The 72089-nt window shown below is 41.7% G+C and overlaps 6 protein-coding genes across 6 annotated transcripts in view; 1 reads left to right on the forward strand and 5 right to left on the reverse strand.

Moving 5' to 3' along the window:
* Positions 1-18874: 18874 nt before the first annotated feature.
* Positions 18875-20248, reverse strand: LOC145444562 (uncharacterized). Its single transcript, XM_080322559.1, has 3 exons — positions 20042-20248; positions 19697-19898; positions 18875-19056 (listed from the first exon to the last, which is right to left on the reverse strand). Exons 1-3 carry the CDS (start codon positions 20188-20190, stop codon positions 18970-18972), a joined length of 438 nt encoding a protein of 145 aa, XP_080178685.1. The 5' UTR covers positions 20191-20248; the 3' UTR covers positions 18875-18969.
* A 4566-nt stretch (positions 20249-24814) lies between these two features.
* LOC145444597 (venom protein 302-like) lies at positions 24815-29793 on the reverse strand. The gene is made up of 3 exons (XM_080322612.1): positions 29580-29793; positions 27505-27673; positions 24815-24979 (listed from the first exon to the last, which is right to left on the reverse strand). Exons 1-3 carry the CDS (start codon positions 29714-29716, stop codon positions 24896-24898), a joined length of 390 nt encoding a protein of 129 aa, XP_080178738.1. The 5' UTR covers positions 29717-29793; the 3' UTR covers positions 24815-24895.
* A 4351-nt stretch (positions 29794-34144) lies between these two features.
* On the reverse strand, positions 34145-37681 carry LOC145444395 (cysteine-rich motor neuron 1 protein-like). The gene is made up of 3 exons (XM_080322378.1): positions 37436-37681; positions 36449-36629; positions 34145-34349 (listed from the first exon to the last, which is right to left on the reverse strand). Exons 1-3 carry the CDS (start codon positions 37576-37578, stop codon positions 34275-34277), a joined length of 399 nt encoding a protein of 132 aa, XP_080178504.1. The 5' UTR covers positions 37579-37681; the 3' UTR covers positions 34145-34274.
* A 7941-nt stretch (positions 37682-45622) lies between these two features.
* Positions 45623-51842, forward strand: LOC145437881 (uncharacterized). Its single transcript, XM_080315236.1, has 4 exons — positions 45623-46239; positions 48300-48436; positions 49151-49377; positions 50383-51842. Exons 1-4 carry the CDS (start codon positions 45812-45814, stop codon positions 50629-50631), a joined length of 1041 nt encoding a protein of 346 aa, XP_080171362.1. The 5' UTR covers positions 45623-45811; the 3' UTR covers positions 50632-51842.
* On the reverse strand, positions 46232-49779 carry LOC145444527 (uncharacterized). The gene is made up of 2 exons (XM_080322515.1): positions 49435-49779; positions 46232-47610 (listed from the first exon to the last, which is right to left on the reverse strand). Exons 1-2 carry the CDS (start codon positions 49680-49682, stop codon positions 46491-46493), a joined length of 1368 nt encoding a protein of 455 aa, XP_080178641.1. The 5' UTR covers positions 49683-49779; the 3' UTR covers positions 46232-46490.
* A 20125-nt stretch (positions 51843-71967) lies between the features above and the next one.
* LOC145444401 (single insulin-like growth factor-binding domain protein-2) overlaps positions 71968-72089 on the reverse strand; it is a 6925-nt gene continuing 6803 nt past the window's right edge. The window contains exon 3 of the mRNA XM_080322391.1: positions 71968-72089. This exon is cut by the window's right edge and continues 58 nt beyond it. Within this exon, the coding sequence (XP_080178517.1) occupies positions 72076-72089 (14 nt within the window). The 3' untranslated portion in view covers positions 71968-72075.

Consider the following 72089-nt stretch of genomic DNA (forward strand, 5'->3'; position numbering starts at 1 on the left):
ACATTGAATTCATGCGGCCCTCGGCCTTAACGAAATTTGAAAATTGGCCCGCGACCCGTTACGAGATGGTGACTCGTGGTCTAGATAAATAAAATTCTCACGTGTAGGAATGAATTCTGAAGTGAACCTCGGTAAAACTCAAACCCGATTTGCTATCGTTTCACGAAGAAAACTCCCAGCCTTCATCACATTGCAAAGGACTCCAAAATAAAATCCGCGCTTGATGGTGAATTGGCGATCCATCTGTTTCTTTTTCACGGATCTTATTGCAATTATAAATAACCTAAATTGGGTGCGTATTGAATGTTTCTATACTTTAGGGATATATCAACCATTGGACAGTTTAAGCGCTCTTCTCGTTCTCCAGTCTTAACGACGTGATAAATAAATTGCATCTGACATAATTCACGACGAAGAAGCAGACCAACTCGCAAGATCGGCAACGACATGCGAATTTTTAGATATTTCACAAACGCGAAGTCTATCTCCCGAAAATGCAGATCAGTCGTAATGAGCAATAAGTAAAGAGTGGAAGTAAGAACTGCCCGAAGTTAGCAGAGACAATACCAGGGCTTCAATCATGGATAAGACTCGTCCATTCTAACCCGAAATTAAACCGGATATTGCGAGCTAAATCTGTAATGCTGAATCTGTACATTATTGGGTGTAATGGTGACGGATTGCTGACATTTGGTTCGACTATGGAGAATTTCCTGCAAGCATACCTGATATTCTCCAAATATAGACTATCTGTCATTGAAGCTGCCAGGAATCCTGTCGTTAATATTGCGCTATCAGACGTAGCCTACAAACTAACTAGTTCACTATCCTGTTGAAGAATTTGCTATTTCGTCAAATACAATACAAGAGGACTTATTACAATCAAACCGTCTGGTGCACAAGATCGTAGAAGTCGAGCACCAAAACTAGACATCAACTGCTTTTCTCAGACTCATACAATGATCTCTTCATGCAATGTTTTTATTCGCACAAATTTCTTCATTACATCACCATTTACAAATGGTCATGTATCCGTTATGACGAGCGGAACGATTAGGTCAGCCTTCGATGAGAATCGGTTTCACCGGGGAAGGAGTCCGTGGGCAAACTAATCCTGGGAGTTTGCAAAGCTTGCGAACCATTTCCTGAAAAGTTAATTACACTGGTCAACAAAATGAAAAAATTTTAAGCAGAACATCTGAGAGTCGTTTCTGGGGTTTTTAAGGTTGCTGGTTACGAATATGACATTAGTTTTGTGAGATTGGCTCTTTGTCAGAAGATATTCACACCCCTAAAAAAGCCCAAAATTACTGAATTTACCCTTAAATATTTCACTTGGTAGGAAGAAAATCATGTTTTTTTCTAATTTTATACTGCGCGTAAATAACTATTCGACTATGAAGAACCCTCATGTCATTCTCAGTCATCCCATCAATATTAACATGACATGATGCGAAATATTTGTTTGTCAAAAAAGCAGTTTGTCAAGCCTAAAAATAGTACTTTTGCACAACGGAAATACATATTCTCCTGTATCAATTGTTCATTCCACCAAGATTAAAGAGGAGAACAAAACTATAAAATTTGTCCTTGAAAGGCTACCTAAACAGTCATATGAGTTTCATTTCTTTTGACTGTTAAATGGATAATTTTCCGTTGAGTCAACAAAGTGGGTATACCTAGTAACCTTATCAAACGAGAAGCTCAAATCTGGTATCTGTTATATGCGAATGCCGATGAAAGATTCAAATTTCACATGAGAAAGAGTTCACTGCATGTAATTTCTCCTAAGATGTAGTAAATAAAACTTTTTAGATGATCATAAAGCACCCAACCACAAACAGTTGGTCCGAAAATTCGTATCTGCATAACGAGGATTTGAGCACAAACATGAGCATAAAAGTTCACTTTCTGCTCAGAAATCTTGATATGTTTCCTGGTCATCTTGTTGATTAGCAAGGGGAGAGGCTCTACCAAGACATCAGAACAACAAAAGAAAGATATCAGGGCAGATGAGATGAAAAACTGAACATATCATGTCAGACTATTGCCGGAACCTTTCAAGAAACTGCACTAAATAGCTTACAGGCGAAAATCTTATAAAAATACAATTTCGATTTGAAATATATCAATAATATTATATTCCAACTGATTATTTCAAATTTAGAATAGGTGGTTGACGTAAAAATGATTGAATTAATGCCACGTTATTTGAATATCCTGGTAAATACTTAGAGACGGACTTTCAGCATTCCCGTGGCCACTTACTGGCCACGGATAATTTCGTGGCCGGTCACAGATATTCCGTGGCCGGCCATGAAAAGTGCTATTCTGTGGCCGGCCATGGTGATTTTCATGGCCGGCCATGAAATTTCAATATGGCCGGCCATGTCAAACTCATTTTCATGGCCAGCCATGACTAAATTTCATGGCCGGCCATAGCCAAATTTCATGGCCGGCTGCAATATATCAAGTTAGTATTAGTGATAAGTACTCTACGTGGCCCAATCGTGGTCAAATGCATGATCAATTATGTTCTATTATGGGCGTACAGTAAATAGAACTAGGTGAGAGCGAAAGTTTAGCTCAGTTTATATGCATTTTCACCCGAAATACCGGACGAATAGCCATACAATGAAACGATAGGAAGAAGATGAAACGATCTGGAATAGTCTCTATATATCAATTAAAAACACACAAAATGATGTAAAGAATGCATTTAAAAGGGGGATATCCGCTAAATGAAACAGGAAATAATGGTATAGAAAGCTAGAAGCGATGAAGACATCATCAAAACTGGTACCTGGGAAGTGTTGATTTGTATCTTTTTTTTATAGAAATAGACCTAAATATTCGGCTGACACTCGTCACAGCTAATCGTATGCAACTGCATAGACTTGAAAAAAACAATGTATACCAGATATCTGTCACAAATCCCTATAAGTTCCCCAAAAGCTGTGAATTTCACATGTCATTCTGTGGCCGGCCACAGAACAGCTCGGAGCTCGCTGTGGCCGGTGCTTCCCCCATTCTGATATTGATTTTCAACCGTAAGATGTGCAATGTGCATTGTGCAGTTGCAATCGATTGTAGAGTTAGTTTTATTTTGTAAATATGCAAACCTACGATTAAACAATGTGATGATCATAATGTCCTTAATTTTTCAACTATGTTTATCGTTTATGATGAGTCTGCGATGCGAATAAGTGATACAGATATATCTGATCATGTAGTTTAAGGATGTAGGGCAGGGGCAGTTTAAAATCTTTCGTGGATTGCCCCGATGAGTTTATGAATAATACAATACTGTACTGGGAATTTGTCTTAATTCACTGCAGATTTTTTCGATTTACGCTTAAGTAGACTCGACTATATACCTCCTTGAATATAATCTATGTTTCATCGAGATGCTGGATCGGTCAATATGCGGTCATTTAACCTGTTTTCTTGTTTTAAATACTAAATACCGTAATCAAAGTACCCGAAAGAAACAATTAGGGAATCAAAGAACCAAGAATATGTGGAAAATACTCTTTCAAGTTCCAGAAAAGCTGTGAAATCCACATAACATTCTGTGGCCGGCCACAGAGCAGCTCGCAGCTCGCTGTGGCCGGTGCTTCCCCCGATCTGATATGTCTTTCCAACGGTATAGAGGACATGTAGTTGCAAACAATTCCATAGTTTGTTATTCTTCGTATGGCAGAATAGCTGTGAATTGGATAATGCCAGGCTGATACAATCCTTCCTTTCTGTATCAGGTATATGATGAGTCCGCGATATACGGTTCTATACATACTTGATTATCCTACTGCTATACAATACATACGACGTTCAAGATACTCAACATCAATGGAGCTTGCACTCATTCGCACGATGAGAATTGTGTCGATGAATCTATGAATATTTCTATGGTGTAGCAGCACTTGAACTTGACACACTGCAGATATGTGCTGTAGATGTAGAATAAAGGCAACGATGTAACCTAACCTAACTGTAATATTGGTAATATGTGGGGCTTTGTTCCCACAAATTTGATTTTGGTCACGTTTCCGATCCCATATAATTTGTGTATATATATGCATCTAGTAGCCGTTCTTCCAGGTTGAAACAAATCATGTACAAATAAAATGGATGTCGCAGTCACTATCGATGGCGTGCATGCCAGAGGATATATGATTACTTGGGTGCAAGGATCGTTTTGTATCGCATGTCGTTGTAAAATCAAGCTGCTAACCGATGTGGTGGGCATAGGACGTAAATGCGTCTGCTTTATAATCAAATTACTGTTATAATAGGCTTTATAGATCACTCCAGATACTTTGCGTCATCAAATGCAGTGGGCTACCATCGTCCGACGAAAAAATGCCTATGCCTATGCCTGCGTATTGACCAATAGGCTACTCATGATATATTTGTGGTTAATTCAAGGAACAATGGAATGTTTCCCCAAACAACGTACAGGGAACAATTTTGATGACACAGACAAGTTCGAATCGTTCATTATGGTTTAGCATCTGAAGGCAGTGCAAATACTTATCGCTATACCGTTGTAAAGTGCATCTGATCTCTCGTGCCCCTGGATGTCTTCTATGAAAAGCATGCATTCGACACATTGTATTGAACTACTTGTATGTGAATGATTGTAATAATATCTTCAATTGCTTGCGATTTTGTGAAATTGGTAATAACGGAATAAACTTTTTGAAGAGAAATATTTGATGTTTTTTTTACGTAGAAAAGGAAGGACGGGCAGGGAGTCGGATTATCTACGTTTGCATCACTAATGGGATTGGGCGATGGAGAAGCGAAGAGACTGCAAGGCTATCGAGTCTGCACCACGCTTTCATCTCTCCACATAATCCCAGTGCGTTGAGCGCCTGGCGTGGAAGCTGTGGACAACAGTTTTATTGTAAAGTCGTTTGTCTGACCGACCAATAAGTCTCTAACATTACTCTATCAACTATCTAGGAAATTCAAGAAACACATGTTTCGGTGTTATAGTTTACAACGCACCGCCTCAGAGTAATTTTTCATAGTCAGAGGGAATTAGATTCATTTCTACAGCGAACACAGAAGATAAACATGTGTAAAACCATGGTAATTTCGAACCAATTCCTGAACTGCTCAATAAAGTGGTAATCTAACTTGAGTACATGCGATATTAGTGGAAGCCGTATAGAAACCTAGACGCCAGCAAATTCGTAGAGCAAATGAGGAAGATCTACGCGAGTATAGTAAAAGTAGAGGCAAAGGGCGGATTTTCATCCAACTATATGTGCCAAAATCACGAACTGGCCATGGACTCGTGGCCGGCCACGATGATTTTGTATGGCCGGCCATGAAATTCCCTGTGGCCGGCCACGAGAAAACGCTTTTTCATGGCCGGCCACGAGATATTCGTGGCCGGCCACGGAAAAATCTGTGGCCAGTAAGTGGCCACGGGAAAGCTGAGACCCCTACTGAATACTTATGTACATGACTGGAGTTTATTTATGTACATGATATCCGTGAAAATCTGTAACTATGATAAATCTATTACCCCTAAATATAGTGCTGTTGCTGTATTTTGATTTAAAAGAGTCTTCTGCATTAAAAATAACAAGTAGATTGATTTTCTGAACTTTATAGTACGACTGAACCGATTTCATATCTAGTCATTACCACGAAAATGGGAGATTTTGGTCAAAATAGCCCCATGGGTTATCTCCACAACAAGAGCCAATTTGAAAAAACCAAGGTCATATTCGGAATCAGTGCCCTTCAGAACCCCCAAAACCACTCTTACTTTGTCTGCCTAAAAATATGTGTTGACCAGTGTTATCCATAGCATAATTGACTGGGTTCTTCTCTGATGGTTGCATAAGCCAATGCGTAATGGATTCATAAGCGGAGGTGTTCAAAGTAGGTACCGGGGTAGAAGTACAATTAAAACCACGAATTACTACTGAATTACAAGCAGAAGTAGCAATTTTCAGGTTTTAAAAATAGATTTGGTCCTTGCGTCATACATTTTTAGCTTTTAATCGAAAGTAGCTACATTCATGATTTGTGTATCATATTGACCAATAACACTAGCAATAGGTATACGATTCTTTAAAATATATTCAGCTACCGTGCCAGAAGGGCTATATTTCGCACAGCCGTCATATGAATTTCAAGCATATCGTGGATGAAAGCATATCATGTAAATACTTTCTGTCCGAAGTGAGTAGTTTTGCCGAAACAAACTGTGTAGAAGTGGAAGTATTCCACACACATTATCACTAGACTTAGTAGTTTTAATAAGCAAATATATTCTTAGACGTATAAGTACTTCGTTACTAATTTCCTCTGGGTATAAACATAAGTAATACCTTAACGTGGTACTTGATTATATCCAGGTATAGAAGTGGTGATTCAAGTTGTGACGTGACTATTTAGTGTGGCAGTACAAAAAAAAAAGTATGGAAAGTACTGAAGTATGTTGTTTGATGATGTAGTTTGGGAAGAGGGAAGGAAGTAGTAGAAAAAATTAAATCCACTTGAGTACTTTGAACAATATCGGCCGCCTCAGGTCTGGACATACGCAATATGCAATATGCATAGGCTATTTCGGGAGAGTATCAAACGGTACGTTTGTATCTTGCACTATACTGACACGAGTCCTATAGTTTTGACTTACCACTTGCTTCTTTGTCAAGCAGTATCCAGATCTACTGATGATTGGGATAACTATATTCTTTGATGGATAAGATGCACTGCCGTGGCAGAGAGGACCCACTTGGCAGACCAATCCTTTTCTGCGGTCGCATCGGCCGTATCGGTTGAATAAACCACCACAGCGTTCGTATTGTTTCTTAGGTATGACGCACACGTAGCAGCAACTGAAAAAAAAACAAAGATATTGTTGTATCAGGAATCAAAAGATATAGTTGTTTGTTGGTGACAAGAAGGCAGATCTAATACGCCGATCTAATCAAAATAATGTTTGCCAACCTGTGAAAGATGGTCAGGAAACTACTTCTTCTGTTTAGGTCTACATACATTTGCGTGCAAACATTTTCGACCACGAACACTGACCAGACAAGACTGCGATCCAATGTAACTGATGTACGCGTGCAGTCTTTACTAAAGGTTCTATATACGACATGCAGTCAGAGTTCAGAGAACTCATTGAAAACTTTGATCGACCATAGATAGCTGATTGACTTCAATAGCTTTTGCAGTACATTACGTTAAATACCGTTTTATTCTTTGTATAGGTGGATAAGAACGCGATTAATGTATCGATTCCGGTATCCAGCCCGTCAAATAGGCCTACCCTACGTCATCTCCCCACATCAGTCCCTCCGACCGGAGAAGTTTCAGGCCCTTATGGTACATGCCAACAATACCTACCCGCATCTGTCCTTTTCGGGAATCTTTCCTTGTGGACAGTTGGGTCTTGGACAAGGCCTGGTACATGGCGCGCAACTCAGTGATTTCGTTGATGATGCTTCATGCACTGTACCGACGTAAAACAATACGACAAGACACAAAGTCTTCATAATCTTAGCTCAATATTATATAAATATTCTACAAATAGCGATATATTTCAGATTTATTTCGACCTCGCATGTTAACAAGTTGCCCTCAGCGACTAATAGCGTAGTGTTAGATGCATATTGGATTGACATCACAACACAACTGGCCTATATGGAGAATAGGTAAGATATAGTGCTTGGCTGGTGCAAGGGCCTTGGCAAGCAGAAATATATCTAGACGCAAATTGTTCGTTTATATTGTCCTGGAACCAGATGGTCTCCGTGACAAAGTGCTACTTTTTTGGACTTCGGTCTTTGTGGGAATCAACGAAATAGGCGATTTTCGTCTACAATATGGATGACATTTCGTTCTACTATCGTAACATGCGAGTATATCGTTACCACTTGGATAGAGAGCTGAATATTAAGGTCGTAGTTTATTCGATTAAGACAGGTTCGGACCGGGCCAGTATTTAGTTCCACCTATGCTTCAAAAACCCGTTATACAGCTGATAGAAGTCGAATTGACTATGAAACATTATAAAACCCTTAAACAAAATATTTTGAGCTAACATCTGACAACATGTTCAATCGTCGAATGCCGACCAGATTAAGACTCTTATTTGTAGGCTCAGGCTTGGCTCGTAACCTACCGAGTCCATATTTCTAACGTTTGTGGCAACCAGGTCTTCGCTATACAGACTTTGCCCACGCTTAGACCGCTGTGGACATTGTCAACTGGGATGCTTTTCCCGATCTCAAAGGCGAATGTGATCTCTGTTTCATTGCGTGGCGATATTTATGCTTTAGAGTCACGGGATTAAGCAATTAATCCTCGATAGTAACAAATTACCTCACTCGTTTAATGATCGAAAATGCTTCTCTTTAATCGCCATATGGCAAGGTCAAGAGATAATTGTATCGGATTGATGGACATCTTTATTTGCATAATCACAGGGTCGAACCAGTGACACACACAACTATGACAAAGTCTGCGTTTTTGCGAAAAAAATAATTTATACATTAAGCAGCATCCATTCCTACAGTGGAAAAAGTAGCGAATATTGATATTCAAATACAAATAGAAACACTATTCCAGTTTTCTACCAAGTTGTGAGTAGCTCCTTTGAAGGCATGTTGCAGCATAGTTTAGGAAAAGTGTGAATCGGGAGGTCAAGGTCCACAATTGAATAAATTAGAAGTAAGTTCTCAATTGAGTGGTTGGTAAAAGTAGATATAGGTAAATCCAGATTGCCCTACAATTCGATCATGATTCCTCCGCGGCGTTACTATGTATAGATGTTGCCGGCGTTCGCCCAGTTGTTGTATATACAGACTGTTTTAATTGAATTGATAGTCAATCTTTATATTCAAATTCTGTAATTGCGTGGGATGTCAACGCAGAGAGTAGATATTTGAATATTGCGTAGGCGCCTGAGGGATTTTAAAACATATTTAATATCTTTTGAGAAACACCTCCAATTAGCTACGGTCGAGATTCATGCGTCGTGACGTGACATGTAGGGCTACCGTATTTTGTAATTCGGAAAGGAGGGCACATTTTAAAAATCATTAAAGTTAGTTCACCGAAATTGAAAACAGCTGATTTTGAAATATTTACTGGAAATTTTGTTGTATTGACTGAAAAATAAAGAAAAGGCCATCACTTCGACTTCCGAATCCCGCGTTATTTACGTCACTTTTGTGGTGTTGATTAAAAAAAAGGTCATCCTTCTGAGTCGACTCCAGAACGACGCGTTCGAACGTCCGAATTACTTATTTCACGTCCTTAAGGTCGATTTCCAGTTGACCATGTACATTAACCTAGCTGCAAAAGCTGTAAAGGAGGACGGATTGCTTAAGTTACACCACAGGTCTTTGCAAACGTTGATCGTGAAATGCAGCAACTGTGCAGTGTAGGGCGCTGAATTACATCAGCTTCTAAGCAGCAGCAAAAGCGGGAATCTTCTATATCATGGTTCTCAACCAAGTTGCCAGCCCCCCCTGGAAGCGATTTGGATTTTGGAGGGGGCGGAAACACTCAGGGGCGGTGTGGGGGCGCAGGGTAAGTATGGAGGCGCCGCAAAAAAACGACGTATAGCAGTATACATGGCGTAGTAATATAGTTCTCACAGGAATACAGAGTTCTATAGTAGAACTATAGCTCTATAAAATATCCTAAAATATCGTTGAAAAATCGAAATACTTTTGACAAAATAATCAAAAATCCTGATTTTTCGTCGTGCATATAGCGCGAGATATTCCGACGATGTATACGATTTTCACAAATGCACTGGTTACTAGAATTCATGTAAAATGTATAGGTTTTATGCTCCATGCGCGTACTTCCAGATTGGAAAGTCTCCCTGAACACAGTTCCATCAAGACAAAATATTTTTGCAGCGCACTGCTCATCAAAATCCCGAAACCTGGCTCTGTACCAGTTGTGGGAGTGAGAGCCATTTGTACAGTAGACATGTTCTGCAACTTTCTGACCAAAATGATTGATTTGTTTTCCGGCGCGAATTAATCCCAATCGTCAAGTCCAAACCCGGCAAGACCGACCAGACTTGGACCTCTAATGTATCGCCTACTACTATTGGTAAAATACAGGGGGCGCCAGGCCACGACAAGATTTGAAAGGGGGTTCTGGGAAAAAAGGTTTAGAACCACTGCTCTATATTCTAATTAGCTTGGTCACTGCTGGGCAGACTGGTAACATATGCACCAATATCAAGTTTAAACTATAATTGCGCATTTGGCATACATCGGATTTCAATTTATAAGGTCATACGCTCATATAGTTGTTGTTTCAGTCAAACTTGAATAATCGTATTTTAAACTTGGCTGCATGTCTTGATAGTAATCAGTGTATTCCCGATATTGGGACGTAACATCAATGTGTTAACACAGTAGGCCTACCTCAAGGGTGGCCAACCTGCGGCGATAGAAGGAAATTTGTGCGGCCGTCGACACGTAGTTCATGTAGTATGTTTTGGCGGCCGCCGACATGCAAATGAAATTTACGAATTGACTCGCGATTTCATTCAATCTTGAAATTTTCGAGATGGCTAGATAGCTAAGTGGTACGTTTCACAGCTGCAACACGAGTGGATTGCGGGTTCGAGTCCGACCGAGGTCGACTTCAGAATTCCTACCTTAGTGTTGGAGGTCTATCTCGCTTCCTCCTCGCCATCTGATCCGCGTAAGCGGTGTCTTAAAAAGCCTAGAAGTGGGCCGTGCTACAAGTCGTTAAATGCGGAAAGAGAAAGAAGAATGTCAGCCTGGTGTAAAATGGACACCATAAATATGAAACATAACCACAGCAAAAATAACTACAACGGATGATAACAACAGAAAGAAATATTGCGCCCTGTGTAGAAATACCAACTTGCAATCGTTTGCTCCATCGCGAAAGAATTTTGTTTCTGCTATACGTTTGGGAGATTCCAATATCTTTTCACTATACCGACAATCCTGGTGGGAGGTAAAGATGTAACAGCATGCCGCAAAGTGACACATTTTTTGGCAGCAGTCAGTTTCTTCAGAATGCCACCGTATTCGAACTGCACCTGAAAGGATTTTCAAAATACTCACCATAGTACACGTGTAATATCCGGGTTGTCGAGGATTATGATCATCGCGCGCCACTGCTTCTTAACCTTTTGCGACACCCCAGGGACGGACGTGAGTTGTGGTGCATATTTTGAAAATCTTTGCAGCAGTTCAAATACGAAGGCGTTCTGAAGAAAATGGTTTGAATGGATTAACTCCAAGTTGAGTCCACATCATATTTTGAGCGCAGTTATCCTTCTTCACTCGCAATGTGATTATCTAGTAAACGCACGCGTGGTGTCACGCACTGTTGTCCAAGGGAGCGCACAGCGAGTTGAAGTTATTGCGCAGACTCGTGAAAGATTAGAGGGAACATAGATTGTGACCTGTGTGAATGCCGGTAAAATTACAAGCGTAGTGAATCGACTATGGAGAATAGATAGCGCAGAAGCACTAGGTTTTGTATCGGGTATGTTTTGTCTCCAAAATAGTTTTCTATTAGGATTTAATTTTTGCTGTTTGCTTGCACAGTGTGGATGGAGACCTCATGTTTTGTGACTTCTGTTTCATAAGAAAGACCAACTGAAGCGTTTAACATGGTTGATTCGAGTCTATAAATATGAATTCATGGCGATGCCTAAATTGCCAAAAATAAAATCTGACAGATGCCAAAGTAAGCTATGTCTTGGCATATGCGAAAAATAAGACGGCCTGGCCAATCGGTATGCCATCGCTGTGATACCTGCTTGAAAAAATTACTTCTAATTATATGCTCGAGTAGCAACACTGACTACTTTGACCACTGATGACCACTGACAACTGACTTCTTATGGTAGGCCTACTATGACGTCCATAAACATACCCCGGAGCCACAATTTGGGGCGCAAAAGCGAAGGGTTTCGATGGGAAAACCTGGCATGAATAGGCAACAACAGCATGAATAGCCTAGGGCATTCTTGTTGATTGAGTTCTTTATTAATCCACAATTCATGTACTCGATGTATGGATTGTAGCTAGTATACAAGATAAAGTAAGGGGTAATCACGATTTTTTGTTAATTCAATCGTGATTCCTTCCCAGTGTTACTATATATAGGTGTAGGCGATATTGGCCCGGAGATCTAGCTGTTGGTATAAAATGTAGCTAAATCTAGATTGCCCGACAATTCGATCATGATTCCTCCATGGCGTTACTATGCATAAATGTATATGCAGACAGTTTTAATTGAATTGATTGCCAATCTTGATATTCAAATTCTGTAATTGCGCGGGATGTCAACGCATTAATCACTCCCCAGTCGCCATCAATTGAATATCGCGAAGAGAACATATTTGAATAATGCGAAGACCCCTGAGCGATTTTAAAACATATTAAATGTATTTTGAGTAATATCTTCCAATTAGCTACAGCCAAGATTCATGCGTTGTGACGTGTCATGTTGGGCTACCGTATTTTGGGATTCAGAATGGATTACACTTTTCAAAAATAGCAAATGTTAGTTTATGTTACTTTTATGGCGTTGACTAAGAAAAGTCCATCACCCTGTTTCGACTTCCTAATGACCCTCGCTATCTATTTCTCATCATTTATGACGATTTCCAGTTGACCATGTCGATTAGCTTAGCTGTAAAAGCTGTTAAGTAGAGCAAATTGCCAAATGTAATGACATTTAGGCGTTCTGGGAGGACATTTTCAATTTCTTGAAAAATTAGGACAAATCCCTCTAACTGAGGACGTATAGTAACCCTTTGTGTCATTTTGTAAATGCGATACTGAAAACATGGTAAGTGTTTGCACCTATAAAGGAGGTCAAATAACTTGGGGTTTCATATAAAGTAGAAGAAGTTTAATTCTCAGCTCATCGCAGCTTCTTTTACGAGGTTTGGATTGTTTTCCTGAATTGAAAGAAGTTCTCTGCGATGAGGTAGTAACCTATTATTAAACTAAAACTTGTATTAGCAAGCCAATCGCAAAGAAATCATTTGAAAATCCTCCTTGCCTTTGTTGGCTGATATTTTTTTCTTCTAATGACTGATATCAATATCTGTTTCCAAGTGCGATATCCATTTGATATGAGCGGTGAACCAATATAATCGGTCAGTCTCTAATCACCAAGTGCAGAATTGGTAGTGTTCATTGTATTGTATACTAGAGCCCGATTGATATTGTAGTTTTGGGCCGGTACCGATAAAACCAATATCTTACTCCTTCACCGACAACCACTATAGCATATATTCAAGATGTGTGGAGTACCTTGAAGTGCGCATTTAAATAACTTCAGAGCATCTATTTGAACAGCTTTACAGCCAATGCTATACTTGGTGATATCTGTTTTTCCATGGATCCCGTTACCATTGTAAATAACCTAAATTGGGTGCGAAATGAATGTCGTCACTATCAGTTAAGGATAGTTATACCATCGGACAGTTTAAGCGCCATTCTTGTTCTGTGAGTTTTAACGAAATGATAAATTAATTGCATCTGATATAATTCTATTTTGCAGTAGTATCGCGCGGCCTTCAATAAACGTGAACTTTATTTGGATTTCAGGATTCAGAAGTGTCTGTCGTAACGAAAAAGAAGACCGACTCGCAAGATGTGCACCATCAGGTACAATTTCAGATATATCACAAACGCAAAGTCTACCTCTCAAAATGTAGATCAATCGTAATGAGCATTGCTATGGATAGAGTGGAAGTCAGAACTCACAATACCAAGGCCTCAATCCGAGATTTGTTTGTTTTATTAACACAATTGGCGCTTACCAACACTTAGGCGATTTGCGACTGTACACTAATTTCATGAGGTCGTGTCTTTTGCGGTCTTTCCGATTTCTTGCTAACTTTTTCTGGTCTCTGCTGCCGAATTTTTTCAGTTAGGCTCTCTCTTCTTCTGGGCATTTGAAGAAACATGGCAGAGCCGAGACTCGAACCAGCAACCATCTGTGTTGTGACTGTGTGTGTCGCTAGCACAGTGGTTCTCAACCGCCGGTCCACGGAGCGGTGCCGGTCCGCTCCGACTTTTCTGCCGGTCCGCAAGGTATATTGAGATTTTACACCTAAATTTCAAGATGCAAGATGTTGACGGCTTGTCCATTGGTAAAATAAATAAAACTTCAAATTTTAAACTGATGAAGAACTTCGTGACGTAAGATTAGGCCCGGAAACATGTTCGATTTGACTTAAAGTTCAAGCTGTCTCCGGTGACGACAATCACGACATGTGAGCGACTCGCTAAGTACGAGCTGACTCTCTAAACCTCGTAATCCGTACGATCATTCGTTCTCGATTCATTAATTTTGTGGATGGCTAGGTATCGCTGTAATCAGTTGTCTTCCTGCGGAGGATTGTACCCGTAGTAGGCTACATCTGGAAGTAGTGGGAAATGAGCAAGGTAGCTCGACAAGGTGCTTGGTCCTACTCCGAAACGCTTTATCTCTGGATATTGTCGAAGAGAAGAATATTATTCCCGTTTGCGCGGTTGGTTAATCCACAGCTTTCGGCGCAAAATTAGTCTATGTTTATCTGGGCAAGTCCATTTACCCCGACTCAGCACTCAGCAGACTTTACCGCGAAATCAAATGAATACCATCATAAACATATTTAATTACGAACAAAACCCTCGAAATTTCACTCTCTAGTACATGGGGTGGCCAACCTGCGGCCATATAGAAGGAAGTTTGCGCGGCAGTCGACACGTAATTCATTGAGTATGTGTTGGCGGCCGTCGACATGAAAATTGAATTTACGAATTGACTTCCGAATTTTTGAGATATTTTATTTGATCTCGAAATTTTTTTCACGCTTGGCGCGATTCAATGCGACTTCATTTTCGATTTTAATATAGTCGTAGCACCCTTTGCAATCTGAGCCCCACAGTACAGATGGGAACGGGGAGGAAAATGATGCACCCCATATTGAAATACCAATTTGGAATCGTGCGCTCCTCACGAAAGCAATTAATTTCTGGTATGTTTGGAGATTCCAATATCTTTCCACTATACCGACAATCCTGGTGGGAGGTCACGAAATAACAACACGCCCCAAAGTGACTATACTAACAATTAGCCCGCGCGGAGATGTATCATCTGCTCTAAATTTTCGAAAACACTCCCTCCATCAACTCTACTGATGAATTTGATCTCTTTGGTTGAGAAAGAATAAACATTTGACAGTAATATGTGAAACTACGAATATTATTGACAAAATTCATGACAAAAATTGTCGCGCTTCGCGCGATCATAACCGGCCCTAGTCAATATTCGTAACATGACCACTATGTAGCAGTGTTGGGATCAAGTCACTACCTTCGAGTCACGAGTCATCTCGAGTCATTGCACATTTTGACTCGAGTCAAGTCAAGTCAATCGATTTTCGAAGGTGACTCGAGTCAAGTCAAGTCACTCGTTTTTTGGAGGTGACTCGAGTCAAGTCAAGTCAAGTCACGAGTCAAGTCACAATTCAAGTCAAATTGAATTTTCGCAGTATCAGTGATGATTGAAACTCATTACATTTTGCTAGCTGTGTGATAAACAGAATAATTGGCCATTTATCTTGAATAAAATAACGAATATAAAGGTAAATATGCATGCAAGAAGGCGTTTTATCGCTCTCGCACACGTAGAACTGCCAATAAAATGTGTGAGTAACTGTATAGTAGGCCTATAGCTACTGCTACTTGCTACAGTCTGTTATTATCAACCAAGAGGGTTGAATACGAAGCCACGAGAAGTTGAAAAAAATTGATATGATACAATACACTTCCCATCTACACATCCGTGAGACTATAGACGCATAAATGGTATTCGCTCGATTTTTAAATCATACGAGAGGGTTGGTTAAGGTGATCACTGTAATCAATGTAAGAACTGGGCCGCCTAAAGAAACACCTGCGATATTTGCTATTGGATTAATCTACTGCTACTACGACAACGTAAGCTGTGATCATTTCGGTTGTGGTCAATCTATCTGTGATGTAACAATAGAGGATCAGGGAACGTACAATCAGTGAATGTATGGTTACTCTCAGAAATGACACAGGCGTATCGCGAACGATACGAACAAACACTAAATACAGTGATTTAATCGACATCGTTTACTTGATGACTTGAAATTGACTCGTAAATTTTTCTCCGAGTCACGAGTCAATGCACATTTTTGAAGCGCCGAGTCAAGTCAAGTCAAGTCATTTTTTCAAAGTGACTCGAGTCAAGTCAAGTCATATGAAAAAGTGACTCAAGTCTGACTCGAGTCAAGTCATGACTCGAGTCATCCCAACACTGCTATGTAGCGATTTTGACGCGTATAGTAAGAAGATATGAAATAGATTAGTCCGGCGTTCACCAGAAATGGACATGGAGAGTCAGCATGGGTATTGGATGTCCAGTTAGTTCAGTGCGTCTATGTCCTGGAATGCGGCCGTAGGCCGTATAAGTTATCGAAATGCGGTCGTGAATAGCAAAAAGGTTGGTCACCCTTGCTCTAGTACCATACTTGCAAAAAAACGGCTGCATACATTGCATTCACGGTTGATTTCAATTTTTAAGGTCCACTGGTCCGCTAAATATCTTTTGAAATTTTACCGGTCCGCGAGGTGAAAAAGGTTGAGAACCACTGTTAGCACGCTGTGCCACTCGCTTCCCCCTCATTCCGAGATAAGATTCGTCTATCTTATCCCAACATTAAACCAGATATTGCGGGTCAATCTGTAATGCTGAATCTGTACAGGATTGGGTGTCATGGCGAGAGAGAGAGAGTCTTTATTTTTTCATCCAACCAAAATACATATCAAACGGCAGTGATGATGGTACAGAAAATATGCATGCAGAGTATTCGGTATTAGATAGGAATGATCGATAAGACCGTGAAGGTCATCTAGTCTGATTACACCAGCATCAAACAGGTACACTTGACTCTGAACAGTCTGGCTGTAAAAATGCTTAGTTAAAAAAGGAAAATAGAAGAAAAATTAAACGGTGGTAGCAAATGATCAATGAAGCAATGTCTGGGCGAGGTAGGGCAACAGTGATAGTATAACGAAAGGAGGTGATCAAGTAGGTATTTTTTGAATCTAATATAAGGCAATTCACGGATATGTGGTAGTAATGCACTCCAGATGATAGGTCCCGAGCAGTCGATAGATCTCTTAGTTAGGTTGCTATTGGGTAGGGGGAAAGTAGATATTTATCTTTGACGAGGATCTCGTGTAATGGGAATGGACATTTTTAACAGGTATGAAAAAGTCATCAAACACAGGAGGCAGATTAGTGGGAAAATATTTGTGAATAACTTTTGATACTTCGAAGCGATATAGTTCGTCAACTCGCAAAATTCAATGCTTACGGTAGTAAGGCGAGAAATTGGTACGTGAAGGTACAGATGAGTTCAGCCGTATCGCACGGTTTTGCAGGGTTCGAATTCTGCACAAAAATGTTGTGCATGCTGCATTTCCCCATAGTACGATTCCATATTGCAGGTGAGAGTGGAAAAGAGAAAAGTAGATGGTTCGTAGTACTGATCTGGAAACCAAAGATTGCAGACGGGTCATTATTCCCACACACCGAGCTAATTTTGATATTGTGCATTCAATATGCTGATTCCAAGACATTTTGGTATCAATGGTGACGCCGAGATATTTTGCTCAGTCACATATCGAGATTTTTATGATCGATATTCACAGTGAAATTATGATTGACATTATTTAAAACGAGCATCTCGGTCTTATCTGCATTCAAACTTAGTTTGTTTGCTTGCAGCCATCTCGACACTTTCGGAGTTCCCTATTTACAGATGCATGCAAATCATCGACAGTGCTGGAGGTTATAAAGAGGTGAGTATCATCAGCAAATAGGGTTATGCGGAATAAAGATGCATTAACAATGTCGTTAATATAAATGAGGAAAAAAGTCGGTCCAAGGACTGAGCCTTGTGGCACGCCACAAGTTATATCTCTGGTAGTCGTTCTTAATGTCCCCAGTTTAACAAATTGTTTGCGGTTTGCCAGGTAGCTTTCAAGTAGAGTTGCTGCAATAACCCTTATTCCATAGTGTTCTAGCTTGTATTTTAAGATTCACTTTTTTTGCTTGATGGTTTTGTAATAGTCCGTTACAATTGATAGTATTGCATGGTTGGTGTTGGGGTTTGATCTGAATCCATGCTGAGTCGGAGACAGTACTGCATTCAATTCAAAAAATTTCTTGAGTCGGCAGTCAATCCATGAAGGATTATGCCGACTGTGCCCACAGCCCATGGGGCATTTCCTGCAAGAATACCTGAGTGAGACAGTCCACATAGACAATATATCATTGCAGCTGCCAGGAATCATAACGTTAACATTGCGCTATCAGGCGTACTTACAAACTAGTTCATTACACTATTGTCGAAAAGAGTGCGTATTTCCACCCACGTATACCACTCCTGATATACGGGTGTGAATGTACACCTCATGACACACGAAACTCTAACCTACGTCAGACTCACACCGCGTTATAAATCGCGTACAACATTTTAATCCAAAATATGCGTGCACGTAGGAACAGGAAGGTATGCACGTAGGCACGTGGGATTTATGACCGCGATATAATTTTGAGTTAGATTCTGTTTTCGAGAACCATTCTTTTCGGGCCTTCGGGTGTGATTACACGCTTTTTGCGCAAAGAGTGTTTAAGTCTGTCAGGGAATTTGATATTTCATCATATCCAGTATTGTAAGTAGACTTATCACAATCAAAACCTCTGGTGCACAAAATCATGGCAGCCGGACACCAAAACCCTACGCTACACAAATCTATCCACTGCTTTCCTCAGATTCACGCAATGATCTCTTGATGGAATGTTTTTATTCGCGCACATTTTTTCAATACATCGCCATGTAAAAAAGGTCATGTTTTCGTTACGACGACCGTAGCACTTCCATCAGCCTTTGGTGAGAATCGGTTTGATGGGGTAAGGAGTCTGTGGGCAAACTAATCCTGGGAATTTGCAAAGCTTGCGAACGACTTCCTGAAAAGTACATTGTACATTACATAATTGACTGGATCGTTCCGGGATGGCTGCATAACCCAATGAGTATTCGCAATGGATTCATAAGCGGAATTGGACAATGTAGATTTCTACTCAATTAAAAGTAGAAATAGTGGTTTCCAAGACGGGCCAAAACTACTTCTAGCTGAAGTATAAAAAGTACTCAAGTAAGTAGTTTAAAAAATAGATCTGGTCTACGCTACTTTCAAAACTTCGTGACTGACACTCAATGACTAGTGACAATACAAAATGGAACGATTCTTCAAAATATATTCAGCCACCAGGATACAGACGCATTATCGCTGTGCTAACAATTTCACTCATAAAATTGATGCAGTCATATCATAAAACTATTTTATATTTTGTTACATTCAAAAGGTAAAATGTGAGTCATTTTAGTAGAAGTAGAAGTAGGAGTATTCTAAACACATTTCCACAAGTAATGTTGTAACCTGGTACTCCATAAAATCCAGGTACAAATGGTAATTTACGTTGTGACATTACTGACCACCTCAGGATTGGACAGTGGACATACACAATATGCATACATCGGAAGGCTATCAAGCGGTATGCTCGTCTCTTGCACTATACTGACACGAGTCTTATAGTATTGACTCACCACTTCCTTCTTTGTCAGACAGTATCCAGATCTTCTGACGAACGGAAGGGCTGCAGTGTTTGATAGATAAGATGGACTGCCACGGCAGAGAGGACCCACTTGGCAGACCAATTGTTTTCTGCTGTCGCAGTGTCCGTAATAGTTGTATAAACCACCACAGCGTTCGTATTGTTGCTTAGGTTTGACACACACGTAGCAGCAACTGAAAGAACACAGATATCGTTGATTATTTATATATCATGATAAAGTCTTTTGATGACAAGAAAGTAGCAATGCGCATATATCATCAAAATATTCATTGGCGATACCTATGCACCACACATGGTACATCCTGGCAATACCTACCCGCATCTGTCCTTTACAGTAATCTGTCCATATGGACAGTAGGGTCTTGGACAAGGTCTGGTACATGGTGCGCAACGAAGTGATGTCGTAGATGATGTTCCATACACTGCACCGACGTAACACAAAACGACAAGACACAAAGTCTTCATGATCTCTGCTCGATATTATATAGATATTCTACAAATATAGATATAGTTCACATTTATTTCGACCCCACATGGTAATGAGTTGCCCTTACATCGGCTGCTGAACAAGTGGAGAACAAGCAGGCTATAAGGGCGTTATAGGTGCTTGACTTGTACCAGGACCTTCACACACATTCCTAGATGTAAATTTGTTTATATCGTCCTGGATCCATATCGTCTCCGTGACGAAGTACTTCTACTTTTCTGTAATACTCAAGTAGGTTCGGCCTATTGGACCAGTTGCTCAAGTGGTTATGCTTTTAGACTAGTTTTACTACTACGTCACAGTTTCGAATTTAGTCCTAGGATACATACTTTTATACTTTCGCGGAAAATTGCTTGTACTAACTTATAAATTGACGACTCTACTATTACTTACTATATCTGACTAGTAACGCCGACTGCTTCGGCCACCCCTGCCTAACGCTTGACAGACAGTAGTGTAACTTTAATAATAGCGTGGACTCCTGTAAGTAGCGATTTTAGTGTCATGTTGGTTTGTTCGTTTGGGTATTTCATATCGTCTCGTATCTGCAAACAAATGGCATTGTAGTAAGCTAGGCTAGAATGCGTATTAGTCTCCCTAACTGGGCCCAATTATATCACCTGACATCGACAAACTGTGTAGGTATTTGGCTGGAAACCCAATGGACACGTTACCTTCGATGCTAAAAATCAAATCATTGCATTTAATGACACCAGGTTAACTTCAGATCTCGTATTATGTAAATACATAATTGAAAAATAGCGGTGTTTACCAGATTTATACCATAAGCAAGGTGTCAATTAGGCCATCACTACTTTCTCGTACCTGAGTCAAAACAGGTCATATACACCAATCATTATGAGGGCATATACCATGGTGTAGTGGTTCTGTTCACGTGTACGCTAACCAGATTGTTTGCCTTCCTGCCGTGGTACACGAAATCATAATACACTGTAGGCCTACCCCTCGGATACATATCTCCATATGGATTGGTGGTTTCCACGATTTCAATAGGCACACTATAGGGTGCAGATCGGTAAAATAGGCGATTGTGCGTATACAGCGTACATCGCATTCCACTATAACATCGTGGTATACTAAAAATTGTTCCAATTTCGAGAAACAGCTAAACATGATTATCGTATATTTTATTAGATTAGGCCAGGTTCATCCCCGGCAGCCAATGAACTCAAAGTATACTCCCAAACCCCGTTTAATAGCTCATAAAAGTCAAATTGCGTATGAGTCATTGAATAACCTTCACAAAAAGTCAGTATCGGACAAATGGTTCAATAATCAGACTCCAGCAAGGTTAAGGCTCTCATTGCTCAATGCTCAGGCCTGGTTCACAGGCTTCTGGATTGGGCTTAGGATTAGGAACTGAAATTTCGGATTTGGATTGGATTAAGACATAGAAATTTCAAATCCGGTCATCTATTCTAGACACCTACCGCGTCCATCTTTGTAACGCGTCTCACCATCAAACTTAGGCTATATGTGGTCCCCGATCTCAAAGGCGAATCTGATCTCTGTCTCATCGAGTGGGCGGTATTTATTCTACGGAGTCACGGGATGAAGCAATTATTCCTTGATAGTCACTTTATACGTCACTCGTTTAATGATCGCAAATTCCTTTCTCTAATCGCCCTGCGGCAAGGTCGACAAATAATTGTAAAGGATTGAAGGACATGTTTATCCCAATCACAGGGTTGAACCAGCGCTGTAAGCACACACTGCTATCGCAAGGTTTGTGTTTCTGCGAAAATAAATTTATGCTTTATGCATCCATTCCAGCAGGTGGCCAAAGTAGCCATTGTTGGTAATCAAGTAGAAGGAGACGTCATGTCCTAGTTTTCTACAGCGTTTTTGAAGACATACTAAAGCATATTGAAGTAGTAGAGTCAGCTGAGTGCCGTTTTCATGAATCTTCCTTAATTTGTTTGCGTCCGTGACACACAAGACCTTAACAGTTGATAAGTGCCACCGAAAACTTTTAATAATATTAATAATAAAGCAGATTGAAGTCAAAGCGGAAATAGGGAGGTCAGGATGTGCCACAGTTGACTAAATTGGAAGTAAGTACACAATTAAGTCGTTGAAAAGTGGATTGAGACGGGGCTTTGTTTAATTTTGTCAGTCAATTGCCGGAGATAACTTTCAATATTGCAGGATACATATTCTCACGACTAACGCAGAATGACCAATCGCCTGGACAAATGTAGGAATAATTTTCCCAAATGATATCATGTTACCGTCATACGAACACCAAGTCGTTTGGTGTTTTCGACAATTAGTTGCTGAATTGGACCCAAACCACTTTACAAAAGCCATAAATTCCAACCGAAACGGGCTTGGATTCATATGAAACTGTCAACAGCATAAGTGCAAGTAGTATAACAATAAGTAGTCAAAGTTAACGAAGCCAGTTTGATTAACCTGAAAAATTTGAATTTGTGCCTTACTGACCACATTTATACTGTGCATTCTGCAATTCGTTTTAATCTGTTTATATGACTTTCAAAGACTGGAAACATAGTGCAAGAGAAACTACGTGCGAGTTACTAAAGTGTCGGGCCTGGTACGATGTTGAACGATGAACAACTTAAGATAGCAACAACAACATAGAAGCATCTAACTTCTGTAATATCTGTTTGTACAGTTCTCGTTGTGACTTTCTTCTGCAGTTTCATCTCCTCTCAGATAATCCGACACAGGACGGTCACATCGTGCCATGGTACCTTTGTCGGGGTGTCCTCCGTTTTACAAAGGAACCGATCACAGGAAATTAAACGGTTGCGATTAATTGAAATTGCTACAATAACCATAATTCATCACGATTAAGGATACTGCGGTCCGATTTGGAATTATCATTTTCGTCGAAAAGAAAGAAAAAAAGATATATTCACGCTTTTCACAGTAAAGTCGTTGCGTCAGTACGACGTAAACATGTTGTAAACCACACAGATATTGCAGTGCCGGGCAGAACCATAGATGCAACGACAGAAAGATAAAAAAGAAGGCTATCATGATCTTGGGTTCCGCTACAGTTTCATGGGTTTCCTCACTGCACACGGTCAAGGGAGTCACAGTCGATGATCAAGTAGAAGTAGAAGTAGCGATATAGAAGTCAATAAAAGGTAAGTATCCTAATATTGCGTAAAGACCGGAAACTGTTAAGTAGAAGTAGCATAATATCATATTTACCTCGGGAAGTATAGTGTGAGTAGGCAAAATCTACTTGAAGTACTTCGAAAAGTGGAAGAAATTCGTTACTGACCACCTCTGGTATTCATATTCATGAAATATTGCATCTCGATTCCTTTGGTATCGAATCCGGCTCTGGAATGTGGATATTTGTTATTAGCTCCGCATTGATTGAAATCACCACCACTATAATTCTGGAATATCACGCTTACCATACTATGACGGCACAGGAGGGACCCCGGAAGATCATACATCACGCACTCAACGCCACAAGGTCTATCCTAAGTCGGGCCAATTAACCTCCTTGCCTTCTATTGCTCAATGAAGCACCGAAATCAGAGGTATAAAACAAATTGGATTGGCCTCTACTCTGACAATATTGCTTTAAGTCTACAAGGCGACGCGAATAATGAACCCCTCTTCTAACCGTGATAACACGTTCACGCTTTGAAATTCAACTCAAACTTGAGCATCAACTTTGCTTTGGACAACAGCAACAACAGCAGCAGCTGCTTTCTCCTACTTTGTATATGCGCGTGTCAGAATTGATGATTTTCAATCATCATTTTTTCACGACTCACTGAGTGCACTCAGAGGTGGTCGGCAACGAAGTACTGGTACTTTTTCGGAGTACTCATGTATGATTTGACTATACTTGCACTACTTTCTCCACTGCTCACGCCACTGTTTTTAAACTATTTCCACTGCTACTTGCATGATTTGGTTGGGAAAAACAACGTACTTTTTGTACCTTGGACTTTAAACAGTAAAAGGTAGTTTGGGATTATAATTAGTAGTATTTTGAAATGTACTAGAGATGCTTATCCTCCACAAGGGACTGGTGCGCCATGATGTGTAATTACCTTCTGGTATAAGTTACTTTGCAACATAATTTAGCTTTTAATATGAATGTCAAAATTAAAGGAATCTATCACACGATATCACAAACTAGGCAACAAGGGTTAATAGCTCAGGCAGGACTAAGAGGTTATAAGTTGTGAATGAAATGTAACGGTTGTGACTTGTGACAGGATTCGTTGGAAAAGGATTTGAGATTCGGGTTTCCTGATACGGTCGCTTCACTTGTACATTAGTGAAACAGTCATTAGAACCGTGTGAAATTTCTTCCTTAGCACGGCAAACTAAATTCACGTTCGATAACTCTGCCCATTGCGGTGCATTTTTTTCATTAATCGCCGTGATGTATTTTGAAATGTCGAATGTAGTCACACGTTATTAATTTTTTTTCTACTTCACTCCCGGAGTATCATCGCTGAAGACGTTGACCACCTCTGATGGCACTATGACTTCCATGAGCATAGCCCAGAGCCAAAATAGGACCGCGAATGCGATATGCCCTTGTGGAAAGACCTGGCATGAATAGGCAATAAACACTCCTTGCAGATATAATTTCTTTATTAATTCACAAGTCACGTACTCGATTCTTATAGGAATTGCAGCGAAGAAGGTCCTTAGCGTTTATTTGTCGAAGTGATAGAATGGTGGTGGTCTTGGCTTCGGACAGACCGTTCCTGACAGTTTGCATAGTTTCCGCACGATGCTCTAAAAAGAGATGGTGGCCAGTCAAAATGCCGGATTGATAGATCATGATAGACCTCGACATATCCGATAACTGCTGACGCCGTGACATGAATCAAAGGTGAATTTTGATTCCTTGTCGAAGTTGCTATTTTTGACTGTTACGATATAGAGAGTGATTCCTTCCTAACGTTACTATGTATAGATGTTGACGGTGTTCGCTCAGCTGTTGTATATGCGGACTGTTTTAATTAAATTGATGGCCAATCTTGATATTCAAATTTTGTAATTGCGCGGAATGTCAACGCATTATTCATTTCCCATTCGCTAGCAATTGAATATCTGGAAAAGTACATAATCGAATAACCCTAAGGCGCCTGAGCGATATGAAAACATATTAAATATCTCTTGAGTGATAACTTCCAATTACCTACTGCGGAGATTCATGCGTCGTGACGTGTCATGGCGTAAATGCGATACTGAAAATTTCATAAGTGCGCAAATTCTATAAGATCTAAATGAAAAATTAATGAAGATAGTTATACAAAATTCTGACGGACTTATACCGGTTCTCCTATAAATTAAATTGTTGTTGAGCCCAAAAGTACGGTGAGCCGTGTTACCGTTTTCACAACTCTTGATCCAGATTTTCGTGATGGCCATTTTGATTGGAGCGTGTTATTTGACATTGCGTCGGCGTGTGCCTTGAAATCGGAAATCATTCATTCCTTTCTCCAAAGGCTTTACGGACGTTGATCAGAAAATGCGATCCAACTCAATTATAAGTAGCAAACAAATGCCGAAATGAGTTGTACAGGCCACTTGTGAACAGTTTGGTATACAATTGTGACGAACGCCTTAAGTAGCCCAGGGACTGCGACACGACACCTTTCTGGGTAATACTTTCCAAACTTCGTGATCAATAATTTGATGTTCCATTTATTGGACAAGCGTTCAACGTCTTGCATTTTTTAAAGTTAGATAGAATATTTTAATATAGGTGGTGGACAGGCAGAAAACCTGCCACCGACCGTGGGTTGAGAACCATTGGTTTAGGTCCAAGGTGGGGTGTGATTTAACAGGACCACAATAAGTCCTTTCGATACCCATCCATCACTTCATTTACCACAATCTTGCAGTGTTTAAAAAAATACTAAATAAACGAATGAACGCACGAACAGAAATTGATGTTACTACTATACTCAAATTCATCTTGTCACGATCATAAAGTAAGCTTCTATGGCAAAATGACACCAGATCGCATCATCGAACAACAGGCCGCATTAACACCACGGTATCGGCCACATACGATCGTGGAGTGGTAGCAGTTTCGAACAATTGCGCTGAACCACCCAATTATTCGAGATAAATACAGTCTTTAGCCAAACGCCAATCGCATAATTAGTGGATACTGAAAGCCATTCGCAGAACAAACGTAATTAGCTACTGTCGGATAGACGTGATACGCATTTGTGGTTAACCAACCGAGGAGCAGTCACTTTTCACGTGATTAGTTGTGGATAGCAACGACCGACTTGTCATCACGATCCATCATCAGAGTTTGTACATTTATGGTAAAGATATCATTTTATTTCTTGGTTGTGGGGTTCTGCACGTATCACAATTCGCTGGCGATAGTGTTATGAGACGTAGCTATGTAGGTTGTGTCTACGACGTGAGAGTTTGTACTATTCTCTGACGCGGGTGTTTTACGGTAGTATTGCGAGCGATAAACAGACCTACCACAAATTTAACTTGTGATCAGGCACCAGAGGTGTTCTCTCAATTTTTGTAATACTCAGGTAGGGTTCGCCCATAATACTTTCACTACTTACTCGAGTGATTTTGTTTTTAGACTAACTTCAATTCCCTCGAACATTTGTTCAAACAAAACTACGTACTTTTTAAACATCGGATTTGAAAGCTAGAAAGCAGTTTTGAGGTGAGAGAGTGCTTCGCTTTTATGGGTCTAATTAATATATAACCCGCATGAAAACCGCAAAATATACCCTGTACTACGGTGACTCAATATATTTCGACAATTGTACTTATTTGTAGCGTCGTTACTTCTGCTTGTGTGAAAACTTTGTCTACTTTCACCACCTCTGTTGGGTAGGGTTACCATGTTTTGAGATTTGAAAAAGAGAACACTTTTTACTAGTTACAAAAGATATCATAGCGGACGAGAAAACAAACATGAAATATGAAATTTTTTAACGGGAAATAATATTGCGTTGGCTAAAAAAAAGTCCTTTTCCTACTCGGCTCCCAAAAGAGCCGCTCCCGCTTGTAGTCGATTGGCGTCGACATTTTTTAGTCAAATTTACTGTCACTGCCGTCGAAATCCGGATGATTTCGAGTCATTTATGGTAATTTTAGTTGTTCGTGCACCATCGCCTGGCTCCCAAAGCTCCAAAGGAGGACGAATCGCTAATGATTAGGACGCCTGGGCCTCTTCGGGATACATTTTCGATTTCGTAAAAAATAAGGACAAATCGTTTTAAAGGAGGACGTATGGGTAACCCTACTGTTCGGCATAGGGTACTCACCACATCTCTCGATCTCAAGCAGTATCCGCTTTCTGGAAACCTGACAGGCGTCTTGTCGCAAATCGGGCTCTCTACACAGACAAGTTTCTTCCTGGGATCGCACCTACCGACGGTGTTGAACAGTCCACCGCATTTTTCGTAAAGTTGTTTCGAGCAAACGAGACAGCATCTGGCAGGATATTTCAAGAGCAAATCGGTAAAATTGAGCTGTCGCGGGGGTGTCGCTGCTTTAAAACTGAAAAACTATTAAACGTCATCTCCTGAGGTTATTGACCGATACGAAATAATATCAAGAGAATAAACGGTTTAAATTTCAAAACGTCGCAGTAAATTAAATCATTGGGGGCCTATTCACTTTACCTTGATTTAATTGGAAAGTCGATGGTAATACTGGTTGGTGTTGTCGTTGTTTGCCTAGTATTCATGGTTTAGTGACATCTATGGTCATTTTACACCGGACCGATACTATTTATTACGATCCATGAGATGGCCAATTATAGCACGGCTCAATTTAACCAAAAACGACAGTGGGTCGTGCGGAAAGACGGCGTGTCAGGAGTCATATTAATCAATATCGGTATCCTGGGGTACATGACCCATTGTTGGGATCACTCGAGCCACCTTTTTCGCATGACTTGACTTGACTTGACTCGAGTCACTCTGCTGAAATGACTTGACTTGACTTGACTCGACGTATCAGAAATGTGGATTGACTCGTGACTCGGAGCAAAATTCACGAGTCAATTTCAAGTCATCAAGTGATCGGTGTCGATTAAAATCAATATTTTGCATATGTTTGGACTGTTCGCGAAACGCTGGTGTAACCCATGAGAGCGACCAATCATTCAATGATCGTGCGTTTTACTGAGCCTTCATTGCTCTCTCGCGAATAAATTGAACGTAAACGAACTGATCGAATCTTACAGCCTGCGTTGTTGTAAACTAGTAGTAAAGTAATTTAATAGTAAAATGTATATTTATGTTCTCACCTTCACCAAACCTCTTGAAAGTGTATTCGAATATAGTTTATATAGTCCTCAACCATATTGGCGCAGGCTCAAATGGTATCATATGAATTTATAAATGGGTAATGTATTGCATCTTATCAATTCGTTTCTCTATTCTTTATTTTGGCTGGTAACTATGAACGAGACTATGCAATTACCTACGTAGTTTAACAGTTCTACGTGTATATGAGCGATACAGCGCCTACTTGGGTGTATATTCAACTCTATATTCGTTCATCGGATCAGAACCAATGACCACTAAACCTGTATTTCAGACAGCTAGCAAAATGCAATGACGTAATCATGCGCCATACTTCGAAAAGGCAACCTTACTTGAATTGTGACTTGACTCGTGACTCGACTTGACTCGAGTCACCTTCTAAAATCGATTGACTTGAATTGAATCGAGTCAAAATGTCCAATGACTCGAAATGACTCGTGACTCGAAGGTAGTGACTTGATCGCAACACTGACATGACCATAGACATCGAAACACATCGAATACCACCGACCTTCCAATTTTATCAATACTTATACCCGTGGAGTTATACGACATTTTAAATATTCGATGCATTCTTAATCTTTGACTGATGTTCCCTCTAAGCTGCGCACATGCGCAATTGAGCAGTGATGACCTCTTTAGCCGTTACGCACTGTTGTCCAATGGACCGTACCGCGCAGTGAGTTGGTGAGTGCACGCAGACTGGTGAAAAATTAGAGCGAACAGTGATCGAGATGTAGCCGTATTCTATATGCGGTTTGACAGAGATGGACGCAATTCGAATCCACGATTAGAATTGGTAATTGGCCGAGAACGCTTGATTTAGGAACTGGACCCGGATTCGGTCTCTTTTGAATTGACACAAAATACAAACGCGCACTAACACACGGTTTGAAAAGTACGTTTTACGGCAACGGGATCGCAAATCATCCCTGTTGCAGCTGTATTGCATCGATACAGTTACCGGGATAATCAGGTATATCTAAGATCATCATCCATCGCCACTACTGCAGTTGTTATGCAGACGCCAGAATACACTAGGTATCATCCAAATAGGCATCACTCACCCGCACGGGTCTAAAACAAGACTGACTCCTCTCTTGCAGTAGGGATGTTCACATTTATCTTTATCGCAAATGCAGCTGAGCGATGATATCCCAACCACGCAAAGGGAAAGTACTGCAATTATACTGAGTTTCATCATCACGTCTGTCAGAAATCTGAAAAATTGTACGTAAGGGTAATTTGAAAGTTAGATGCATTCAGTCCGAATTAGCCTTGATACGTATATCTTTTATTGCTACGATCGAAATTGTAGCGTAAGGAGTAGTCAATGGAATGAATGCAATGTCGCGAATCTGCCATTTAAGTAAGGAGCCTGTGGAACGATCACTTTGATTTAATAAAAAAATACATAAAATATGCAAGTCACTCGGTATAATTTTAATTTTGGGAAATCCCATTCGACCACGATGGAAAAGTAAACAGACTAAGTATGCTCGACGGAGTTTACCACGGGATGAGTACAGGCTGTGCGCTCGTTGCACAGATAAAAAGCAGATTACTGGTCATTGCTGCAATGTCGCTGTCAAGCAATTTTGTCGTATTGTTATGTTGTCATTGCAACATAACGCGGGATAGATCCTAAATATGCTATATCTATCAATATAAAACAACGCTGGACTGCGTAGAACAGATTTGTAAATGTACAACGCTGCTCTCTATATCCGAATATTGACATTTTCGAGATAGCTCCTATAGCATCGCGCTCATAGAAAATATCGTTCAAATAATGGTTCACCCGAAGTATCGGCCTCAGATATGAATCATGAAAATTATACGGTCGCTGCGCATTGCGATTGACAAATATAAGTTCCGCCGAGTTTATTATTTGCATTATTATTTGGACCGGTGATCTTCAATTCTGCTTGAAGTTAAACTCTGGTATTCACTCTTTCTAGTCAACAGTCGGCCTAGCATATACAATCAACTTTCAGGACAGGAATAGATTTTATTTGGATAAGATTTTTACAAAATTATACTTGGCATTGCCTTCGTTAGGTGGAGGTGATATCCTTAAGCCTCAACTATTGATATTGCTCTCAATCATGATACACGGTTGCGAAACGAAGTCAATGAATTATCGCGCATGTCTATCTCTCGTGTTGTTACAAACCTTCATAAATTCCTGTTACAATATTTTATTGATGTAACATATAATGCATATATGCAAGACATTCGTTGTGCATGGCTTCATTTTATCTTCGTCACAGAAAAAAAAACGTGCCCGTAGCTTGGAAAAGGAGACGAGTTTGATAAGGATAATCCTCACATCACTGCGGATTCTTGGCAACACTCGCATATACTGCTAAGACGAGGCGAAGCCGTAAAGCCGATATCATTAATTTTATCTTGTCATTCTGTGCACCGCGTTGTGGGAGAATACTTGGAAACAACAGATTAATATGGAGACACAGCCCGCTTATCCACTTCAAAAGTACATCAAAAGTAGTTCAAATGCGCATACGCTGCTATTGCACTTGAGTGCCTTTGGGCATAAAAGTTTACATAATTTGGAACCAAAGTAATACCGGCACCCTATTGGATGAACTGGTCACTTGCCAGTAACGAATTAGTTGGGTACTTCTACATATAAAATTATAAAAACTAGGTTTAAGTAGCCTGCTTACACTAGTAATTCAAGTAGGTACAGTTTCTGGTTACTTCCACTGCTACTTATACAATCTCAAAAGCAGAACTGCGAACTTTTGATGTTATTTATTTCGTCAAGTAGGAAGTGTAGTACACGGTAGGGATGGTGTGAACGTGAGGCTCACGTTCGCATTCTGTGTTTGAAGTTTGAACCTGAGAAATTTAGAGGTTCACGTTCACAAACGAACCTTGGTAGGTTTTGCATTGTGAACCTTTTCCATTTATTACAATTTTACACGTCATTAGAACATCCTCGGTTAAAATTCTTTGTATCTAAAGATCGGACCACTCTATGCATGGCGCGGGCAGTATAAAAAATCAACACTAAACGAGCATGCACCTTGACAATCTTAAAAAAGTTAACTTGCTTTGTCACAAAAGCTTACTCGAAATATCCAGCTTTCCGTTTGCGAATAATTAGTGACTCTCTGCTGTGAGCTTGACCCGCAATCACACAACATCAAGAGCGAAATATGCGATATGTAAGTCTGGGTAGTCATTGAATGATGCTTATTGAACCAATCAATGAAATTTATATAAAGAATACATCATTGTAACTTGTTAATGGGGTAATATAGTACAGAAAGTATATAACGTATAGCAATAAGTAAGAAAACCCCTTTTACACTCTGCTCAATATCAATGTAGCAATAGTCAGATGACGAATACATCGTCCGGTCTGACCTAGACCGTTAAGACGTAAGCTTATATTCCCTTGCAATCAGCGCGTACTTCAGCATTGTGACATAATGTGGCCTGAGTCGTCGCCACCGTGTACAATAATATATCACTTTACTGAAATGGCAGATTGGAATTAGCATTTTGACGTCACGTGACTTCATAGGTTCACGTTCGCGTTCAGACCGACCCTTTCAAAATGGTTCGCGTATACACGAGCCTGAACCTTTCAGAGGTTCACACCATCTCTAGTACACCGATACATTACTCTCTTTGTCATGAGTGAATATGCCTGGCATGGGGCGATACTGATATTGTATCGCGGAAACCGATTTTCATTTCGTGAATTCGAGCTTACTAAATCGGTTCTTCTATATCAAATTGACTACACTGTGAATAAGAACTGCGCACTTCGCATGCCCCCACCATAGCGTAGAGTAGTTCTTAGTAACATATGGTACATTCCGCTGGGCCAACAGCAATGGGTTGCAGGTCGAATTAGGTATAGACTTCGGATTCCCTTCCAAGGGTTTAAGGTTAATCACGGCTTCTCATTCTCTCCGCAAAGCCAGACTAGATAGGAATATTAGAAAATCGCTAGAACAATTGGGGCCGTTTAATAAGACCTCAGGAATCATAACAAGAATATCGGTCTGGTGTAAAATTATCATAGATGTCCACATTGTCCAAATACGACGAATATTGAACAAGAACAACAGCAGCATAGGCTGCAATTCAGGTAAACAAGTAGGGATGGTGTGAACCCTAAAAAGGTTCAGGTTCGTGTGAACGCGAACCTTTTTGAAAGGTTCTGCGTGAACGCGAACGTGAACCTCATGACGTCACGTGACGTCATATTGCTAATTCCAAACTTACATTTCAGTGACGTGATAGCCTATAACAATGTAAACGTCGACAAACGTCATCAAATGTATTAAATGGAGCAATCAAATCATATAATGATCCCATAAAATCAATGTCTTCCGTCGCTCATTTGCCAACAATTTAGACCAGGACTTGGAAGGTAATATAAGCTTACGACTTAACGGTCTAGGCCAGACCAGACAGTTCATTCGGCGTCTGAGTATTGCTGCTGCGTTGATATTGCGCAGAGCGAAAAACGGGTTTCTATACTTGCCACCGATGTCACCCCATCAACAAGTTATATAGCAGTAGCCAACACCCCAATCGCAAGGATTTGTTTTTTATGATACAATAAACACATGAAATCAAGATTGACCGCGTACGGCAGCCAGATTTTTTTTACATCAGACAACGATATCAGTTTCATTGATTGGTTGAATAAGCATCAAACGAAAAGCTGGATATTTCGAGCAAGCATTTGTTACTAAGCAAGTAGAATTTTTGAGATTTTCAAGGTGCATGGTCGTTCAGTGCTGATTTTTTTTATGCTGCCAGCGGCAGTGGCTCGCAGTTGACATGTAATAAATTTCAACCAAAGATGTTATAATGAAGTGAAAATTGTAATATATGAAAAAGGTTCACAGTGCAGAACCTACCGAGGTTCGTTTGTGAACGTGAACCTCTAAACTTCGAAGGTTCACACACAGAACGCGAACGTGAACCTCACGTTCACACCATCCCTAGTAAACAGCAGTCTCTATTGTACAGGTTTTGAGGGTTAAGGTACATGATTGGTGTATTTGGCTCGTTTTCACCTATTCGAGTGGGTGTGAAAGCAGGATCTAGTACCAGAACCTGGCGGTACCTTGCACGTAACTCTAACAGGAGCTAATCGCCATTTTCAATTCATAAGACTATGAAAGACTTCTGTTACTCGCTCTCTTGACTACCTAGCGATTGTTGCTAATGATTACGAATTACTGGTTACAAATTAGTCATGTACATTTGTACATCTGAAATGGTCTGATGAACATCAGTGCCTTCTGCGAAGGATACAGTGATGATTATTTTTCGAACCACATGTGGTTTTGTTTTTGTGCGCGACACAGATCTTTCTGTGCGCGCAGACTTTCACAGCAAAGCGTGCGCGCGCACGCACCCAGCTCAGAAGGAACATCGGTCAGGATGTTCTCTATAGAGAATGACACGCCTTGTTGCCTAGCTGCACATTCCTGATTCCATACTCCCGTTCGCCTGAATATCTGGGGCAATGGATGAGGAAATTCTCAACAGTTTCTTCTTGCAGGCAAGTATGACATAGTCCGTCTAGAGATTGTGAATGACTCACTATTAGCACACTCGCTATTTCGAGACAGTCTGTTTTGGCACAAATATATTGTAATCATAAGTCAATTGCGGCCACGAAAATCGCAACCTATCCCATTCCAAATTACTAATTATTATAGGTTTCTATGCTAAGATTGTAAAACCAGAAATCAGGCATCCAATCAATAATAAATTGGAGGCCGTACTTCAGCTGGGCACATGACTCCATTCAACTTGCAGAGTTTCTTCGCGATTTTCTGAAAATCAAAATACGCGAATGATTTTATCGTAATACAATCTAATCAAGATCTTTTTCGATGGGAGTTTTCAAGGTAAGGAGTACTTGTGTAGCCAATCTACTTATATGTGCAGAAGTAGTGACAGTAATCATTGGTGCTACTAAAGTTGAAGTATGGGTGTATTTTCGCCGTGAAGTTCTACCCGATTGCAAGTACAGTACTGCAATAATTTACAAGACATGCTAGAACGTAACGCCTGAAGAGTACTCAAGTGATAACGTTACAATCTTCATTGCCCAGTTGCTAATACAATTTCACTTACAAAGGTGTCGCAATTGTAACCAAAATGCTCATTACTCGTCAAGATTTATATCATCGAATTTTGCAGATAGTAAGGTATGTGGTACAAAAATATAACCTTTCCTGTAAGATGACTTGAGTATAGCCAAGTACTTTTACGTAACGGATGTGTTTCGTTAACGACCACATTTGCAGAGCTTCTTGGAGTTACAAAATTTCCATATACAATTGAATAGCATATTCATATTGAAATGAACCCAAATATTTTCGGCTGACACTCGTCAGGGGTAATCGTCAGCAACTAGTAGAGAATTGGAACGAGCATTGTATCAACAATGGTGTCACAAAATATGACGTCACATGAATATACTCTTCAATTATAACACATTTGGATATCTGTTTTTAGAATCTGTAACTCCCTTAATAGGTACGTAATAATAGAATAACACACGATCGCGTTTCTTCAAAGTACATGCACATTGCCTGGATACAAAGCATTCAAGGACGGCGGGTGTGACTAAAATCATGGATATATCATATTTACTATACAGTCCATAGAAGCTATTTGAATCATATTGGCTGGTCAGCAGTCCCATCGTGTAGTGCTTTTGTAATATTCTGATATCCAACAATCCAGTTAGTAGGTATTTTTCAGACAATGTATCTGATGGCAATAAACTCTTGTGTCTGATAGTCGATATTGTGTACAGTTTGCGTTCAAGGAGAAAGTTTGCCTTGCTAAATTATGCCATCGGCAATTTAGTAATTTCTTCCCGATTACGAAAATAGGAGAACGCGAAGTATGTGATTCATTTACTTCTGAAACTAATTGTGTGTGCTTGAGGAATACGTTTACCGTTCAATTTCGTAATTAGACATTCGCTTTGTACCTGCACCAAGCCCGACCAAAACACAACTGATATTCTTCAACTGTGCGTAAACGCAGACGGTACATGACAGAAATACCTCCGTAAGACCAAATTGAAATATTTCCATCGCTATGGTGAACGATTTCCCTCGAATCAATTTCGATCAGTGCTGTTCCCAATTTGTTTCCAACACCGATAATATTATAACTGATATGGACGTTATCAACGCGACTTAGGGGGATGGCCGGGATGGGAGATGGCTCAGCTACTAGAACATCAAGCGACGTTGTTGCTGTTGTTCTATGAGGGGTTAATGGTGCTTAACTACTATCAGCCAATGTTCAAACTTGACTATCCGCTAAATTAGATAAGTCGGGACACTAACACGAATTCAACAACAGGTTGAATGATATCGCTAGGTAATCCTTCCGCTACGATACCGTGGTTCTATGACGTCACGGGATTGCAGAAATATTTTTATTCGCTAATATATTTTGAAATGCAAGTCCCAGATATCGATGCACCTGACTACATACGTTTTTTATGATTTTTACAAGTGGAAATTAGATTAGGGATAAGTTTGCGTCACTTTCGTGGGTGAAAATTGCAACAACAAAAAAGACAGTGTAACATAGACCCTGAATTACGGTAGCGGAATATACTTTCGAATCGTTCTTAGTCCTTTTGCGTTATTCGACAAGATACATCTCGGAATTGTGATAGTGGCCAACTGCTTATAGTACGCGACACCTCGACCAAACCTACGTTTTGTAATTACTCACTTGACTACTTTCATTTTATTCTGCAACTTGAAGTAGTTTTGATGTCTTGGCAATTTTCACATCTACTTGTAATCGTGTAAAAATTTATATCGGTACTTCCAGTTCTACTTTGGTAGTAACGCTGCCTACTTTGCCCAACTCTGAAAAAATGGATTCGTGTACTTACCACGTCGTACTTATTCACACAGTAGCCATTACGTTGAAACAGAAGCATTTCGTCTCTATTGCTGCCCCCACAGATCGGCTCTTGCACACAGACTAAATTCTTTTCGGGGTCACATTTACCGGAGATTCCAAAGTCCCCACCGCACGGTTCGCCTTCTTGCTTCGAGCAGACATCGCAACAGCTGGAGAATTGAGATACGAACTGAGCATTGACTTGGATTTGGATTTGCGAAAACCGGAATTAAAGATTTCAAGCGGATTCGGAGTTACTATTATTTAGAGCTGGATTTGGATTTTAACAGAAACATGGATTACTCGATTCTAATTTTCATGAAACTTCGTAATAGATTTGAGCCAGTAACAGACTTGACATAATACGGAATATTTCTGAATTTGGAGATGAAATTCGATGAAGAGGAGGTGAGAGGAAAATTTAAATGTGAGGTCCTGCATCAGCTTTTTAATTTGATAATATGTAGTAATAAGCAATTATGTTGCCACATCAATTTTGTAATAGGCAGAGCGGCTAACCCTCACCAGAATGGCACGATGAAAATTTGGGGCGTGTCAGGGCATTTAACATCGGCCTGACGTCACGGGTTCCACTAGCTACGCCCCATGAGCCCAGCAAATATATAAGTTCCTGTATACAGTATATCAGATAGCATTTATCACTTTGTAATATCAGTTGTGGTCCAAATAGCAATCGTCCCTACCGAGTAGAAGTATAAGTTGCGCCCTCGTACGAGTACAAATAAAGATATGAAAGGTCTGCCAAAGCTACTTCACGTGGAAGTCATAAATGAAAGGTCATAAATGAGTTCAAAAAGTAGATTTGGTCGAAAGATTGCATGCTTTTGACAGTTAATCGGAGGTATAGCTAATTTCGAAACGACACCACAAGATATGTGTAATACTTTAATATTTGCCGGAATGCCAGAGCTATCTCCTCATATCTAAGATCATTAGACCTACGTAGGCTACTTACCCACATATGCCTTTAACCAAGCTCACACCTTTATCACATTTGGGAGTTTTGCAAGGATAGGTTCCGCATGGTAAGCAGCTAAGTGCAGACGAGAGTGCGACACAAGTTGCGAGCAGTACGGCGATACACAGTGTCCTCTTCATGTCGATAATACGGATATTAAAATATATAAGCAGCAATCAAGTATTTCTGATGAGCGGTACCTCTACGCTGGTACAAGTACTGTTACGGAATATGGTAAACCCATCCACCACAACAGCTTATATACTCACAATCCCCTCGTCGTCTCGCTATAACACCATTCAAAAACATCCCGTTTCATAAATATCCTATAAATGTAGCGTCATTACACGTGTTACAAAACCGATGTTTCCCGGATTTCATAATTTGCCTACTTTCGGTGGTATTGGGAATTTCGAGCATCCTGTGTTTATAACAGTCGCAGGTAAATGATCGTCTCGGGCTTATAAATAAATGTCTGTATCATATTTACGTATCTGTTAGGCTACGCCGAAATGGCATAATAATAATCATGTGAATGATTAAAGTAGCTCGGGAATTAAGAGATGTTTGTATTGCTATTGCTTAGTTTTGTTTTGCTCTAGCAACAGACACAACATTTCGCTTTCGAATCTGAAACAGATGGAACGCCATTGTTGATTTTACAAATACGATGCTTCACTGATTGGATCATCTATTAATTTTTTATGGTAAATGTTTGCCGCGGGCATTTACCATATAATTATGTGTGAATCATATCCACGCTTATGTTACAACGCTTCGAAACAACACAATATTAATCCAGTCGGCGGTTGAAAATAGTCCGGGAAATAAAACGTGATTTGAAGGCTTCGTGTTATAGTATTGAAGACTCACATGAAGTGCTTTTATGAAATAAATCTAGTAACTATGTACACAGGGTTGTTAAAAATACCTTTTATCCGGCTTCCTCGGATTCACTGATTAAATTGTTAAGTTGCCGAAAAAAAACGCTGCACACCAAACTTCGCTAGATTTCAACTGGTAGATGTGAACGCACGGGAGTTTGGATTCATAATTTCTTTCAAATTTTACTTTTAACACCACGGAAATGTGGAGTTGTATATAATTACAATGCAACACAAATTTGACGCAGTTCCAACCGGTAGAAGCGAAGTGGTTTGAGTTTTTCAGTAATAATTCTGGGAATATCTACCGTCCATGCTATTTTTGCAAATCCAAAATTTTTACCGGTAATAACTTCGTTTCGTCTGGTGCGAAGTGAGCAAAAATAGTTCATCATCGTTCTTTTAGACAACCTAACAATTTCTTGGGGTTGACAGTAACATTTGAAATTGAAATTTAAGATAAATTCCAATTTTTCAAAGCCCTGTACGCTCACATCTACCAGTTGGAATCGAGCCAAATTCGATGTCAAGCGTTGTTATAGTCAACCTAACAATTTAATCAGTGAATCAACGGTATCCAGGGAAAAATGTTTCTGAACAACCCTGTCCCTACATAGAGAGGATATCATACGAGAATTGGATACTAAGCCGAGATAGCGCGGACCAGCTTCAGAGAGCGGGATATTATCCATTCTAAGTGTGGTTAGAATCAATCGGATTCTCTTGCCCTTTTCGTATGTAATCATCAACCAGTAGTCGGCCAAATAGGCAGGCTATTTGTTCTGCGAGTGCGTAACAGCACCCCGGAGGTAGTGAATGGAATAGTAATAATCGGGTATCCGCATTGAAATCTGTATACTTCTGCATGGTTTTATAGTTATTGCGATATGATGTGGGTCATACCCAGAGGTGTTCAAAGCAGGGCTTTGGAGCAGTGGTAAATCTTAAAATGCTCAAGCTCCAGCTTCGCAGCTCATTGATACGACTGCTCCGGTTACAGCTCCGACTTGGACTCCGAAAACTGTCGAATGGTTCAGTCAATAGTAGGTAACAACAGTTGCAGCCCGCACATTAAACGGTCATTTTGTGTGGTTATGGGTTATGCTAAGTCCCGTGACGTGATAATTACTACGTGTCATTTGCCGATGAAATTACAGCAACACGTTTTAATACCGTCACTGCACTCGCTAATATCGAGCTAAACGGTAAAATAAAATCTTGAAACGGAGCGATTAGTCAAGTGCAACTGCAGCAATAGCAATATGAGCGATTACCGAGACCTTATCGGTAGAAATTAGCTTTCTACCCAATACCCAACGGTTTAAAATTCAACCTTGGTGCGCTCGTTACCAATCCGAACGGCTTCAATCAAGTTTATGAATGAACCAAGAATTAGCGCCGCTGAGAATCTGGTATTACATCAAAATTTACAACTTGATTCAACGACTTGCACTATGGTGCACAATGGAAAGTGTCAGTACCGAATTAAACTACATGCCTAGTTGTCCACAAGTAACACTACGCGATAATTCAAGAATACGAGTGTATCAAGCAGACAAGAATGAATATAGCTTGCATAGCGACAATTGTATGCGGGCTATAATGGCGTGCTGGCCAGCTTTGATGCATTTCCCTATTTACATGCGTAAATATGTAGGGCCTTCTGGGGTAAACGGTCATGCGCTGGAATGAATTTCAATTCGTAGGCGTACACAATTACGCGCTGTTTAATTTTTGGCTATCAAAATACCATCAAACAAAGTACGTGCATTTGCTCGTCTAATTCATGGAGTAGGCCAGGGGTCCCCAACACGCGGCCCGCCAGGTGTGTTTTTGCGGCCCGCAACCTGATTTCAGATTTCGGAAATATATATCATTATTGTATTTCAAAATGCTCGAAATATTTTACTTTTAAAATCTTGATTGTTTTCGCAAAGATTTATTCCTTCGCTTTCAGTATCACCATTCTTCGCTATAAAATGGCTTTGACATTACTAACAGCGTGCTCATAAAAGACGACATGACGACGAGACTGAACCACCTATAGCCCATACACTAGAAATCAGCGAGTCATGGTCAACCTAATGCAGTGGTCATATCAAACAGTGGTCCTCGAAACCTCTAAATTGGCAAAATAGTTAGTAGTCTAATTTCGATTTGATTTTTACATTAGGAATATTACGAGGCAGTTTCGCTTCATTACTGCTCAAAGCTCACGATTCTAATCAACAGAATGACCGCCTCAGATGAAATATCCTACTGTGCAAACTCAAATTTAATTGCCAAATTGCCAGTAATCTACTGATACAAACATATTGCTGTTTAGAGGTGTTTCGTTGGGGTTCGTGAAAGTTGGAACAGCAAGGTCAATCAGCGTGACTTCGAAATGTTTGCAAAAATCCACTTCTCCTGTGACATACATATCCACTATTCCAGAAAAACAATACAATGATATTATTTTCAAGAAAAGTCATTTTTTTGCTGTTTATCACTAGCCTACAGGTAATATTTGCACAAGACGGTTGTACGGTTTATTGAGCTAAATTTGAACTAAAAAGATTGATAATCACTGACCTAATGGATCTGCCTACGTTCGCGACCGAAAGAGCATCTCCAAGCGGTATTGACACCATAAAATAAACGGCGCATCATCCTCCAGTCGCAGTAAAGCGCGGTCAGATATCGAGTGTTAGACAACAACACGCTACATTGATGTAGTTATAGTCAATATAGTGCCTTTTCACCTTTGGTAAAAGCTAATCAGGTGCCAGATATTAGGTGTAGACAATATAATCGTGCGGCCCGCGGCGTCTATCAAGTTACGAAAGTGGCCCGCGACCCATTTTGAGTTGGCGACCCCTGGAGTAGGCGGTGTTTCCGGTGTGAAGCGTGTTCGCCGTCCAAATCTGTATGCACAGCAAAGTCATGTTTTTGTACTCTGGTGTCGCTTATGTATATTCAGCTGAATACTAATTATGGTAATAGCGCAGCTCACGAAACCATCAGTACTGTTTTGTGACATGTATGATAATCATTATATTTCGAACCTCACGATTTGCCACCAGTGTTGAGCTGATGACGAAATTACGGGAATGACGAATACCCTCAATGCAGTAATTATTGATTAAGACCGGGTTATCTAACCCATGTGTGGTGCCTATGTATGAACAATAACTGAGCATGGCTAGTTAGAAAAGGAATTGCCAGAGAGGCAACAATTACTAGCTTTGAGAACGGGTAGGCCTACCGTAAAATTATGTGAATTCAGCCAATAGTAGTAATACATCCGGGCCGGAGCTACTTTTTAAACAAGCGAATCCAGCTCCACTTGAATTTTATGTAGAGCTCCGGCTCCAGCTCCGATTCCACTGAAAATGCATGAGTCCGGGGCTCCGGCTCCGGCTCGGGATCCGAAGCCCCGGTTCAAAGTAGTCGGAGTTGGTATTTAAGTACAAGTAGAACAAACTCCGTAAATTGCTACACGAATAAACGTAGAAGTAACTAACCAAGTCAAATGTGGTTCAGTGCAGCATAAAAGATTTTTATGTACCAGGAAAGTAGTTTTAAGGGGACTGTAAATTCAAAAACCGAACTTGCGGATGACTACCCCATCACCACGAGATTTTCACAGTCGGTAGATGTCGCTATGCTGCATACAAAATGGTTCTACTCTGGCATATTGTGGAACACGGAAAATGCAATATCTCAAAATTGTGAAGCCCTTTTCCCGATCTAACGTCGTCTTTAGGAAGTACTAGGACAGTGCTGTTTCATGCTAAAATTTTAAGGATTATATGCTACCCATCTCGGAGAAATTTCATTTCGAAAATTAAAAATTAAAATATTTGTCATAAATTTGCTGTAAGCTTGCTGTGAAATTCTGCAACTCTTGGCATGGAAAACGATGCAGTAACCTTACCAGCATTGAATTTGGCATCATCTGTTTTGCCCGACTCTGATACCCGGGTCAACTTTATTCACAGTGAATTCTAAAAAGTATCAGTTGCATCCCTACATACACGAGAAGTATCAGCAACACCTGTAGATAAATATATCACCATAGCGGCAGGAAAATCAGCAATCAACAATCAAACCGATATTTAGTTTTGCGTTGGACCCGTGTGAACTTCACCGTACTGCGAGTTCCGCGTGATCTGTCAAGGTCCAAGCATATCAAATGATCACCAGTTCGCCTCTTCATATGCCTTCAAGTTTCCGTATATTTATCCCACGGAACAAAGGCAGGGTCATCCGTTCAAAATTGTGTACTTACTATAACCATACTTTAGTTCAATATAACTGTGTTAGATACATAAGACAATTGTATGCAACAGCTTTTAGGCAAAATTAGTTAGTTGTTGTACTTCGGATTCTTTCATTTTTGGCAGATAGCCTACTTGCTTTACTTTCGTGAGTGAAATTGTCATCACAACTCAGCGGTATTGACCCTGCATCACCGTAGCTGAATGCATTTTCATAGTTCGCACCTGTTTATAGTGACATACGTCATTTTTGCTGCGAAGAATGACCCTGAACCCTGACCACCTACCGTTAACTGCAAAAAGTGTGCCGCCCATGAACCGAATATAATCTGACGTATATACATGCATTAAAGATCGAACTGGTTCTAGTCTGCGTCCCTAGCCGTAAGGGCATCCGTGGCAACGAAAAAGATGATGAAATTGCACGGAGGGCAGCCTTGAGGCCACTCACACGTGATGAAACCCTCCAGCAAAAAATAACTCCGAAGGAAATGAAATCTCACATTACCGATATACGTCGGGAAAAGTGGATCGGTCACACGAATGTCAATGACGACGACTCGCAATATAGAAAAATTATTACAGTTATCAGTGACATGAAACCAATCACTAAGTTGTCTCGCAGAGAAGCCGGAATTCTGATTAGATTGCAGACTGGTCATTCTAGGCTGAACGGCCATCTCCACAGAATGAAATATCACCAAAATGGCCGGGATCGCTGCCCTAAGTATGACCGTGCCAGGATGAATCTAATTCAGACCGCGGAGCGGAATAAAGTACCATTACCCCCTGAGTCTTTAATCCCCTATCCGCATTTTTTTTATCAAGATTTAAATTGTATATGGGATACTACAAAAAGCTTGCCTTCCGAGCTGTGTGCAGCTTGGCGAAATAGCCTTGTTGTTCAGCGAACTTGCAGTTCTTCTGAAATCCGCCTACCCTTGACCGAATGTATGTCTTCCTGCTTTTGTCATAAAACTGACTTCAATTATACTCCTTAAACACGGCGACCTGCTCGACGCCAACTAGTAAAATGCCGGGTTGACCCATGACTCCAGTAAACAAATACTTAGTGCTCCAAACCTTCTATGAATTTCAGCATTCGGCTTTCTTTTTTTTGACATGCCTGTTCATCCTTTAGGGAGGATGATGACTCATAGTAATCACGGGCACTGATTGACTTGTTTTACGACTTACGTATTTTGAAACGTATCACGTAGCAATTTGAAGACCTTGTAATGCGTAATGTAACAATGGCAAAAACTAAGGTTTAGTGACTTCTTGTGACTTTAATTGATATGGCATAATTTGCTACATTGACTTTTTTCGAATCTGGATTATATATGCGAGGTATTAGGTATGCTTCGTAATCACTGCCTATTAATAAACAGGCTTGAAGGGGAACGAATTTTTGATACAGTTTATAAAACGTATAATTTTAGTCCACGTAGCAACATTAAAAGGTAGATTTACTGTTGTTAATTCCAGGCAACTTTTTGCGGGTCGCACTTTGCCCAGGTCTGCTCTCAACTGTACCTTGTATCTATCTCCTAATGGCTCTTCCAATTCATAAGTAAAACTCTTTGAATGGAATTGATTTGTATGTAACCATGCGCAACGATCATATCAATTTTCAGGCAACTTCTCCAATCGGCGGGCAAGATATAGGAAAATTAAGTAGTCGGCGGGCCGGATTGCTGAATCGATACATTATTGGCCCATTTATCCACATATACAAAGGGTAAATCGTATTTAATGAATGTATTTTAACGACAGCATTGTCACTTCAAAGCCATTTCTCGCCGATAATGACGAAGACAATGTGGATTTGAGAACAGCATTGTCATACAGGCGCCGCCATGTGTGCTTCTCTCTGATCAATCAACGCACGGTGCAATAGTGGCGAGATAGCGTAGTGCAGGGCTGGCCAACCTTTTCAGCCAAAGGGCCACATTCGATTGACGAACTGTTGCGCGGGCCAATAGCCGCGCGAAGCGCGAATTTTTTTTGAAGTTCACAGGTCAATAATATTGTCTCCTGACTATATTGCGGGCCCGCTGTATATCGCTGGGCTCAGCTTGCAAGGACTGGGCTATTGGCGTCTGGATCATCGATATCGAAAGTTTCGACCAACATGCGTCAATCATTCTGTGCCTATAGGTTTCATAGTCGACGGTCTTTCTGCGAGTGCAAACGCAAAAGTCGCATATGTTTAACGACACTCTGTCTCGTAATCGCGAATATAGTTCGATTCAAACTGATACATTAGGCTTTCTTTCATTTTCACAAAGGGGCAACAATATTAAAAGCAAGAAATCGAGTGACAACATGTTGCGCGAAGCGTGTAGAAAATTTTTACTTTTGATAAATCTATCGCAAATTATTCTGCTTTATTGTAGTCTACGAATATCTACCAATATGTGACTGGCTCATGGATCTGCCAATGCGTCGGAACTGATATTTTAGTCATCACATCTCAAGGGTGGTGGCCAGACTAATCAAATTTTTGGTTGGCCTCACAAGTTCACAATCTGTGCAATTCATTTTTGATAACATTAGAAATTTCGGAAATTTACTCGCGGGCCACGGGTTGGCCGGCCCTGGCGTAGTGGTATAATCCATAGCTACAACATCAATGGGTGTGGGTTCGAGTCCGGCCGAGGTCGGCTCCAGAAATACTACCGAAGTGTTGGATGTTTATCTAGGCGTCACAAGACCAAACTCCGTTACAATTTAACATTCCAGGCTTATTTTAGGGGGTTCCAGGACCACGAGCAGATTAAAATTTATTTTTTCACGATCAGTACCGTGGTAGCTTACGATTGATACCCATTTTATCAAATTTCGTGCTCGGCAAGCCGGTCAAAAGTTACCGTGAAATTGCCTTTGGCCAAATTGAAAGTGTGACGTAGACCAATTTCACTGAGCCGTGAGATTTGCTTGTGTCCACACCAAATAGGACACTATGGTGCACTCCTCAAGTAAGATTTCAAGGCATTCGATAAGCCCGGTACCCCAAATTTAACAACATATTGTAGCGACTCTACAAGGCGCGCTCGTCGATCGTGTGATTATTTGATTGCCAATTTGTGAATGTTTGCGCGTCCCTCTTCAATGCATGCATGTTGATGCGTTTACTCGCCAGTTACTAACTTCGCTCGCAATAAACGGAGCTCTCGCTTCATTGGTGACCCCGACGAGCAGGAACGTATTCCTGCACTACGAGCATGGATCAGCAGGCAGGCAAGCAGAATGCGGTAGCTGTTAAGCTTCCAACCTTTTGGGCAGAGGAGCCACGAGTTTGGTTTCGACAGGCGGAAGCACAGTTCGCCTTGAAAGGAGTAACTGCAGATGTAACCGAATTCTATTACGTAGTTTCAGCTTTAGATCAGACCACAGCAAAACGACTGATAGAACTCTTGGACAATCCTCCACTGGCAGAGAAGTATAACACGATCAAAAGCAAGTTATTACAGTCTTTTGCCTTGTCTCCACAAGAGCGAGCTGCACGTCTGTTAAATATGTCACCTCTTGGCGACAGAAAACCGACAGAGATGATGGACGAAATGCTCGCACTGCTAGGAGATCATCACCCCTGCTTCCTTTTCAAACACTTATTCTTACAGCAAATGCAGGAAAACATACGGATAGTGTCGTAAACTGACTATTGCGTTGAATAACTAACTGAAGCTTTATTAAAGCAAAGGTAACCAATGTGGCTTTAAGCAACATAGAACACTACTGACAGCAGAACAGAAGAGAATAGAATGACACGGTAACGATAAGGCGACACTGTACTGTACAACGTAACTAATCAGATGAAAGTAATTATTGCCTAATTGCGGATCACCACATTCTACCCCCCTTGCATTTTGTAAATTCACATATAAAAATGACAAAAGAATATCAATGACTAACAAAATGACCATACCGATCCGGCTGGCGCCTAACTCTAGTTGAACGCCGAAGCTCGACGTCTAGATTTCTACTCGAATCATCTGGTACATCCTCTGGATGGTTAGATTCTTGAGGCTCTTCATCAGATGACTTCAACTCAACGTTAGAAACTTCGCGACTTGGCTCGTGGCCATCGATATCAACAGGACAAGGTTCAGCTTGTTTCGTTTCAGGATTAGTCGACGGTGTTTCTTCTCCAGTAGGAAAACGGGCCAAATCATTGAGTGAGACGTTGGACTCACGGCCGTTAGGAAAACGAACACGTGCGTAAGTTTGGTTGGCTTCAAGAAGTTCGACCTCAGAACATAGTTCGTCGCCCTTGTTTCTGACGAATTTGCGTAAGAAAACTGGCCCCGGTGTCAATAGCCAGGATGGCACGCTATTCCCCACCATACTTTTTCTTGGGAAGGAAAAGAATCGGTCATGCGGTGTTGAATTAGTTGACGTGCAAAGTAGCGATCGAACTGAATGTAACGCATGAGGAAGGGCGTCAGCCCAACATGATTCTGAGACTCCCGTTGATTTCAAAATGAGTTTGATAGTTCGCCATAATGTTTGATTAAGGCGTTCGCACTGCGAATTTCCTGTTGGGTGGTAAGGCGTAGTGAAGCTAGTTGCAACCCCGCAAGAATGTAAATAATCCTTGACTTCCTTGGACACGAAAGCGGTGCCTCGGTCACTGTGAACGTATCCCGGAAGTCCAAAAACAGCGAATAGTGTCGACAAACACGAAACGACGGTTAGCGCGGAAGTGTTGCGACATGGAAAGGCGAACGGAAAACGACTATATTCGTCTATGACAACGAACATGAAAGGGGATTTGTTAGATTTCAAAGGCCCTTTGAAGTCTACGTTGATTCTTTCCCAAGGTTTCGTTGCTTTCACAAGCACTTGCGGATTGCATTTGTAAAAATTTGGTTTGATTTGAGCACAAATGCGGCAACGAGCGCAGGTCTCACGGACGTCATTTAGGGAGAACGAGAGATTTTTCGAACGAACGAAATGATGCAGCCTTGTGACTCCTGGATGACCCAGAGTGTCGTGTATGCGATTTAGATTAGAACCTAAACTCACAGGGTGAAATCGATGCGCAATACGAAGATGTGGTCCGCGAAAACATATCAGCCGCAACATTCAGTGCCCCCGGTTTGTGTACGATATCATACGAAAGTTGACCAAGTTCGACACGCCACAGCTGGATTTTTGTATTTTTGATTTTACCTTTAGATTTGCCGTCAAACATGAACGCGACAGATCTCTGGTCAGTAACAAGAGTGAAATGTCTGCCATGTAAAAAATGAGCCCATTTACGAACTGCCGCGATAATTGAGGACGCTTCTTTCTCAACAGAGGAGTAGCGTATTTCACTTGGCGATAGTGCTTTTGACATGAACGCGACCGGTCGACCGTTTTGACTAAGGATAGCTGCAATGGCTGCATTAGAAGCATCACACTCTATTGTGAACGGACTTGTCTCGTCGATCCTACCAAGAGACGCGTCAACTAACTCGCGTTTTAAATCGTTAAAGGCGATAGATGCATTTTCGGAAAGCGGAAATTTTTCGACTGAACACAAAGGACGGATTTTGTCGGAGAAGTTTGGCAACCATTTGGCATAGTAGGCAAACATGCCACACACTCGTTTTAGTTCTGGGTTGTTGCGTGGCGGCAATAAATCGATTAGCGGCTTTAGTCTTTCTGGGTCCGGTTTGATCACGCCATGCGACACGCGATAACCGAGCAAGTCTAATTCCGTAGAACGGATGATCGACTTCGAATGATTGAAAGTGAGGCTGTATTGCTGAGCAGCATTGAGAAACGCGTCGAGATTCCGATCGTGGTCGTCCTTATCCATACCGCAAACAGTAATATTATCCAGATAAGCGAAGGTGCCGGTGAGCTTGTTGTCTTTTATGACGTTGTCTATTATTCTTTGAAATGCCGAAACTCCGTTGGTGACTCCAAATGGCAATCGACGGTATTGGTAAAGATTTCCAGCGGCTTCGAATGCCGTATACGGGCGATCATCAGGTGATAGTGCCACTTGATAATACGCGGACTTCAGATCTAACGTACTGAAAACTTTGAAACGGGCGATGTTGTTGACTTGGTCATCGATCCTTGGTAAAGGATAGGCGTCTAGTAAGGTATACCTGTTGACCGTCTGAGAGAAGTCGATGACCATGCGCTTCTTGTGTCGACCGTCATTTACAACAAGAACCTGTGCTCGCCAAGGCGATGAGGACGGCTCGATGATTCCTTCCTTCTCGAGTTTCGCAACTTCCGCTTAATGAAATGTAGATCGGCTTCGCTGTATCTTCTGGATTTAGTGGCAATCGGTTTACAATTCGGTGTCATAAACTTGAAAATTTGCGGTGCTTCGACACACGCTTGAGCAACTCCGCATACACTGTACTTCTGATCTCGAGGGAGTTCCAAGGTATCTCTATCTCCGCCCATATTGAAAATGACTCGTTTATGCAAGTTCATGAAATCGAGACCAAGCACCACATCAGCGCATAAATCTTCCATTCCTTTAAGAGGGAATTCCGTATATTTCGTTTCGTTTACAAGAATGTCCGGTCTCTAGAGTTCTTCAATCTTGCAAGAATGGGATTTGGAAGCAAATGAAACCGTAGAGGAGTACGGAGTGGATTTCAGGTCAATTTCGTTGGCGTATCCAGTGCTTATGAAGCTTTCCGCGGAACCGGAGTCGATTAAAGCAAATGTTATGTGGCTGCCGATCTTAACCACGATTCTTGCTTTTATGAGACATTTGGGTACTCCGATGGCGCTGAAGTATGATATCATTGCAGTTACTGTTCTCCTGTTGTCGGTGGCCTTTCTCATGCAAACCATTTCATAATGACCTAGGACTCCACAATAGCCACACTCGCTCCGTTTCGCTGGACATTTATATCGGGAGTGGAATGTCTGACCGCAAAAAAAGCACTTCCGATCAGGTTTGATTGTTTTGCTCATTGCGTTGAGTCGACTGTGAGTTTCTGCGGATGATAGTTCGACTTCAGGATTCAAAGATTTTTTTAGCGGTTCGACGCCGACAGATGAACATGGAGTGCTGCAATAGATACTAGAGCTTCGCTGGGCGAATTCTAATGAGCGGGCTTTTGAGATCGCCATTTCGAGGGTTACAGCCCCGTCACTTTCTAATAACCTCTGTCTGATAACGTTTGATCGGAGACCAGTAACGAAAGCGTCGCGGATGGACTCCTTGCGATGATCTTCCGCCGAGAGAGTCTTGAATGTGTAATCCTTCGCTAGATCTGCCAAGGCGCGGGAAAATTCCTCGATCGTCTCTTCGGGCTTCTGAATACGGGTTACTAGCATGTGGCGGACGAAGATTTCGTTCTTTTGCTTGATATAAATTTTTTCGAGAAGTTCTATTGCGGTATCGTAAGTCGAACTTTCTTCAAAATAGGAATAGACAGACGACGACACGAAATTCGTTAAGATCTTCAGCTTGTCGATCTGTGTATCTTGATCAAATGATGAAAGAAAATTATCGAAGGTCTTCTTCCAGTGCTTATACTGTTTTTCAGCGGAGGCGGAGTCCGGACTGATATCGAGCTTGTCTGGTTTCAGAATCCTTTCTGCCATAATTCTATGTTGCTTAAATTGTCGTAAACTGACTATTGCGTTGAATAACTAACTGAAGCTTTATTAAAGCAAAGGTAACCAATGTGGCTTTAAGCAACATAGAACACAACTGACAGCAGAACAGAAGAGAATAGAATGACACGGTAACGATAAGGCGACACTGTACTGTACAACGTAACTAATCAGATGAAAGTAATTATTGCCTAATTGCGGATCACCACAGATAGTGCTGGCAAAAGAGGATCTAGATAACCCCCGAGATTTGGCTCCGCGGGCTGATCAAATGTGGCTATCGAGATCCAGCGATTACAGAATTAGTAAATTGAGTAAGAACAAACCGACCAGTCCTAATACGATGGAAACGGTTTCAAACTTCTGCTTCTACCATCGGCGATTTGGCAAGAAGGCACGACAATGTTGCCCTCCCTGTGCTTGGCAGCAGGAAAACGACAAAGTCGGTTGTCCGCAGTAAACGGGGCAACCGGCAACAAATTATTTTACCTGCAAGACCTGAGGTCCAACTTCCTTTTTCTTGTCGATACCGGGGCGGAAGTAAGCGTATTCCCACCCACCAGGCTCGAACGGAGACACAAAACCTCTGGTCCGCTGCTTACGGCCGCGAACGGAAGCATCATACGTACTTACGGAACCAAGCGTCTTCCTTTGGTTTTCCCGTCAGGCAAATATGGTTGGGAATTTACCTTGGCCGACGTGTCCCAGCCGTTGCTGGGAGCAGATTTCCTTAGGGCGCAAGATTTGCTGGTTGATGTCAAACACCATCGCCTTATTCATTTGCATTCCCTAACCAGCGTTCCTCTCGGTATTAGTGAACATGTTTCGCTTGGTCTTAATTCTGTCAGCACGGGAAGGTCTTGCTACGCGCAAATCTTAGCCGAATTTCCCGAGATTATTACCCCGCATTTTACGCATGTACAACCCAAGCACAAGGTGGAGCATCTCATCTCAACTACCGGACAGCCTATTCATTCTCGTGTAAGACGATTGGCACCTGATAAACTCGCCATCGCGCAAACTGAGTTCAATAAAATGCTAGAGTTGGGAATCATCCGCCGTTCTTCGAGCCAATGGTCTTCGCCTTTGCACATGGTGCCCAAGGGTTCCGGAGGGTGGCGGCCTTGTGGAGATTACAGGCGTCTTAATACCGCCACGCAGCCAGACCGTTACCCCATCCCACATCTTCAAGACTTCACCGCGCGTCTCGCGGGATCAAATGTCTTTTCTAAAATCGACTTGGTGCGAGGCTACCATCAGGTTCCCGTGGCACCTGATGACATTCCGAAAACGGCTATTACCACACCATTCGGATTGTTCGAATTCCTACGCATGCCATTCGGGCTTAAAAACGCAGCGCAGACATTTCAGCGAATGATGGACATGGTTTGCCAGTCACTTGATTTTGTCTTTGTCTACCTCGACGATATCTTGGTAGCGAGCGAATCGCTTTCGCAACACAAACGACATCTTCACGAACTTTTCGGAAGGCTATCCAAGCACGGACTGGTCATAAACATTGATAAATGCCAGTTCGGAAAACCCGTCATAGATTTCCTCGGCCACCGGGTCGATAATCACGGTGCTAAACGACTACCCGGAAAGGTAGACGCAATTTTGAAATTCCCCCGGCCCACAACAGTGAAAGGCCTTCAGAAATTTACGGGGGTGATCAATTTTTATCATCGATTCATACCCGAGGCAGCGAAAATCATGATGCCTCTCTATGGTGCTCTTTCCGGAAATCCAGAAACGCTACTTTGGACAACTGAGATGGACACTGCAATGGCAAAAGCAAAAGAAGCTCTAGCCAGCTCCACACTTCTGCATCATCCTTTACCAGATGCAAAGCCTGCTTTGACGGTCGATGCCTCGCAATACGCAGTTGGGGCAGTTTTGGAGCAATTCATAGACCAACGCTGCTGGAGGCCATTAGCGTTCTTCAGTAAACACCTCCGACCACCGGAGCTCAAGTACAGTGCTTTTGATCGGGAATTGTTGGCTCTGCACCTTGCCATTCGACATTTCCGGTATTTTCTTGAGGGCCGCAACTTTACAGCCTTTACTGACCACAAGCCACTGACGTTCGCATTTGCGAAGATATCAGAGCCTTGGTCGGCGCGTCAGCAACGTCACCTGTCGGCAATCTCTGAGTTTACCACAGATATTCAGCACATTGATGGGAAAAACAATCGTGTAGCTGACGCTCTTTCGCGAATTGCAATTTCTAATGTACAGAACCCGTTACTCGACTTAGATTATGAGGCAATGGCGAAAGCCCAGCTTGACCCGGAGGTACAAGCATATCGTACGGCAATATCAAATCTACGCATCGAAAACGTTCCGCTTGGAACGGCCGGCCTTACCTTACTTTGCGACACTTCTAGAGGTACGCCACACCCAGTAGTCCCTCGCTCTTGGCGAAGGAAAGTCTTTGAAGTTGTACACGGACTCTCGCATCCTTCGATCAGAACAACACGAAAACTGGTGGCATCAAAATTTGTATGGCATGGGTTGAAGAAAGAGGCCGGATTATGGGCAAAACAATGTGTTCCGTGTACACGCGCTAAAGTACACACACACATCCGGGCACCGCTAGCGGATTATCCACCTATAACTTCTCGTTTTTAGTCGGTAAACATTGACATCGTGGGACCATTGCCAATGTCACAAGGTAAAACGTACCTGCTGACAGTAGTAGATCGTCTCACTCGCTGGCCGGAGGCGATACCAATGGAGGACTCGACGACATTAACGTGCGCTAGGGCATTCATCGCCAACTGGGTGGCGCGCTTCGGTATTCCAGCACACATTTCCTCCGATCGAGGACCGCAATTTACTTCGCATTTATGGGCCCAACTCAATCAGCTACTAGGCGTGATCCTACACAGAACGACTAGTTTTCACCCGCAAGCCAATGGCCTCGTTGAACGCTTCCATCGACATTTGAAAAGTTCCCTTATGGCAAGACTCACTAGTCCAAACTGGCTGGATGAGCTACCATGGGTTCTTTTAGGCATCCGCACAACACCCAAAGAGGTATTGGACGCCTCTTCGGCCGAAATTGTGTACGGTGCTCCATTGACGGTTCCCGCGATTTTGTTTCTTTTTCAGGAGAAAGCGCACGTCGGGATTTGCCAACGTTACAGGAAAAGATTCGCAATCTCCTTCCACGTCCGATGTCACGACCAGGGCTTTGGAGCCGGAGCCCGGAGCCGGAGCCCCGGAGCCGTGCATTTTTACCGGAGGTGGAGCCGGAGCTCTATATAAAATTCAGCCGGAGCCGGAGCCGGAGCTGGAGCCAGTTATTTGAGGGGTAGCTCCGGCTCCGACGTATTTCATAAGATGCTATTATATATGCAACAACCATATCTGCTGAGTTCACCGAATTCAACAGCAGGCCTTCGCGATATTAAGAATCTTTTCCTCTTTGGCGCTACATTTTCCGACTAACCATGTTCCTGGGGGTTTGACAGCAGAGCAGTCGTATGTTCAATGTTCCATTTTCATACATGAGTGCTGAACCTCGGTATGCGCCATATGCCTGTGAATATTGTGGGTATTCGGCATACCCGCAATTTCATCATCGGCACAACCTTGTTAGCCAATTGTATACGGTTCGAAAATAATGATCACTATGTATTACGCGAAATAGGAGAGATGTTAAAAACGTGATTTCGTTGCACATGCCGATATGACGAGCACGAGCCGAGAAATTCCGTCTCATCATTGCTATGAATCGGATAAGCAAATACTCGTTTTTTCGTGATAGTTCTTTAGTCGGGCCGCGAAAGTGGACAGTGTTATTGCGAGTATGCAATTATGCATGCTAATTGCAATTCATTACTGCGCATCATTGTCATCTCCAGTAAGGATTTTCGAGCTTAAATAGGAGATGGCAGAAGAGTAGGCCAAAACCCCATAGTATTCTATGTTGGAGACAAACTACTGATTTGATACGCGATTTCCAATTTGTAATCATCTGTTTCGTAAACTTGTAAATGTGCAATGTGCATACGGCATAGTTTTATTCGTTATGGGCATGGTGCAATGTGCACGGCACAGTGTTTATTTCGATTCATTTCAACGGGAAAATATTATTCCGATAAACTTGATCGACACCGGATGGACTGGTAACGAGTGCACCAATATCGAACGTCAAACCATTGACCATTTGGTACAAATCGAATTTCTATTGATCACGTCGTTATATCCGCCCATTTTGCCCTTACTACAGTTACAGGTGTGAGTTGAATAATAATCGCACATTTAAAGATTGAACTAAGCTGTATGGTAATGGTAATCGCCTAATGGTAATGAGTACAGTGCCAGTGTTAAAACGCCGCATCAGAATTGTAATGCTGTGGCACGGAGTAAAGTGCTTTTTTTAGTTTATTGTAACATACGACGATTTACTAAGATGTGACTGGACCCTGGATCTGCCAATGCGTCGAAACTGATATTTTAGTCCAGTCATCAATAACATCCCAAGTGCCGCGGCTAGACTAATGATATTTTTGGTTGGCCTAGCGAGTTCACAATCTGAGCAATTCAATTTCGATAATATAACAGAATTTCGATAGTATAATGTGAAATTGGCTCGCGGGCTACTCGAAGCCTTCTCGCGGGCCACATATGGCCCGCAAGCCGCGGGTTGCTCACCCCTGATACAGACAGACACCTTCAATAGTTTTCAGAGCCGGAGCCGGAGCTGGAGCCGGAGCAGTGGTAATATTGCTGCTCCGGAGCTGGAGCCGGAGCTGATGTATGATAGAAGAAAGCTCCGGAGTCGGAGCTGGAGCAATGCAAATTTACGGCTGCTCCGAAGCCCTGGTCACGACACGGCACGTCAAAAACCGCAGTTCCCGGAAGTTTGAAAGAATGCACATACGTGTTCATTCGAAAGGATGCACACCGACCACCGTCGACCAAACCTTACGACGGACCGTACAAGGTTCTGAAGAAATCGACGAAATCATTTACGCTATCCATGGGCGGCAGAACAGAAGTGGTGTCCGTCGATCGTCTAAAGCCGGCGTATATGGATCTTAACGAACCAGTGGAAGTAGCACAACCTGCAAGACGGGGCAGACCACCGCGGCAACCAAGTGAGATCGAGCAACCGCGCGATCTTCAAAATGCAAGAAGATCGAAACGCAACAGGCATCCTCCATCTCGCTACGGTTCCTGAGGATCCCCGCCGCTGGAGGGGGATGGTGTAGCGACTCTACAAGGCGCGCTCGTCGATCGTGTGATTATTTGATTGCCAATTTGTGAATGTTTGCGCGTCCCTCTTCAATGCATGCATGTTGATGCGTTTACTCGCCAGTTACTAACTTCGCTCGCAATAAACGGAGCTCTCGCTTCAATATCAATTCATTAGGGTTGAGTAGGTGACGAAATAGCGTCGTTGTTGAACTGTGTGGCCTAATTAATCTGGATATTGAATTTATGCGGCCCGCGTCCTCTATACGAAATTTGAAAATTGACCCGCGACCCATTTTGAGTTGGTGACCACTGGCATAAGCGGTGCCTTACAAAAGCCTAGAAGTGAACCGTGCTACAAGTCGGCGGTTACCGAATCAAAAATTAGAAATAGCAGTCTGGTGTAAATGACCATTGTAATCGACAAACACCGTGATAACCACAGACGACATTAGGGTTGAGTAGGCCTACATCGTAAATGACGATAATGCAAGTCTTCTCGCTTCGACGAACTTACGAGTAAGCTCTACTCTCGCACACTGCGCATACACGTATATAAAAACACACAGTCACTGAAATTTGACATAGCAAGCAAGTAGTGGGGAATCTCGGCTGACTGGGGACGCGGACCACCTTATCATGTAAGACGGAAAACTGTCCGCGGGCCGGATCCGGCCCGCGGGCCGTATGTTGCCCGCCCCTGCTCTACAGCTACAGCACCAGTGGAACTTTTTCACCTGTTCTCTTCTCGCATTCAGTGCACTCTAACGAGTAATAAAAGTAATTAGTTACCTGATCCTGCACTATATAATGTCATATCTGTATTATGTGATTTCGAACATTCGAACGTATATATATATATGAAAGCATGTATGGACAGGACGAGTTGTGGTGAGTAATCAATGCGAAGACTACAGAGGTGGTAGCCTCAAATGACATTTTAATCACAGTGTGGGGGCCACAAAAGATATTATGGAGTACAACAGGAGTTTCCATCGTGGGCGATGTCCCCTCCGCCCCCAGTAGGCGAAAAGTACAAAGGGACGATAGGGAGCAAATATGTTAGAACGTTCAGTCAGATATCTTTAATTACTCGGCAACCAGATACCGGTACAAATTACACATGACGAACGGGTCATTCTGTATCGCTGCGAAAGGTTGAACATTTTCTTTGTCAATTCACCAGTTATCAGAGTCAATTGTATAAATATCCATTTATATGTCCACTTTCTCGGATCCCAAAGTAGGGGCGGGAGCGTTAAATATAAGTCGTGCTTGATAAGAGGGCGATTAGTCGAAAAGGTTGGGAATCACGGGTGTACAATATCATTCTCACTGTAATCGTACGTGTAATGCTTCGAAATAACATTAAACTATAACAATTCCACGGAGAGGGAAAGGATTTTCTCTAGGTACTGATCTTAATAACTTGGACATATTAGTTAGATGAAGGAATCAGAGAAGAACATCAGAGGAAAGGATACTCTCAATGTAGCCTACTGATATTAATAACTTGTACAGAGAACATAATAAGTTGGTGTGTAATGTGTATACGCGTTGCCTCCGTGCAAAATCTTGAAAATTTCCACATTGTCTAACGAGTGGCAAATCAAAGAATATACACTGCATATATTCTATTTCCATTTGTTTCTGAAGCAAGTAAGAGCAGATCTGCGCTATGATCTCTTACCATCATGAATGGTAATATTGATCATTCGCCATGGCAGCTACTGGGGCAGGAGAAAGCAGAACATGCGTCCATTATGGGTGAAGAAAAGGTTTCATACATGAATGCGGCAGCAATGAAAAATTGAGAAGAACCCGCACTGGCCCGGTGACTGTACCGTGTAAGTCGGCCCCGCAACTGCCAGTATGAAGGGCTTGAACGCTTTGCTTCCAGAATAGTACGTAATTAGTAATATGATTGTCATTTGAATGATTGTAGAGACTGCGGAAGCGAAAACCATTTATCTTCAATCCCGTGCTCACTGAACATCCGTAACGTGAATGCAAGTGACATTTACAGGAAATCATATACCCGATCAATTTCCGAAACATGAAACCTGCTGTGAAAATATCTTCCTGTTTTCAGATATCAGATTCAGCTCAAAGGGTCCTGTAATAAGTACGGTATAGTCGATCACGCAGATTCTTACACTGATCAACGAAAAATGCTGTAGCTGTACCTTACTTGATTCTGTCAAGCTCGGTTCTGATAGTATACCCAATGCAATTTATTCCCCGACTCCTAAAATCCATCGAGGACATAAGCAACATCGCAAGCGAGAACTTTTTGATACCAATAATTCCCGAGGAATTTGTTCCTAGCCCATCTTTAGTCGCATTTACATCCGTTGACATCATGCTATATTGATACGCCATCCAACATGCCACAGTCGCGAAGCGTCAACGCATGCCAGGTATTAATTAGCCTCATCTTTAAATTAATGTTACCATATACCACCAACGAAAGAAAAATAAACAATCACACCGGTGCTTATGGTTGCTTTGAGACCCTGCGAAATATCAAGGTGGACTACACAATACTACATGTCATGTCTGATTCGCTACGGCACGCAGTCGCAAAACTCCATGAATTAAAAAAATTCCAACAACATTAAAGGGATCCGCTTCAATCCAAAGTTAGCAAAGCCTGGTGAACTTTTTGCTCCGAACAAATGAACTTTCATCTGGTATTCTACCAGAGGTCCATTCCTGATGTCGTGATCTTCTAACCAGAGGAATCTTAGAAAATCACGATATGGCTGCGATACAATAAAGTGATGAAACATATCTTCTATATCTGCACACTGAGCCACGTGTCCTTTCCTAAACCTGCAAAGAACTCCCAACATCTCATTCAGTAGTATCGGACCAGACAAAGCATCATTCAGGGAAATTGAGCAGTACGGAGCAGAACAATCGAACACGACTTTGATTTTATCCGGTTTATGAGGGTGATTACCTCATAAGTGTGGTATGTAATCCACTTTGCCATTTGCGATATTTCTATCAGTTTCTGGTACTACCTCAGCCCAGAGGTGGTCAGTAACGAAGTACTTCTACTTTTTCGAAGTACTCAAGTAGTTTTCTTCTTCTACTTCTGTGGTTCAGTGTTGGGATGACTTGACTTTTTCTTATGGCATGACTTGACTCGAGTCACTTTGCAAAAATGACTTGACTTGACTTGACTCGGCGCTTCAAAAATGTTAATTGACTCGTGACTCAGAGCAAAATTTACGGGTCAATTATTTACGGGTCAATTTCAAGTCATTAGGTAAACGAAGACGATTAAATCAACCTTATCTTGTGTACGTTTGGTTTGTTCGCGATACGCCGGTGTCACTTGTGAGAGCACCCAGTCATTCGCTGATTGTACATTTCATTGATCCACCATTATTACATCACAAATACATTGACTGCGAACGCAACGTTCACAGCTTACGTTGTCGTATAGTAGCAACGTATCTTTGTTTCATATACGGCTCAGTGCTTACATTACACAGAGATTACCTTAACCAACACTGTTGTATGATTTAAATCGGACGAATATGGTTTATGCGTTTATATTCTCACGGATGTTTTGATGGGATGGTAGTGTATTGTACCGCATAATTTTTTTCCACTTCTCGAGGCTTCGTATTCGATCCTCTGTATTGGCTGATCCTGATAATAACAGACTGTAGCATGAAGCTATACAGTCACTCACGTATTTTATTAGCAGTTCAACACCTTTTTGCATGTATATTCAACTTTATATTCGTTATTTGATTCAAGATAACGGCCACTTCGTCTGTCCTTCACCTATTTAGCAAAATGTAATGACTTTGCATCATCTCCCAAACTTCGAAAATTCAATTTGACTGGAATCATGACTTGACTCGTGACTTGACTTGACTTGACTCGACTAGACTCGAATCACCTCCAAAAAATGATTGTCTTGACTTGACTCGAGACACCTTTGAAAATCGATTGACTTGACTTGACTCGAGTCAAAATGTGCAATGACTCGAGATTACTCGTGACTCGAAGGTAGTGACTTGATCATAACACTGCTGTGGCTCCATCCACACCGCATTGTCCCCTATACCGAATATTTCATCATAGTAAGAATGGCCCCCATAACGGTTGAAACCACCGTTTCGCAATCTAGCAATTACTTATTATACCTTGCAACCCATGACGTGTCCTAATCTGGAAAAGTGGACTTTGACCTGTTTTAACGTTAGACCTGTTTTAGCAGACCACCGTTGAAACCTTCTGGACAAAAGACATGAAACATATTCCCCGCTATTTAGAAGTAGTATTTGCATTTAACTTTCAACTACGATTATTATACGTTGAGTTATTATTATACAGCTTTAGTTCATTTGTCTGTAGATGCCTTATATTGTCCACTTATATTGTCACTATATGTGATATTTTTACGGTCTGCCATCTTTTAATTACCGTATACTAATCGTGCAAAGTGTTAAAGCCTTTCCGACACAACTTCTCCGTATTACTCTTCGACCGAACTAGGGGCCTTATAATATGGGGAAGGGCGCCATGCATGATATTCTCTAGATGCGGTGTTCAAGTAAACAAAGGATTAGTATCGCATTTCCATATCTATACTATCATTAACATCCCATGATGTGGACGACTGCTTATTCTGTCAAAAATTGACTCCTCCTGGGATGCATCAATATGAATCAAGCTCTCCACTTTCCATACAGCTCCATTTGCAGCTTTTGACGGTCCACGCGAACGATTTACGATCGTTTTCACAACTGCTCAGTAGATTTAAAGTCAGTCAATTCTACTACTTCAAGTAGTTTTAGGTTGCTATGTAAGAAGTACTTCTACTCGTACCTGAGAAGATTTTTTGGTAGCTACTTCTACTTCTACTCGAGTAGCTTTCTAGACTACTTTGATCACCTCTGCCTCTGCCCAATTTTTGACGACATTTTCCATGGAGATTGCATAGGATGCGGAATACTTTTCATCTTTATCATCTTTCAGAAGGCGCTTATCAAGTTGACCGATTCGTTTTACAGTCAGTGGCTTGTTATTCGGTAACGTTGCCGCACTACTTTTCAAGGATAAGGGCATTTCCAAATGACCATCGCATCTTTGAAATGTGCCTTCTTTGAGAATCTCGACAAACCTACAGTCTTCTATGGACAGTGGAATACGTTTACCATGGTGCTCCGCAAATTCAATCTCAAACATGGTTCCTACTGATTGAGGTGTCAATGCTTCTTCACATTTCGAAGCGAACACAAGTTTGTCATCTATGGCCACCGGTCGAATTAACGTTTTGTGACAAACAACGGAATCCTTAGCAACGTCCAGACACATTGGACCTACAACTCCTCAACCTAATATCGTGCATACGCCATATGGCTTATTGTCACCTTCAGCCACGGTGTCTCTCGGCCACAATGCTTTCGGTACATCTGTGCAGAGCAATACTGAAACATCCAACTTAGAGTCGTACGGGACAAGCTGATTACAAACCTCTGTGAGATGTACCCACTCCTTGCAGATTTGACGGTTGGTAATCTGGGTTCGACAGACAGGAATCTCCTCTTTCGTGAAAAGCGTCGCCACATTAACCATTTCTTTCTTGTCGTAGCTCAAGATCTCCAAATCCTTGACTTTCTTGCAAGGCGTGTTGATGTCTCTCCCGGCAAGAGTTGTCAACGAGATCTCTGTATCCATTTAATCTAGGTCAAGCTTATCAAACAGTTCATCTGAGATAAAACTGGAGTTGGAATGGTCGTCAAGAACGCAATATCAAAGTACTTCACATCTCGCATTAGACTTTGATCTAACCCAGTGGTTCCCAACTTTTTTCGACTCATCGCCTCCTTTTCAAACTCCACACCGATAATCGCCCCCCAAATATTGCGAACCGAAAAATAGGCATACAGACTGAAATCACCGGCCAGTTGACTAAGAAAAAAGGTCAATTTTCCGGCTCGACCTAGAAATTACACTTTCCAGCTAATTTTGGTGAGTTGACTAACAAAAAAGGTGATTTCTTCGACTTGATTCCCAAAGGACCGTAACAACACTTCGTCAAACCCCCCAATACGCCGGTCTTGACCCCCCTCCATACGGCGATAAAGCAAACTTCTGCACCCCTCATACCAAACTCCCCCGATACCTCTTTACCGCTACTTCTCAGCACAAATTGTTAGACTCTTCAGTAAGTCGGCTTAATTCGCACTATGCGCGAAAAATTTCTATCATTCATGATTGAATCGGTCAATATGATCGGGAATTGCATATATGCTGCTGTCAATTTTTTCCTCTCTCTGCTCATGTATTCAGATTTACCGGTGAAGCTGAGTGAGGTGTCTTTGAAAATGTAGGTCCCGTAAATAATAATTGAACATATTCGGGCGGACCTGTGGGTATAATGACTTCGTTACGTTATGATTAATTTTTCTCTGCGAGATAGCATTTTTTTGTGGGGTTCTGATTGCCAGGACTGGAACATTTGGCACCAGCCATTTAAGCGCCTATGGACAATTAAATATATACGCATATCGTATATATATCGAAGTCGGTCAGCATAAAGGCAGTCCTTTTCCGCCAAGGTTTTCTCGTTCAGGCACACTTCTCGGAGTCGCATGTTACATGGCCTGAAACTTCATATGTCTTGGTGCGTCATGGTGTGATAATGGCTGACGCCGAGATGCCCATTTCTATAACTCATGTGTATTATTTCTTGGAGGAAGGGTATCCAATAAGCAAGAAATATGCGACCACGAAATGGCACGCAGCGCGAATTTTTTTTGAAAAAGTTGCCTATATTGACTAAATTTCTAAAATAATACTCTATAATTAATGTTAATTCACGAAAAAATTGTGGGCCCCCTTCGAGCTCGGGCCCCCCATCCCAATTGGGGGTTTGGGTGTGGCAGTTACGGTCATGGACGCCAATACAGCCATTTCAACGCGCCATCGCCCCCCTATCGCCTGCTTGGCAATTTTCACCCCGTGGACAGACAAACCGCCCCCTGGGGGCGATATCGCCACGTTGGGAACCACTGATCCAACCAATACAGGTACAATGAGCGCACTGCTTATGCCTCTATACCAGTGGTTCTCAACCTGGGGGGCGCCCCCCTTGGGGGGGTGTGAATGAAAGCTCTGAAATGGGGCGCGAAGAAGCGGTCAACTGAAAAAAATTATCGCGCTTCGCGCGATTGACCTCCGATTCACACGTGTTTCTCTGTATATACACCGAATTTCATATTTTTTAATTCTCTCAACAACAGTTATAACCTCCATGCCATCAAAAAATCTGTTGGGGTTGATAGCATCCCGGTTGGATTTGGTGATATGAGGATAAGGGGGGCGCGAAATTTGTCACTATCATAAAGGAGGGCGTGTCTAAAAAAGGTTGAGAACCACTGCTCTATATAATTTAAATCGAATATCTGCGTACATAGAGAAGTTGAGGAACGAACGTCATTTTCATTATCTGTGTCAAGATGGAGGCACGGAGGATGCCGTTTATTACATTTGAAACATTTTGCTCGTTTGGTACAGGATCTCGAAATGTGAGTTTTACCAGTTTTGTGGCCGCAGCCGAAACACGGTAAAGAGCATAAAATGCCTTCTTACGCTTCGCCATGGGTTTACCTTGCAATTCAGTGCAGCCAGCAATGTGATGATTTCCGTCACAACGCTAACAACTTGCCTTCTCCACTTCCTGATGTCGGATTGGTCCTTCACAAATCCGACAATCTTAACAAATAGCGGGTAACTGTCGTCGTTACCAATAAACGGCTTGTATTTGTGAACTTCATCCATTCACCGGTTCTTCAAATACAATGGTAGTTCGTTGACCACAGCCGGTATTTGACATGACGCATAGCCCAGTGTTTTCAAGCTCGTATTTCGCTCCTTGGCTGAAATTTTCAACAGAAAGTCAGAAAACTCACGAAGCTCATGACGGGCTTCCACGCTTTCAGTTCATTGATGAAGGCGCTTCAAATCGACGTGCTACCCCCGTATCTGAGTTTCAACTCTCTCTTGGCAGCGAAGTAGCCTACAACTTCTCGGTTTTATTTAGGAAGTAACCATCGACAACTTTCAATGGAACATCAACTAAATATTGCCGTAACAAATTCATTTTTTGTTGGTATTTCGAACTCGGACTTCACCAACGCCTCAAACGACGCTTCCCATTAGGGAAAATCCAAAGGGTAACCAGTAAACGTCCGTAAGCGAATACTTGGAAGTCTTTGAGCAAATATCATCTCCCTCATCATTGATAGAAGTAACTCCTCGCTGCGTTGGAGACCACCTACAGTGCCGCAAGCATTCAAGCTCGATGTTGTGACCTTCGGGGCTACGCCGGACCTACTCACGGGATCACGCAAAGTCTGTGCATTACGTGCAAACATTGGCACAAAGTTATCGGAATAGACGTTAAGCCTATTAGTTACTGGTGGTGCAGACGGTGCGCGAGCGATGTGTCCCGCGATCGTATTGATTGAATGCTCGACGCGAGAATAATCAGCCACGCGAAAGTTATTGGCTACCTACCACGCGAGTACTAAATTGTGGTCGGTCACGAACATCAACTGGATCTTCTACAGGATTTCTCGCTGGTGGGATTTCGTTAACGGCGATGTCTGTTGTTTGATCGTGACGTGAAACCACTTGTGGCTCCATGCGTGAAGAAGGCTCACGCGAGAGATCCTCCAACTCTTCCATCAGACCGAACGGATTTTCCACTTTCTCCACTTCCCTGCACTCTCTTACGATCGCTTCTAGCGCGGCGATCTGCTTCTTCGTTTTGAGTGCATCACGCTCCTGCTTTATTTTGTTTTCGAGCAGCACCTTTTTTGATTCGAGAGAGGCATTTTGTGTTTCGAGCGAAGCAATCTTTTCAGCGAGTTCAGTTTCGAGTTCCTTTTCTTTCTGCTTGAAAGTTGAGCCTGATTTCAACACGGCTGCCTTTTCCCTTTCCTTCGCATCTCGTATCTTTTGAATATGATATTTGACACTGCCTGCTTTGGAATAACTTCCGGACGACTTGGTTCGACTCGACCGACTCGAACGCAAACGTTCATCGCTTCTAATATCCTCTAGACCAGTGGTTCCCAACCTGGCTTCCGGACGTTGGAAATCTCCTTCGCATGGGACATCGTCGTCTGGAAGTACATCTTTCATTAGTTTCAGAATAATCTCAAACTGTCTTCTGTGCTGTAGGCATCAGTTTCAAGGACTCCCCAACTTCACTTTCATCACTCGAGATTATTGCGATCTCGGAGCATTTTTCCATTCTTCGGCTCAAATGTTCAGTACTTTCTGAATATCTTGCCTTTGTTTCTTTGCTCTTACTGCGTGTCGCCGCCGGCCGCTTCTTCGCTGGATCAGACGGTCCTTCATGTTCGCCTGCATTGCGGTCGTTGCGCGGTACATTAGCGTCATACGCGGACGTTGCGCCCATACATGCGCGTTTCGATGGGCCTTATCGGCGTCATCAGCGGAAGTTGCATCCACATGCGTGATGGTTCCATTGGCTTCATCGGATGCCTTTACATCATGATCACTCATCTCGTGATTGGTTGGCGTATTTTCTTTCGAAGCCATCTTCGAATTGCTTCAGTCTCCCGTTCTGGTCTACTCAAACTGCTGTCGAGCTGATCCTGTCCGTCGAAAGGCTGACCTTCCAAACTGTTTTCGCTGATCGGATCTTTCGACAGGCTAATGTTTTAAAACTGTAACTGCTCCTAACTTAAGGACAGTTATCGAAACCACTTTTTGAATTGAACTCAAATTGCACGACTGATCCAGACAAATGATGATCCGTAGATGAAGGTAGGAATGATATGTATTGCAATATTCGACGTAACGAAGGAATATCCAAATACAACAAGTAAAACTAGGTCGTGAAATTTGGTTTTAAAATAGTGGTCGCCTGCGGTAGAGTTAGATAGAGACAAGCCTGCACGATGAAGAACACAAGTTAGTGACTATAGCGACCACACATAATGCAACGCAAGAAACAACGTCAATACAGCAAACCAAATAAACTGAAGAGGCGACGCCCAATCAACATATATGAAGGACGAAACACGCGGCGCCTTATCAACGAATGATAATAGTCACTACAGTAAACACTGCAGATTAATGCAGTAACATCCGTAATTGTAGACCTGTGATACACAACATTAGCAAATCCAAACTAATATCGTAATATATCCAACATTTCATCCGCGAAGCAATTCTGAGTAGATTGCAAATGCTTGCATTATCCTGCACCTTTCTAATAAATACTTTCATTAAATAATCTCTCATAAGGGCACATGCCGAACGTGTCCATTGCCCATAGGCCTCATTATAACTATCCGACAGCGGTTTCGCTCTAGTCAGCGATAAGAACAAGTCGGTGACATTGGGACCCGATTACGAGAAGGCAACAGAGTCCACACCATATTCAGAGTTCTATGAGGACATGGACTAAAATTAGACATTCACAGACGTGAAAACGCGGTGGTCTGGTAATCTTGAGGGTCGACTAGTATTGATTCAGTAAAAATTGCTTGTATTGCGATTTGAATGTTGACATGCTCGACGACGGTCGGATAGCCGCGAGATACTGTTCCACACTACAAGGAGGCATACTACTTGATAGAGCACTGCGTTTTCTTGAATTTGGTCCTGATCATATGGTAGTTGTTCTTCCAGGACGCGTGTGTGTAGTAGTTGTGAGCTTTTGATTCCAAATTCAAGTACTGGGACTGTGAATCCTAAATCAAGATATTTCTCAGAAACAATGACGTATTACAAGAATTTCACTCTCCAGGCGATGCAACCTGACGTATTACAAGAATTTCACTCTCCAGGCGATGCAAACTAACGTAACTATAGAGCAGTGGTTCCCAGCATTTTGTTTTACTGCGTACCACCTCGAGTTTCTATGATGCACTTACGTACCAACAAGAACTAACGGAAAACTCAACTTTATTCGTAGTGCATATATGATACTCAACATGGTTGGATCAGCAAAATATTAAGCCAGACGTGGTGTCGTAGTAGTAGCATTACAGTCCGAGTCTACCCCAGACGTCGCGTTGTCAGGCCGCAATTAGGGTTGTCCAAAATTTGGAAAATCTCAAAAAGTCTCCGTGATTGTGTCTCATTCTATATAGATTATTGATAAAAAACAACAATTAGCCTGAAAGAAGCTTACAGGAAAGCCGTTAAGATTTCGGACAAAGCGTTTGAAAGTAGCTGCTCAAGAATGGGCGTGCCACTGACCATAGAACGGCGAGAAGACTAGTCATCAAATAACCACGGCTCTTGATTGGCTAATCGGCTATGCTTCAATGACCACGGCAGCAGCAGCTTGCTGATTAGGTGTTCAATAAGTCTGCTACCGGCGAGGATTCTGAGTGCGCATTGTTAGTAGTTTGGCAGGTGATGATTTAAGATCAATTCAGGACATGTTGAGGTACGAAATACATGATGAACAAACAACACCTGCTTCACAGAAGCTTTTACAGCATGACTGCTTTATTGTGAAGGAAACGGCTGAAGCCTACATGTCGTGTTTTGATCGAGAGAAAGCAAAGGCGCTTATGCAAGTGTTTCGAGTTCACATAAGAACGCGACCTCGGGTCGGGTATCATAACAGATTTCACAAATGATAACGTCGAATTCGAAATTTCTTATTTATGAGGAAATTGGCGATGAATTAGCTCGGTCGATGGAGTAACGACGGCCCTCCTTGCTAAACATTAGGTATTCGGGCCTCTAACACATCCCCTGATTGGCATGGTTTGGTATCCGCGCAAATACACCTTCGCCGTTGCTATGAATTGTTCACAGATCGTTTCTGCAGATTCAAATAATGTTTTGATTCAACATTCTATCGTTCGGTAAACTGATGTAGCATTTTTGCTATGTTGGGATAGTAAAGGCCAATGTGTGCGATACAATCGCCAATGTCGGTAGCCTGGTTTAAGCTCAGGCTCGAAATCGAAAAACTATTTCCTAATTTGATTACGTCACAAAAGTGACAAACACGGATTGTCCAGGACCATGTCTTCTCGTTATTACCACATTACATCGAACATTTATTGAACGTTATACATACCTTTTTTTCTCGCCCCCGATAGTCTACCTGTCTTTTTGGCTGAATGTGTGAAAGCAGGACAAGAGATACCATAGCACTGAACGACGTACAGTTGCTTCTCACGCAACCGAATTATACCAAATTCATTGATGCAGCAGATTACGCATTGGACATTTCATTTAAACATGGCAAGATATCAAGCCGAGTCGCCAACTTATTTGAAACGCGAAATGGCGAGAGCTCCCGCTGTGTTCTAACATGATAGCTAAATTGGCATTCTTATTATATATCACTTCGGTATATCTACTGGCGGTTATCACCTTATAGAGATTGTGTAACCTGTATGAGTAAAGAGTATCCACGGCGTTTAAAAAATAGTTTAGATTAGATAACTCGAGTCACACCAAATTTTCATGTCATCAAATATTATAGTTCGCAAAGCATTCTGAACCTTTCCGCAGTACTCAAAAAGGACCACAATAAATATCATCATTTATTTAAAGTATCGATCGCAAATGTTTAATTCTGGGCCGCCACGGCCCAATAACGATCTGGTAATATGTAGGATATGTAGTTTTTGTTTAATTTCTTGTCAACAAGTTCTTCGCGTGATATCGTGGGGATAGTTTTGCCAAGGCTACTATGTTGGGTACAATAGCCAATAAGGCAGAAAATATGGCTTGATCATGATATTCCTTGCTTACATTTTTATTACACATATTGGTTTGAATTCATGATGAGATTTGTTCGAATGGTACTCTAGAAAACACCGTCGAAGACCGTTGGATTGTTTTGTCTATGGGTGCGCAACTATAGCCAATGCGGAACACATTCATTTCGAGGCCAGCCTCTTCTACGTCGGGACACATGAGGACGAGAAGTTTTGGCCAACATACCGCTTGGAATGTGCGTTGCCAAAAAGACAAAACCTTGGCCAAAAGTTACAGTAGCTGATTGTCCAAAACTTTCGATATTGATATGATCGGCAGTACGAACTTCGAAGGCGTCGCGCAGAGGAAAATAATTCACCCCAATTTGATGTCGCGTGCGTCAGACATGCTTCGTAGAGCTGTGTTGCGTACAATTGTTGTGAGCGCGTTCTCTATGTTATACATGCCAGTAAAACCGTAATATATAGGCCTACTATTATAAAATTTAAACTACATTCTCTTTTGATGTGCGGGGCTGGGGTCGTGAGATGTTACTAACACTAAAATTGCAGCAACATATCAAAAGCTAGCGATCTGTAAAGCGCCTACTAATCTTAATAGCTTTGGGGCTTATTTTCCAAGCCATCATCAGGCAGAAGCAGAAAAACAAACTTGAGGTGGTTTCACCCCTACGACGAACTGCAGCCTCCGAGAGGTTTCTCTCATACTCTTGATAGACTCCATCTTCTGTCAGCATCAACTTCGCAGGCAAGACCGATTCGACATGCTCTTAACCGACCTCGTAATGGCTTCGACTTGCAACATGATATTATAGGGTTACCATACGTCCGGAGTTTCCCGGTCATGTCCGGAATTTCACTGCAAAAACTGCGTCGGGAGTGAATTCTGAATTATGCCTGAATGTCTGGAAGTTTGAAGGCTTGAAGTAAACAATATTATTTGCAGGCAGATTTATGCTATTTGAAATTTTTCGTCGCCCTGGTCGCGATTAAGTGCTACGCATATGGATATGAATATGGCGACCATGCACCGCCCTCGCAAAAATGCATTCATAAATAATTTTAAAAAACATCATTTACTGAAATAAGCCTAATCGTAATCGCAATTATAATATAACGGTATATTCCTAGAGTTGGTGAAAACGGTTTGGATGCTTTAGTCCAAGACAGTTCTAAACTATATCTAACAACCAAATACATATAGTAAGTCCCCAAGAAGTTGTATCCCTTACCCTATGGCCTATGGTGAACCCAAGATCCGTGCTTTTTGGGCGGACTGTGGATGAAAAATGTTGTTGCGAACCTGGTTGCAACACACAACCAGAAAACCGGACCGACCTAACAGGATTATAGTAGTGGTGGCAAGCACCCGAGCGGTGGACCGGAAAAGGTTTACCAGGTCACCAGATGTTTTCATCTGACCCGTGAGGAAATCTGGTGCAGATCCAAGCAAACCCCAGAACTCACATTAGAGATTGTTCTATTCAGAACCTATGTTCCACCCCACTCCTGTATACAGTCGATAGGCGAAACTTTTCTAGTGTGACTTCATATTGACTGACCATGTGTTCACCGTTGATATCTCATTGCAAAATCCGCTAGTTGGCGCTAAAGAGTGTCTGGAATTTGAGCAACAAAAATATGGCATCCCTATTACATCATTACAACCAGCATGTATTAATCTTGCGAAGCTCCTTGTTGTGGAGCTATAATGGTGGCATAACGGGCCATTTCACTGCAGATAATCCGTATTTTCGATATGATCGAACCGGATTAGGTAACGATGACGACAAGACTTATCTTACTACGCACCAAAATTGCTGAAATTTTACTCATAAAAAATCAATAAACATTCATGTTCCAGTCGAGCGAGGCACAAAAATATTTCAAAGTAAACGAACGAGTTGTTTCAATATTACTGATACTTGCATAAATTGCTAGCCGCATTTGTACCGCGGTGATCAGATTGCAAGGACAGCAATATTCGGTGCTCGGTCATTTCACAGATATGCTGGCTGCATAGTGCATATCGCAGAATGACGGAATCATCTGAACGGAATATAGCGATACCAGGAATATTTCATATCGTTGTTGAAAATAAATTAGAGCACGGGCGTCCAACTCAACTTGGTTTGCGAGCGGGATTCAAACTTTTTGCATCGCTCGCGGTCCAGACCAGTCAAATGATTTTGAACTGTTACGTCAAGTCCATACCCATGATTTTCATTTGAATACTTTGTTACCAAGCCTATGTATACAGTAGTATAGTACATTACATGACAGATCATATGAAGTCAATTCTATGAATATCTTCACTCGCAGGCAACGGCAGTGACAAAAATATGATGGTTGGCCAAGTGACTCGCTAATCAGTTAATTGGTGTATTTCTATGCTCCCGGTATTCTCGACGAAAAGTGTACTGAGAGGGAAACAAAAGAGTTAACTGTAAACGCCGACTTTGCAAGTTGGATCATTACTATTAATATGTCACCATTCTGGGTTATCCGGAGACAGGGATATTGTGATTCAGTGGTTATACTGGAGTGTGACCACGGATTCTTTGTGAACTATCATAGTATACCTGCAAGCTATACATATTATGGTTTCGCATTAGCGTTTTGGCATCTGGGATTATAGCTACATTTTCCCTTAAAAACTCAAAATTAAGTGTGCATTTTTTGGCATTTTCCGAATATGGTGTCAAAGTCACTGACTATAATCTGTCCTCTGAACATATGCTGATTTGAGGGAGAAGTAGGCCTATCCATCATAAAAAAGCTCAATAATTGATAAAAATGTACTGAAAATGCAAGCATGTTCCAATCTGCTCAGAATTTCTCCGCGGGCCGGATGAAATCGTCTGACAGGCCGGATGCAGCCTGTGGGGCCGCATGTTTGCCACGCATGAGTCAGACACGTTTCTCTGAATTACATACGTCTTTCTTCTCTGTTAATTTTCGGGAAAGGTTGTAGAAGCAAATATTGGCACTAAATCGCGTGAAGCGCGAAGAAACAATATGTCTCGAAATACTCTTCTTTATGAACGATTTACAACTATTTTCGAAAATGCATGATCGCACGGTTAATTGTGTCTATACGGCAATGCGTCGATACTGTTTTAATAGTCATCAGCATCCCAAATTTTGCGGTCGCGCTAATTATGTTATTGGTTGACCTTGCAAGTTCTCAATAATGGGCTATTTATTTTTATGAGGGTGAAGCTCATTTGGAAAATTACCATGCGGGCAACTCGAAACCATCGAATAAATCACGCTTTCTCCATGTCCGCCTATATTATTTTGTTTCGTAATATTTTACTACTCTCAGTGGTCTGTTTCCAGCTCACAAAGACCCAATATTCACACCAGCACTGTTTGCATTCTCAGAGATTCTTTTGACCTCGAGAACATTTTTGCCCCACGGAACTCAGATAAATGGTTTCACGAGAAATGACTCACTGACCATGCCACTGCGCGTATCATGATCTTATTTTACACTGACACTTGGCGGTGACGCATGGCATTACGTTATTAACAATCCTGATAGTGCGATATCTCAAACGAAATTCTTGAGAATCAATAAAGTATACGAGTATCCTAGAGTTGCTTCGACCTGTACCTGGATATACGATCATGATGTCCTTCAAACTCCCCAATCGTCGAATAACCGCGAAGCAGCCTTCATAGATATTGGCATAGGCTATAGGCACAGATCCGCGACATTGTCTTACTAGTCACTTTTGTATTTTTGGATTTCTAACTTTTTATATAGCTTTACTAAATATGCCTTGGTACGGATTCTTCCTTACGTGGAAACAGTCGCAATCGAACCGTCTGGTGCCTTCACAAGCATTATGCAAGTAAATTTATTATTAACGTTTAATACATCAGCACAAAAGAATGACATATGCTCCCGCTCTGTTTAGTTGTGGCGATCATCAAAGTCCATTCA

The sequence above is a fragment of the Botryllus schlosseri genome, chromosome 1 (genome assembly GCF_051294905.1).
Source record: "Botryllus schlosseri isolate E-star chromosome 1, Bs_hap1, whole genome shotgun sequence".
Taxonomy (NCBI): domain Eukaryota; kingdom Metazoa; phylum Chordata; class Ascidiacea; order Stolidobranchia; family Styelidae; genus Botryllus; species Botryllus schlosseri.

Excerpts from the sequence above, each read along its gene's own strand:
- LOC145444527 (XM_080322515.1), bottom strand. The coding sequence starts at position 49,682 with ATGGCGATCTCAAAAGCCCGCTCATTAGAATTCGCCCAGCGAAGCTCT. Across the intron at positions 47,611-49,434 it reads TGTCCAGCGAAACGGAGCGA|TTTAGGTTCTAATCTAAATC; the intron begins GTGTGGCTATTG and ends TCACCCTGTGAG.
- LOC145437881 (XM_080315236.1), top strand. The coding sequence starts at position 45,812 with ATGGATCAGCAGGCAGGCAAGCAGAATGCGGTAGCTGTTAAGCTTCCA. Across the intron at positions 48,437-49,150 it reads CCAGATAAGCGAAGGTGCCG|AATGGGATTTGGAAGCAAAT; the intron begins GTGAGCTTGTTG and ends CAATCTTGCAAG. Across the intron at positions 49,378-50,382 it reads TTACTGTTCTCCTGTTGTCG|ATAGTGCTGGCAAAAGAGGA; the intron begins GTGGCCTTTCTC and ends GGATCACCACAG.
- LOC145444562 (XM_080322559.1), bottom strand. The coding sequence starts at position 20,190 with ATGAAGACTTTGTGTCTTGTCGTTTTGTGTTACGTCGGTGCAGTGTAT. Across the intron at positions 19,899-20,041 it reads ACTGTAAAGGACAGATGCGG|TTGCTGCTACGTGTGTGTCA; the intron begins GTAGGTATTGCC and ends GTGTTCTTTCAG. Across the intron at positions 19,057-19,696 it reads GTCTGACAAAGAAGGAAGTG|GAAGTCGTTCGCAAGCTTTG; the intron begins GTGAGTCAATAC and ends TGTACTTTTCAG.
- LOC145444395 (XM_080322378.1), bottom strand. The coding sequence starts at position 37,578 with ATGAAGAGGACACTGTGTATCGCCGTACTGCTCGCAACTTGTGTCGCA. Across the intron at positions 36,630-37,435 it reads TTGGTTAAAGGCATATGTGG|CTGTTGCGATGTCTGCTCGA; the intron begins GTAAGTAGCCTA and ends TCAATTCTCCAG. Across the intron at positions 34,350-36,448 it reads GTGTGAATAAGTACGACGTG|AAAATCGCGAAGAAACTCTG; the intron begins GTAAGTACACGA and ends TTTGATTTTCAG.
- LOC145444597 (XM_080322612.1), bottom strand. The coding sequence starts at position 29,716 with ATGATGAAACTCAGTATAATTGCAGTACTTTCCCTTTGCGTGGTTGGG. Across the intron at positions 27,674-29,579 it reads CTTGTTTTAGACCCGTGCGG|ATGCTGTCTCGTTTGCTCGA; the intron begins GTGAGTGATGCC and ends ATATCCTGCCAG. Across the intron at positions 24,980-27,504 it reads GCTTGAGATCGAGAGATGTG|AGCATCGTGCGGAAACTATG; the intron begins GTGAGTACCCTA and ends ATCTCTTTTTAG.